The following is a 72089-nucleotide window of genomic DNA, read 5'->3' as shown; positions in this document are numbered from 1 at the left end:
ATAAAGTAACCCCAGGAGCTTAAAACTCTTCTTTTGCAGATGAAGAGAATAGAGCATACAGAACATGTGGGGTACTGGACTGTCTCGCAGGGTTATGTAACATTGGGAGAATGGTTATGATTAGCTGGAAAACGTGAGATTTTAGCCCATTAAAAATACCAACTTCATGTAAAAATGTTTTTTTCCTGTTTTACTTTTTATCCGTATCATTTTTTCCCCTGGGTGTACATTTTGCAAGATAAATTCCTGATATATCAGTGAGCATAGTAATCTGATAGGAATGGCTGCTATGTAACATCAGAACACATCCTAAAACCTATTTTGTTCTTTAAAAAAAAAAAAAAATTAGGTTCCCACAGTATAAATTGCATATAGGTACACAGTATCATCATATATGCTAAGATATTTTATGAACAGGGAATGACAGAAAGACATAAAATACATAAATTGCTTTATTGCTCATGTTTGAATATCTGCCATAAAAAGGAAATATTTTATGCATCTATTGTTATGGGAAAGTAAATAAAAACGTAACAAAATCTAAAAATTAAGTTACAGAATGCATTTTATCTGTAGTAAATAGTGGTTAGAGAGTGCAGGAGTTCCAGGCAAGTCTTAACAAGTATTAAATTCACTGAAAAAAAAAGTTGGTAGAAGATATGAAAGAGGTTCCCTAAAAATGCAGTCTTTTTTTGAGATAGAATGACAGCTATTTAAAGAAAACTTGAGAAATTAGTCTGAATGTGAAAGCAAATGAGACTATTTTAATAGAAACTCAAACAGAAGTTTAAAATACATAGAAAAATCAGGTCTTTTAACTCAGCAAAGAGCAGCATTGATGGAATGGTAAATAGAAAGCTTCAAACATCAAGAAAATTTAGTCTAGGAAATGCAAACACTTACTGGAATTAGTTAATTCACTTAATATAATTTAAATCTAGAAAATATTTCAAAATACATAAAAAGATATTAAACCCCTTTGTAATTTTCTCTGTTGTTACGCTCTCTGTTCCACTGTCTTTTGGGGTCTTAAAATTGATGGTCTGGGAAGGGGGTACAGTGAACTGAAAATTCCAAGTTCATTCACCAGAGGTGTATCATGTCAATAGTATCTTCTTCCCCACTTTAGCATTGCTGGGAGTCACTTTCATACGCTTGCTAATGTGCTCTATAACATGCTCTTTTTTGGGTTTGCAAATCTGTATTATATCTGAATTAGTGTGTGGTGTATTTTCATACTTGGAGGCATGGGTTGTGGATTTTTAAAAATTTCCTTGTGATCTTTAAATTGGTTTTACACAGTTCTCAGTGATGCATCTCTTTGATGACTAGGAATGCCCATTGGTGAGGTCCTTGGGTTTCCTATACTGTCTGGTGCCCATACATTTGAAGTTCCTTCAATCACCCCATGCCTGTACTTGCCAATATTGTAGTGTTATTTAGGGTCACAGACAGTTTACAAATAGGAAATACTTGCTATTACTGTCACTTCATTACAAAAGATATATAATATGACATTTCACCACGAAACTAAACAGAAGTAAGCAAAAGCTAAAACTAAGGGTGTAATAATCAACTGTCATTTGATCATTGCTATTACAAGCTAAAACACAGCTCCAAGCTGGTCAAGACCAGTGTGTTTGAAGTCTGTGTTGTTAGTTTAACATAAATCCTGTAAGCCTGTTACAGCTGTACCTTAATACTCCCTAGGTTACAAGGCTATGCTTGTGCACTTGTCAAAATAGCAAAGGTCACTAACAGTGAAGGAGATAACAAGAACAAGGAGAGAAACACTAGCAGCCTTCTCCCTGCAGGAACTGGCTCTCAGTGCTGAAACTGTCACCTAATGCTATATTGCATTGCACTCAGAAGTGTGACTGCAGCTGAATGTGAAGAAATTAATTTCATAAACAAAAAAGAGGGCGGACTAGTGGAGATTCATATGCAATTTTTTTTTCAGGACAGGGAAACCTACAAACCAATATAAAATATTTTTTAAAATAAGTGCACTGGCACATAGGCACAATTGTGACAGATAAATGCTTGATAATAATGTCTCTACTTCATATATAGGCTTGAAATTAATATGATGGGCATCACAGTAAACCTATTGTCTTTTCAGCTGAAATAATTTAAGACTGTGAAGACTTAAATAATGCAGTTACAGTCTCAAAACGCTGTGCCCATGAGATAAGCCACCAGAACAGAACTTGAGGTAGGTGCAGATGGCACAGCAGGAAGTAGCTAATTCCAGGCCTAACTGAGACAAAGATTTGGTTAGCATCTGGACAAAAATTCCCACCATGGAAAACAGGGGGGAAGGCATCAAGTGCTTATCCATATGCCATTTCAAATTATGAGGAAAACATCTACACCCCATGAGTACCCAGGATGTGGACTGTACAAAAGTGGTACCTCCAGAAGAACAACCTGGGATGCCAACACCAAAGACCAAGGCAAAGAAAGACCAGCAGGATACTGCAGGAATTCATGTGGTAGTAATATCTTAATCTCTCCTCTGACTCTTTTTCTCCCATGTTCTCTCTTCCTATTTCTTTCTCTCTACCTCACATTTCCTGTTAAAAAAATCTCTACTATTGACTTTGGCACATAGTCCTGTTTGCACCTTAATTTGAGCAGAATCATTTCTTATAATTGGATCATAACATAATTTTGGTGTCAGAACTGGAATGCTGTTTTCTGTATTAACATTTGGAAACCTTGCCATTTCCTTGTTCTGAGGAGGTTGTGTTAACTTTTGAAAATTTTGTGACAAATTTCCTCTGAGGGAATTTGTGAGTGGGTTGTGTATCTCCCTCTCTGTGAATTTCTGGGAAAATGGCTATCCTGGATGTCCAGTGTAGTAAAGAAAATACTTTGTCGTGCTTCCTTGACAATTTGTTAGTCTACTCTCTACCTGAGGCAGAGGGTCAACTAATTCCACTCCTCCTCTGGAAGGGAGTTGGCATAAGAAAATTGGGATAAAGAGCAATTGGTTACCCAGAAACTTGAAAATTAAATAATACTACTTTTATATGATTTGGTGAAAGAATTGAACTTTCAGTTAAATGAGGAAAATTTAAAAAGTCTGCAGGCAGAGCTGCTGCTGGTTGATGACCATGACCAATTTAGAAAGCTTCAGATAAAGCTTTGGAATGTGCGTGAAAGAATCATAGTGAAAGAACTGCAGGATGTAGAACCTGTAACATTCTCAAACTAAGGTCTTGTGACTCAGATCTTTCATGTTTGGTGAAGAAGTTGAGAGACAGTGAGTGAATCTGATAAATTTTTCTGATGATTTTTCTGATAAAGAGCAAGACATATTCTTTGCATTGGCATCTGATGACAAGGAAGTAGTATATGACCCTTAATTAAAATTGAAAATACAAATAATTTCCAAGGTCAGCGAACTTCTGCTAAAATGGTACCCTGTGCAGCTACTGAGATGTCAAAATCTGGCCATAAATAAGCCAAGATTGAAATCCTGTCAGTATTAAAGCAGTGGGATGCCAAGAGGATGTTTAATGTTTCCCGGGCAGCAAAGAGTCAAAAAAATCACCTGAGTAAATGAAGCAAGGATTACATGCTGAGGTTAATTTATGGCACCCATGTGAGGAATGGAAATCAGTTAATCTTAACCCTAAAGAAAAACCAGAGACACCACTATCACAATATTGGGGTTTTTCTACAACACAGAATGAAATTTCCAAAGTTGTAACTAATTTGACTTTACTAACAGCTGCAGTATTAATTATTGCAAACATAAAGTTAGAAGTTCTGATGCTAGCACAAATGTTTTGGCAGTGGAGAGATGATTTTACACTTCCCTTCTAATTCTCTAATCTGGTCACTTCATTACATCTCTTAAAACTGAACCATAACAAAGACTTACTCAAATGAAAGTGGGTCAAAACTTCACAGTAAATATGAATAAAGAATTAAAAATGTGCATTGGAAAGATTCAGCCAGAAGCTGTTTAATTTATAGGAGCTCATTTATAGGTATCATAATCTTATAGAAGATGATTTGCCTTTGAAAGGTTTATTTCATCATTGAAAGAATATTAACCTCTTCATATATTTATTCCTTGAGATGTTTATTTTTTGTCTGACAATTTTAAAATTGACCCTTATGTTTACAGAAAGAAAGGATTTTCCACATATATATACAGTATTTGTTCCATTTTGAACACAGATTTATATTCTGTGAAAATTTAATACTAACAGTAGCTAAACACAACTTATTTTATTTATCTTATACATGCTTGGAGAGAACTGTTAACCTTGATATGTGACTAGTCAGTCATATTTTGCAGAGAAGTTTCTGGGTGCCAGTAACTTCCACAACCTACAATATCTTCTGCCTCCTCATGTCAGACCTATGGACAATTCTTCAGTGCTCTAAATACCCATAAACATGATTCATTATGCATAACCATGAACAGGGCCACACTGGGATATGACACTTAGGGTTTTTCCATCTTTTGCCTTTGGAGCTCCTTGCTTTTCTGTCTTTTGTTGCTGCCTTAGCTCTGGCTTTATTTTCTGCTTTGTCTTATCCCTCCTGAGCCCTTATTGTTGTTCAACTTACATTTTAAATTGATTAATTTGTTAATATAGCGGAAGCGTAATTATTATTTATTCAAATGACTATATGACATTATCATATTCTTATACTCTAGAACATACAACTCCATCATCATCCTCACTTGTGAAATACTGAGTTATTTCAAATGTAAGTGCAATATTTTTCCACCTACTCCAGGGACTTGGTTATTCATAGAGTACCATACTTTTGAAGACATACAGAGCGATTGAATTAGTTGTGAATCATTTATAAATCCAAAGTAAAGCAAGAGTTGCAATGCGATACATGTGAATGTTATCTCTGCGTACACAGGACTCAGGCAATGCATAAAAGCAAGAAACACCAAAACAACAAAGGCCTTTAGTACTAAATTATGTGGAATTTCTGCCATGGCAACATTAACAATGTTGCCTTGTCAGAGCTGCCAACAGTTTAATCTGGTCATGGATTTCCCCCAAAACTCAAAGTTTTGTTGATGACAGGACTGGAGTGATAGTTAAATGGAGGGTAGACTTAAGTTAAAGTCACTAATCATACCTAAAAAATACAAACATAATCCAGGATCTTTTTTTAAATAACAGTTGAAATGTAAATAAAAAAAACCCCACAATATAAAGGTTGAACTATGTACAACTCTAGCTCTGGCAAAAAAAACATTCTCATGAGTATTAATGAAGCTTCAGCTGACATTAGTTAAACAGGATGCCTTTATTTTAATGATGCTCTTAACTACTATTGTTTCATGACTTCATGAAAATATTTTCCAATTAAGATTTGTATCAGCAGGAACTCAGAGGCATTGAGAATGGTCCCGTGCATGGCCAGGAGCTGGACTCAATGATCTTTGTGCATCCCTTCTAACTCAGAATACTTTGTGATTCCGTAATTCTTTCACAAGCAGTACGGTCAGGTCTTTTGATTAAAAAAAAATTAAAATCCTTCTCAGTACACTTCTACGTTCTATGCCATTGTTTTTGAAGGTACTGGTACCAGCAGGCTTAGGGAGCTGATTTTCCTCCTCCACTGCACTCTAATGAGACCCCATCTAAAGAAGTGTGTACAGCTCTGGGGCCCCCAGAATAAAAAGGCCAATAAATCCAGAGAAGGGTCAAAAAGATATTCAGTGGGCTTGATCACCTCTTCTATTGAGGCAGCCTGAGGGAGCTGGGGCTGCTCAGTCTGAAGGAGAGAAGGCTGCAAGACCTTAGAGCAGCCTTTCAGTACTTAAAGGGGGCCTACAAGAAAGCAAGAGAAGGACATTTTATAAGATTGTGTAGTAATGGGACAAGGGAGAATGGGTTCAAACTGAAAGAGAGAATAGATTAGATAATAGGCAGAAATTCTTTACTGTGAGGGTGGTGAGGCACTGGAACATGTTGCCCAGACAATCTCTGTGTTCCCCATCCATGGAAGTGTTCAAATCCAGACTGGCTTTGAGCAACATGATCTAGTGGGACGTATCCTTGCCTGGAGCAGTCTGGTTGGAGCTAGATTATCTTTAAGATGTCTTCCAACTCAAACTGTTCTAGGATCCTGTGACTCTAAATGCCTTGCAGCAAGGCAGCCTGGACATTTTTCTTCAGCACTCAAATTGGACATTTTCTCTCTTTACCTTGAGTTCAGATACAGCTTTTTTCTCATGGGTGGAACTCATGGTATTTTACAAAAATCTAGATCTCTGCTTTGCATGTATTTACACACATAGACTCATATATATATATATATATATATACACATATTCAGATATAGGTATATAGATATATAAATAACATGTGTTACACTAAGAAGCACCAAGGACTCATCCTGATATTATATTAATGACATGAAGAAAAACAGGGTGCTTAAAATCAAGCAGAATTGAAAATAAAGGTTTCCATTCAAAAGACGTGTCCATTGGAATGTGTACTATTACCAGTTGTGCACATTTCACTCCTGCAATGATAAGGAAATGGCTGTAATTCAGTATATTAGATCCACCAAATCTGGAACAATGCAAGGGAGATATCCAGTAAGGCACTGCATGTTCTGGGAAAAGACAGTCCCAAAATCACAGAGTATTGTCTTTTGAAAAAATGATAATATGTATGTCATATGTGTTCACTGTGCAGAATCTACAGAATTTATTCATAAAGGAATTAACAAGTGCCAAGTTGGCTATGGAAAGTATGAATTTTATATAGTCTACCAACACATGAAAATAAATGCCGGTGAGTTTTTTTTGGTTGGTTGGGGGTTGGGATTTTTTTGTTTGTTTGTTTGTTCATTTGTTTGGGTTTCTTGAGGAGGGGGTGTTATTCAGTTGGTTGGTTGCAGTTTTGGGGTTTTTTTCAATATATTGTCTTTCCAGTCAGAACATGTTTTTGATATGTAAAAGATTTCTGTTAGCTAATAATTTGGTGTCCACAGTACATGAGAAAACAGAATGAATGATAAATTCTAAGGTGGCTTGGGTACTGAAAAATGGATCATTTTTATGGTATTCAGAGACATAACTCATTTTTGTATGAAGTATTTGATTACAGCTCCTGCTTTTTGGCAGATTTTTTTTCATAATGGTGCATTTTATATCTGAGATTAATAACATGAGTTGTCATGGATAAACAAGTGCCATTACATAAACTAAATGAGCCAAGCTACTAAAATGACTGGTAAATGGAAGTAAACAGCCAGTGAAAGGAATAATCATTTCAGGAGTTAAAAGCAAATTATGTAAAATCCTTTGGAAAGCAGTATAGCTTTATATCTTTAGCAACCTAAAGAAACATTTGATCAAACACACCAGCACTAAGTTATAGAGTCTGTTATTAGGTATTCAAAACTAGCTTCACAATCAGATGGAAAATTCAACATTCTGCTTATCTGTTCCTGGAACACCTTTTTTCTTCATGAAAAAAAACCCAACAAATTTAGTCATTTGGTTTGCTGTTATCTCAGCAACCACAGGACACACATCCTGCACATTGGACTGTGGTACTACTTAAGTAAGTAGGACTAGTCCTCTCATTTAGACCATGTCTCAATAAAGGAACTAAGAGTTTGAAGTAAAAGACTGTGATTCTTGCATGTGAGCATATTTTACTTTATGGAGGTTTTGGAAAAATTTATGCAATACCTATTTAAAAGGAAGATAAGGTTAGTGCTACAGGTTAGTGTGCAACACAGACATTATTCTGTTATTCTGCAGGACATAAGGGCATAATCAGAGAATCATCAAGGCTGGAAGAGATCTTCAAGTTCATCTATCCAACCACGGACCCATCACCACCATAATCACCCCTAAACTTATCCCCGAGTGCCACATCCAGACACCTCTGGAACACTTCTAGAGACAGTGACTGCACACCTCCTTGAGCAATTTATTCCAATACTTATCCACTCTTTCAGTGAAATATTTTTTTCTAGTATCTAATCAGAACTTTGCTGGTGCAATTTAAGACTGTTTTTCTCATTCTTTCACACAAGACATGGCAGAAGATACTGATTCCCACCTTGTTACAACCTTCTTTTCAGGCAATTGTAGAGAGCAGAAAGGTCTTCTCTGAGCCTCCTCTTCTCCAGGCTCACAGATCCACCCCCTCAGCCACTCCTCACAGGACAGAAGAAAGACGAGAAATTTTGAGTACGTGAAGTGCACAGTGATGAAGTTGTAGAAGGGATGGTGGGGAGCTGGAGATATCCAACTTCCTTATGAGAGGAAGCAGAAGGACAAGCACTTCTCTCTCTGGTGGGCAATGACAGAACCCAAGGGGACAACATGAAGCTCGGTCAGGGTAAGTTAAGTCATGATGTTAGGAAGAGGTTCTTCACACACAGGGTGGTTGGGTGCTGGAAAGAATTTCCCAGGGAAGTGGTCACAGAACCAAGATTGACAGAGTTCAAATGTTTGGACAATACTCTCAGGCACAGAGTGGGATTGTTGGGGCTGCCCTGTGAAGGGCTAGGATTTGGACTTGATCCCTGTGGCCCCTTACAAATCACAATATTCTATGATTCTGTGATACTCTTTACATCCTTCACCAGCTTTGTTGCCCTTCTCTGGACATGCTCCAGCACATCAATGTTCTTTCTGAAGTGCAGGACTCAAAACTGGACAAAATACTTGAGGCATAACCTCACCAGTGCTGAGTACAGAGGGACAATCACTGCCCTGGTCCAGTTGGCCACTCAATTCTTGATACTAAGACTAAGATGCCACTGGCTTTCTTGGCCTTCTGGGCACACACTGGCTCATATCCAACTGGCTGTTGACCAGCACCCCAAGTTTTTTCCATTGAACAACCCTCAAGCCATCCTTCCCCAGCCTGTAGTGCTGCATAAGATCATTGGGGTCTAAGTGCAGGACCCCATACTTCACCTTATTATAGCTCATTACAGTTGTCCTCAGCCCACTGATCCAGCCTGTCCATATCCCTTTGTAGACCATTCCTGGTGTCTAGCAGATCAACACTCCTGCCCAATTAGGTGTTATCTGCAACTTAATGAGTAAACATACCAAAGAGGATCATATAGAATGTGTCCGTGTGCATAATGAAGACACAGAAATAGTTACTTTATTTATACTAGAGCACAGTCAGTTATGCTATATTTTATTTTAGGTGAAACTATAGTTTTGTTAAGAAAATAACCAAACCACAGAGGCATAGAACTAAAAATCAGTTAGTAGATCTTGACTCACAATGCTAGCAATAAAATTTGATTATTAAAGAAAATATGCATGTAAGAGAAAAAATTAATCCAATCTTAAAATCCACTCTTTCACACTACCTACAGAAATTATATCGTAAGTGGCTCAAAATTATTTTTAAAATATCCATGATTTTTTATATACATCAAAGCCATCATTTTTCCCCAAGGTCAGTTCTCATGTTTACAATTTATTAACAACCTCTAACCATGGAAACCAGAATTAGTGCTACTTAGACCTTTTCATGAAGGCAAATAATAATTATAATGGCCACTTGCTTTCAGTATAAACCAACACTCAAAGATGATTTCTGAAAAAAGAAATGAATGTGCAAGAAGCAACATGATGCCTATAAACTATTTATGAAAAGAAATTTAAGCCACAAATTAAGAGCTAATGGGTAAAATATTGCTAAGCTTAGTCAGGTGAGTAATGTCATCTATTTCAGTACAACTCATACAAGTGCAGCTATGTGATTTCACTAAAATGAAACCCTAAGCAACATCCGTAACAGCACTAATGTGCGATAGATGCTCACCACAAAAGCAATTAAATACTCTGCAGATCATCTAGTCCTCTGATTGTCAGCTTTATGACTAGAAAACAAATTGTTCATTTTTCTAGTCCATCTATGGTTTTTTTTCTCGATTGCTGATTCAATTGCAAAGGCTTCACTGGTGTGGCTAATTTCAGTATAAGTGTTTTTCCCACTCTCTTCACCTCTATAATTACTTGCCAGGATAGAAAGCTTTTTCTGAGGATCTAACATTGGTCCCAAATGGTTGTATGTGTGCCATCTTGTCCATGTTTGATGTGAGGTGTTAATTAGAGATAGTTACCTGCAGTACACTCTTAGGTATAAATCAAAAAATATTTTTGCCTCAAAACAGCCACATTTATCCTTTGCTACATTTAAATTAATCTCCCACAGATTTATTGTGTGATTCAATTATTTACTGGCATCAAAATTTCATTGTATTGTTTGATAAAAATAGATTCAATCCTCTGACCAGTAAACCTGGAGCAAAGGTTCTTGCTCCATCTGCCTCTGTTTCAAAATATAGGGCAAAAATTAGTTTGGGGAGTCTTACCTTGTTTGTTGCCAGTGTCAGTCTTCCTACTGCTGAGTTAAACCTCCTTTTCTAGAGAACTAATTTCTAATGGTTCTGTCATGATTTACTTAATTTTGGTTTTGTTTATGTGCAGTTCAAGGGTGTTTTGCACAGTTTTACACCTGTTAATTTCAGAGAAAATGGTTTTCAAGAATTTTGAAAGCCTAACTTAAATTATGGAAGAAACATTTTTAAAATAACTGGTAATTTCAAGCTTGCTGATTTAGAAATATTCAGGTTCGTGTACACTATTCGTTTAAGGACTGTAATCAAAATGTCTGTAATCAGACAATATTATTAGTTCACTTTCAAATCACACTTGTCCCCAGTCAATTTTAGGTGCCTTTTTGATTAGTGAAGTCCTCAAAATCTAACTGGCAAAAATAATGTTCTGATATGACACTTGCTATCTTTAATACATGCAAAGTTTAAAACTGCCTTTCCTATAAAAAAAAAGTGTGAAAGAAGATTGAAATTTCAGGCAATGTTCACTAAATTTCAGAAATTAAATTTAGAGTTGTAGAAGAACAATTTGAAATGGTTCACTACAGGTTAAGCTGATGCATCAACCCAGTCATTCATTCCCTGGAAAAGTTTAATATACCCATTGCTACCAAATGTCAACTAGCTCAAATAAAAATCTCTTCATATAAAGAGCTAAGTCACATCCTGTACATAGAAACAACAATAAAATAAAATAAAATAAAATAAAATAAAATAAAATAAAATAAAATAAAATAAAATAAAATAAAATATAAAATATAAAATACAAAATACAAAAAACATAAAACATAAAACATAAAACAAACAAAGCTACCAAAACACATAGTTGGTGAATCAGAACACCAGGACACATTTACATACATTGGTAACTGACCTTAAATGTTCACAATGTTTCTTAAATAGCTCAAATAATATAACATCTATTGTACTTTTTCTTATTTATTTTCCTCATGGCTTTTGACAATATTTTTGATTATTGTAATACAAACCATAAATCTATATATACTAACAAGCCAGCTTCTCACATTAATTCAGTGTAAAGATTTTTAGTTGTCTTACCCATGAATTCTTTAGGGCAAACACATTGTCTTTAATTTTTTCCCCACTTTTTTATACTCTCTCACAGGTGAAAGGCATAATCTGCAGAACACCTCTATTTGTACATAAAGCAAAACTTAAAAGATGAAGTCCTCTGTAGCAAGCAAGGATAGGTCTGGTTTTAAGAAAAGCTGGGACCTCTGAGAAATAAAATTTAGTTTTATGAAGCAATTATTTTCTGCCACCTCAGCCTGGATTTTTTCAATTCCCTCTTAAGCCTACGTGTTTGTCAGTGCCAAAGTGTCTGTTGCAAAACCAACTAAAATGATGAGGTTTTTTTTTAGCTACATGAAAACATATGGTTGTCTCATAGAGATACCAATATTTTTTGAAGTTGACTGTATTAAGACCGTATTGGGTTTTTTGGGTTTATTTTTCATTTTAGCAGATACAACACTTTATCCAATATCTAATACACACAAATACATACACATTCTGTGAACTTTGATATCTGTATTTCCCTAATTAATATTGAAGAAAAATAGCAATTAAGTACTTAAAAATTATTTTTCTTTAACTGCAACAAAAGCCTATGGGTTCTTGTTGTGAATTCAAAATATTGCCATTGTCCTGCATTTGATTTATGCATGCATGACTGGTTTTGATAAGATAGCTGTGAGTACCAAATTGACAGGTACATTCATCCCAAAATGCTGATTGAGACCTCTTGGATACACAAAGCCTTAGAGAAACAACTTGTCCCTGACTGATACACAGTAAGAAGTCTGGGAGCAAAGGACATGGCAGGGAGAGAGTCAGAATTTCTTTTTCTACACTTTTGCTTTCGACTTGCTCATCAGAGGTGCACCACACTGGCACTGAGCTAAGTCTTTGAGGCCTGAAGACACAATTAGCCAAGTCAGACATCACACAAGTATGTGATCCCCAAATGTTTCCATTTAATGGGCTTTAGCAAATTGTTCAGAAATAGCTTAATCAAGTAGGAGTTTACAGAAACTGCTTTCAGTTGAATTTCCCATGTCCCTACCTCAGGGCTCCAGTACTTTTGTTTAATAATGCAATAAGAGCCTTCATGATCAAAGAATATCCAACTGCAACAAACCAAAAGGATGTCAGTCTGATAATACTGAAAGAGGCATTTATGACTTGATATTCTAGGGAAAATAGAACTTAACATCTGAACCAAAATTTTTGAAAAAACAGGGAATCCATGGATCATCAGGATTTTAAACCTCTTTGGATTTTGTAAAGCTAAGAAACAGCTCTTAAAAATTTGAATTGTCAACTTACTAAGGCTTGGGTATTTATTTATTTCAAATCAGACTTTCAAGGTGATATATCTGACCTGTCTAAGGAGCTGGCCTTTTACAGGACTGTGGTAACATTTTTAGTGGGCATGACAGGTTTCCAAGGTCAGAGAATATTAAAGTCACAGGCATTATTCAATGATGTCAAGAAGTGACTTTTTTAAAAGAATTAATACTAATCATAAAGGATTAAAATTACCAAGATAAAAACTTCCTTTATAAAAAAATTATCTTCTTACATGTTGACTAAAACTGCATTTTGTGTAATTCAGCACAAAAGCATTTTCTTACTACATGTTACATAGAAAAATAAATGTGGAATAAACAAAAGGTAGTCATGGACAGGGGGAAGCTTTTGACAAAGTATTAAGAAGATTCTAGTGGGACTTGAACTACAGGAAAAAAATTGAGGGGACAAAGAAACTTGTAATATTCAGAATGTGAAAAATCTATTGCTATCACGCTTCTCTTACAGAGCAATAATTCTGCATAATCCACTATAGATCCGTATGAACATTATATATATTTATCTCATACCTACATATCTGCGGGGAGAAAATAAATTTCTTTGGAGCTGCTGAGCTGCAGCTCTCCATGATCTATAATTGGATTAATAAATATGTTCATTCATGAATCAGAAGACACAAGCTGAAGTCACAGAGCTGAAACAGATCCAAAGCCACCCATAAAACCATTCTGATATTACTTCTTACAAAGGATTTAAAAGGTATATTGTGGTTGTAAATTTCCGGTTTATAGATAGTTCTTGCTATATAGTAATTTTACTTTTGCCCTTTTAAAAGATCCCACAAACTGAAAAAAATAGATTAATATAATTACAACAAAATGGATAATATTTTCACCCTAATTTTTTGACACTGGAGATATTTCTGTTCCATAGGAGAAAAAAAAGCCATCCCTGACTTTCTCTTCTCTTTAATTTACTCTGCACTTTTATGAAAAAATTCAAGTATTCTTTGTGTTGGGTGGTTTACTTAGGTTTTTCTGGGTTTTTTTTGTCATAACAGAATTGTATTACTTAAACTGAGCAGAGTCTGAGAAGAGTAAACCTAGAAAGGTTATTGTCACTCCTTCTGGAGACATTTATAAACTTAATGATGTCTTAAACGAATGATGAAAACTATTCTCAAATGCACAGATCATAACACTATTTTTTCATTAAGAATTTTTTTTAAAAAAATGCTCTGATGAAACACATTGCTTTCCTTTGTGTATGATTTCATCATAAAAAAATATCAGCATAGGATTTTTATTACTTTTACAAGACCTTTTACTCCAAATTATTTATTAAAATCTACAGCACAAAAAAAAATTGAGTGCAATCTGTGACTTACAGAGATAGAAGGAAAGGTGTCCTAATCTTTTCATTAGATGCTCAGAAAGGCGTTGCTGAATGATTACAGCAGTCAGGAGTGCAGTGTGAGTATTGTTAACAGAATTAATTTTTAAAGTATTTATGAAGATGTGAACTTAGGTGTCTGACAAATGAACAGACAGCTCTAAATTGGAGCTGGAATTTTATAGAGAGATCTGATGAGAACACATCTGAATTAACAGCATCAGAATATCTGTTTACAGTCAAGGACTGCTATTATTGAGTTCATTGTTTGCTCTTTTTTGGGGTTAAGACCAGGCTCATGACCCTGCCAGGCACTACATTATCATTAATGTTGTTTCTTGCACCTCAGTCAATGTAGTTCAGCTCATGATCTTTGACAAAAGGAGGTCAGGTCAGTTTTCTTGAAGATACACACAAAAGACAGATACAAGATTTAATTCCTGCTGTTTTCTTACTCTAGATAACAGTTTCATCTACTCAAGCCAATTGTTCCTTTAGAGGCTTGGGTTGAATTGAAGTATGTTTTGGCTGAGACTTAATTCATTGGCATGTGATGGAACTGTGAGACTATAGACATTTAGTTGTGCAGACCAATAACGGTGGCTGTGCTGAGACAAATGCTGTACACATTCCGGGATTTTGTTTAGTTGTTGTTGCTGGGCTCCATTTGTTTTAAACTGGCTGTAGTATGACTGACTGCCCACTTGCTACCAGTGCAATGCACCTCTGCAGCAAAATCCAATTTTCTTCTAAGAAAAATCCTGTCCATATATTTCTACACCATGCCAAGACAAGAGAAGAAAAATCAAATTTCTACTTGAAAAGTGCTCTTTGAACAATAAAGGACTTGCATCTTTCCCACTACTGCAGATATCCTTCTTCCTCCTTCATAAAGACATTTCTATTGCATGCTAGTTTTACATAATTAGAAGTTAATAAGTACCAATCCAGGTTCTCATTATTAAGTTCATCACAGAAACAAAGGGAAAACACTATTCAAAAAGGAAATAAACAAATCTGTCATTCTCATTTTTCAACTTTCTCAGCCCATGAAGTGTCCCTAAATGCCTGAGATGCATTCAGATCAGTAAGAACTGGGCACACAGATTCTTTTGCCAAGGGCTGAAATGGAAATCTGTGCAGTCTGTTATGACAGAATGGGTACAAGTGCCAGACTCACACCAATGTCACAGAGACTCTCATTTATATTCAGAATAAAACAAAAGTTTTGGCTGGAAGTTTGGTGCTCACTGAAAACAAACAAGCATATGTAATCACAGCCTGACACATGCTAAATCCCATTGAAGAATTATGTCATAGAGAGGAAAAACTGTCTGAAGACAGTTGTTTAGGTTCAATGTTTCATAGTGATATAAATACATACAGGATTTCTGATTCTGGAAAGTAGACTATTCTTACTGCATGAACCTGGACTGTTGCTTTAGTGCTGCTGTTCCCACTCTGTTCAAAATCTATTTCTCTCTCCATTTTACTTGTCACACTCCAGCATGCCTCTCTATTCCATACTCTAAAATCTTGCTGACTTGTCTCTTGTTCTCTATCTATTTTCTTCTAGGCACCTGCTTTTTGCACCTATACACTGACCTCAAGGGTATGAAACAGGTGATTCCCTCCACAGTCCTCATTCAGAATTTTTCCCCCCTTCTTATGAGCAAGACAGTGTGTAGACCAATCAGTTCTAGAAATCACCATTAGGAAAAGCAAGACTTGTTACAAACTGCAACATGCTCCTTGTACCTCCCCATCCCCCTCAATAAAGCTCAAAATGCTCAGGAAATAGAAAAAGCATACTGTCCTGTAACACTTACTCCCAAAATCTTAAAATGTGTTTACATTTAAGGCATGCTACTAGCATATAATTTTCTGTTCCTGTGGATGTCAGGAAAGTAACTGAATCCCTCCTCCAAAATCAGAAAGATTTGTAAAAATCAATAGATTTATATACATGCATACACATTCCAGTCATCATAAGGGTTTCCCTTTCTCAGAGATAGAATATAATTCAGGACTATAGCCTGCAAATAAAATTCTTTGTCATATCTTATAAAGACTACAGAATGAAATATCTACAGAGTTTTTATTCAAGACAGCTGATTTCTAAGCTGTGTGAAATGTTGTTACAGTGTAAGCAAGTTAGACAACTTACAATATAGACAGAGCACAACCCACAGCCTCGGAGTCGAGCTCTCTGACCTCAGAACTACTTTGGTGCAGCATAGCTGGGTGACCTTGGCTCAGTCTTACCAAGAAGGCTGTGCTAAGCTTTGGGAGTACATGAATGGGAGCCACATGAAATAAGTAATAACATAGGAAGAAGAGAAATTGTTGCAATGACAATAGTTGGCAGCTCAGGGAACCACAAGGGAAAAACACAGATGTGGAAAATATATCCCCTTAAGGAAAAAGCAGGCAACTCAAACACAATGAATCAGCAAGATCAAAGGTCAGATGCTTGCAGGATTAAAGGAGGTGACACTCCTGGTATGAATGACCACCGACTGGCCAGCAGAGATCATACAAGAGTGTCAGAACTGATAGGTACATTAACGCTTAACCTGGCACTGCACCTATATCCTATACATATCAGACACACACAGAACTGCAGTGTTTTTATGCTGTGTGTACATACACAGATTGCAAAGGGCCTCATTACATGCAGCAGACAAAAGAGTGTGCCTGGAGGAAAGAGTCTCCGTGGGAAGAGCTACAGAACTGAAAGAGAAGGGTTACAGACCAACAACCTTTGGGTTGTTTCATAGTTTGACACTGGCCAAACTCCAGGCACCCACCAAAGCTGCTCACTCACCCCTCCTGCCATGGCTGGGTAGAGAGAAAAATTTAAGGAAGGCTTCATGATGTAAGATAAGGACCAGGAGAAAATACTCAAGGGCAAAAAAAGCTCAGCTTAGCAGTACAAAGTGAATTTATTACTTACATAATCACAGGAGAACAATGAGAATTAAAATATGCTCTTTAAAACACATTTTTCCCCCAAACCCTTCTTTCTTCCCACCAATAGTGCAGTGAGACAGGGCATGGGGATTCGGTCAGATCCTCACCTGAGGTTTTCTTCCTCTGCACAGGGAGAGGAGTCCAACCCCTGCTGCACCATGGGGTCCCTTCCATGGGAGACAGTTCTCCATGAACTTCTCCAAAGTGGCTCCAAATGCCACAAGCAGCAGTCCTCCCAAACCTGCTGCAACGCAAGTCCCTCCCACAGTGGAACAGTCCTCCCAAAACTGCTGTGGCATGGGTTGCTGTTCTACAGGGTGCAGTCCTCCAAGGACAGGCTGCTCCAGCTTGGAAGCAGGGCCTTCTCTCTCCACTGGGTCTCGCACTGGATCACAGCCTCCTCCAGGCATTCACCTGCTCTGGCATGGGCACCTCCCCCATGGGCTGTGGGTGGATCTCTGTGTTCCCATGGATCCCCATGGGCTGTGGGTGGATCTCTGTGTTCCCATGGATCCCCATGGGCTGTGGGTGGATCTCTGAACCCCCCATGGTATGTGGGTGGATCTCTGAGCCCCCAGGGATCCCCCATGGGCTGTGGGTGGATCTCTGTGTTCCCTGTGGATCCCCAAGGGCTGTGGGTTGATCTCTGAACCCCCTGTGGTTCCCCACGGGCTGTGGGTGGATCTCTGAGCTCCCTGTGGATCCCCAAGGGCTGTGGGTGGATCTCTGCATCCCCTGTGGATCCCAATGGGATGTGGGTGGATCTCTGATCCCCCTGTGGATCCCCACAGGCTGTGGGTGGATCTCTGCATCCCCTGTGGATCCCAATGGGATGTGGGTGGATCTCTGATCCCCCTGTGGATCCCCAAGGGCTGTGGGTGGATCTCTGCATCCCCTGTGGATCCCCAAGGGCTGTGGGTGGATCTCTGCATCCCTGTGGATCCCAATGGGATGTGGGTGGATCTCTGATCCCCCTGTGGATCCCCAAGGGCTGTGGGTGGATCTCTGAGCTCCCTGTGGATCCCAATGGGATGTGGGTGGATCTCTGAGCTCCCTGTGGATCCCAATGGGATGTGGGTGGATCTCTGATCCCCCTGTGGATCTCCAAGGGCTGTGGGTGGATCTCTGCATCCTCTGTGGATTCCCAAGGGCTGCAGGGGCACAGCTGCTTCACCACGGTCTCACCACAGCCTGCAGAGGAATCTCGGCTTTGGCACCTGGAGCACCTCCTCCTCCTCCTCCTCCTTCTCCACTGACCTTGGTGTCTCCATGCAGTTTCCCTCACATGTTCTCACCTCCTCCTGTTCTCTGGCTAGAAAAAACTGCACTTTGTTTTGTTTTCCTTCTTAAATACGTTATCACAGAGGCATTACCACTATTTCTCATTGGCCCAGCCTTGTCCAGTAGTATGTCCATCTTCAGAGCCATCAGAGATTTGCTCTGCCAGGCATGGTGGAAGCTTCCAGCAGCTTCTCACAGAAGCCACTTCAGTGCCCCCCCAAATACCAAAAAACAGGCCATGCAAACCAACATAGGTTGAAATCTAGACAATTCTGAAGTAGAATAATACTAGGGAATACAAGTTTTGTCAGTCTTTCTGCACTTGTGCAGTATTACACAGTAATTTTTCCCAGTGAAATTGCCAATCCTTACTGTCTTAAACCAAGATTTATTGAAGAAAGGATATTAAAAAAAAAAAAAAACCTGAATGTATATATACCAGTTAAATAAATTAAAACATGTCTGCTAAATTATACGAGGAATTTTGCTAGAAAGGAAAAATAAATTATTGAATTTTGAATATCCTTTACGGAACTGATGGAAATGAGTCCCTCTAGATGCTGACAAGTCATTAGGCTGCCACATTTTCCTCTCTTTCACTGAGTACAGAAAATCACTGAACACTAATACTATCCTAACTTAGGTATCACTCATTCAAATTATGCTCAAAAGTTATTGAATTTGAATAATCACTATTCTCTTGAAACTTAGTAGAGATTTTCTAGCAATATGGTGTTCTCTTCTTTGTGCTAATCTCTTTGCTGAGTCATAGCCTTGTTTTGATAAGTGGCAATGATTTCTTTCAGCATTGGAGAATTCTACCATTTCTTAAATATCACTTCTGAAACACTAGAACACACCAGTTTAAAGAAACAAAACAAAACAAAGCTCTTTTCTTCTAGTTGCCCAAAAGAATTGCATTCCCCAGGTTGCTGAAATAGAACATGCCTAGGCTAATAGATTCACCATACCCTAACAAATCTTAACACTCAGAAAGCTGCGACCAAATTTTTTCACTGATTATGTACAGGTGAGAAGGATTCCCATTAATCTAACAATTCCAATTCTAATTTCTTTATCCTAAAAGTACTTCATTGTGTCGGAATCCAGGACTAATAGCTCAGAAACAAATAATTTAAGATGTATCTTTCCAGTGCATTGTCAAGCTCTTTAAATGAAGATTTTGCAGTATTTCACAGGGTGGTAGAAGTCATGTTCCTGATAACAAAACCCAGTTGGATATATTTTGTATTTCTATACGTTTTCAGTATGAAGTTAAATTTTAGAAATAAAGCAAGAGGCTTTTTTATTTTCTAAGCCTCAAGCTGAAAAAGAAGAGAGCTTCATTATTATGGAAACTTAAGACAGGCAGAATACACCAAGCCTCAATATTTTACAGTTTCTAACTAGTGAGAGAAAAAGATACACCAAAGTTTATTGTTTATGTGATAAACAAAACAAGGTTTAGAGAAAAATTACTTTCTGGCTTTACTAAATGAAAAATCATTTACTTTGAAGTTGTGTAGGATGAGGAAGACCTATTGACTCCAGACCATTTCTGGACACTTCTACATATTTTTCATGTTTTTGTTAGGTTTTTTAGTGTAAAAGCCATGTTCATTCTGGAAGCATGTTGGTACTGCTTCTTAGTGAAGAAAGCTGCACTACTATTAAAATTTGCATAATAAAAGCTCACAATAATTACTGCAAAACAATTAGGAGCACTTAAGAGTGACACTTACCTGGTCTGTATCTCCTCTTTTTAAATTTGGCTTTCTACCAGAACTAATGTGTTTGACAAACATGGAATAATTATTTAAATGGGGAGGTTCCCTACATAATGTTCCCTCTGGAAGCTGATTTAATTAATGCCAATTAAAGCTCATGACTGAAAGGTAGAATAGTCTGCTTATTTTTATTCCACCTTTATCACTAAAGCTTAGGGCATAAAATAAGCTAACATTCAGCAGCTGCCTAATGCCTCCTAGCAGTTGTAGAACTCCAGAAAGGTCACAAGTCCTCTCAGTGTGTGTATGTTTATATGTTTGTGTGGCTGCACACGTGTGTAGGCACATGTGTATATCTGCGTAGCACATAGGAATGTATGTATACCTGTACATGCACAAATATAAAGCATTTTGGCAGACTGAGAATTCCTGCAAACTAGATGAGTTAGAAGAGCTTATAAATTGAAGAGATCTTCATCATGCCTATGTTCCTTCTTTTTGAAATTGTTGTTTAAAGCGTTAAAACTTTTTTAAATGACAGAAACAAACTGTAGTAACACTGATGGTTATAATCTTACTTCCAAATTCCCAAATCGTGTTTATACAGGGTGAAGTGAGTAGAACAAGAGAGTTTATACACAGAAATAAGGATCTGAATCTTGGCTTCTTTATATTCCTGATGAGACTTAACTCTAAAATTACTGGCTGTTTGAACATGGGAGCTTTGGTCAAAGAAAGCAGAGTCAGGGATTAGGGTGCTCTCCTAAAGATAGGAAAGTTTTCATTTTAATGTAGAGCTAAAACTAACCTTTTAGTATTTATTGAGAAAAAAATGAATCTGTATAAGTTTCATTTTTAATGGTATGGAATAAACATCACAGAATGTATATTGAAATGTTATTTCTCTCAGCTATATTTTATTCCATAAAGGCTTCATCCCCATTATTATTTATACAAATGTCATTCCAATTATTTTGTCTATTTTAAGCATACATGAAAATGCTTATAAATTAAGCTTGATACATATTTAGAATGTCCTCTTCTTATCAGAGCTGCATAATTGTCCTTACTGGTGATGAGAAGTCAAGTTCTGTAAGAATGCAAAGAATCTTGTTCAGCACAGACCCATATAGGACTATAGTCCTACCCCTTATTGCACACATATGAAATAGATAATTTCCATAGCTCGTAGTATTAAGTCTCTTTAATTTTTTAATTAGATTGTCTAGAGGTGGGGAGAGCAAAACCCTCTATTCACAAGAAAATAATGCATATATATTACCCCTCCAAACAGAGTTTTAAAGACACTTCAAACAAGTATTAAACCACAGCTAGGAAATGTATTAGAAATTTTGTCCACGAGTTTAAATAATATTTGTTCCATGGATTTAAATAATTGCATTTCTGCTTGATGTGATAGATATGCAGTGAACTTATCCTCTGAGAAAAGGGTGTCTTTATTTAATGTCTAACTCTTTGCTTGTCTTAAAAGTAAAGGAATGATCTGGTCATCCTGCCCAGAAAATTATCCAAGGCATCTATATTAGGAAAAAAAGACACCATTATCTCCCTTCTTCTCTTTACTAGAAATAAATAAATACCTCTAACAGTTAATAGAAATCTGAAATGAGTCTTGTTTATATATATTCCAGCCTCTTTCCTTTAATTATACAGGGAATAAGCTCTTAATTTAGGTCACTCCTAATTGAAAGTAATGGATCAGGACCTAAAACCTACCTGAAAGAAGGGAAGAACATCCTAAAGACTGAAATTACCTGGTGTATTTCACAGTGCACTACCTTGCTTAATTTGAGAAGATGGCCAATGAAGGTGATCTATTAATGACAGTAGTATAGTGTCTCAGATGCTAAATATTTCAAAAAATTTAAAAACAAACAAACAAACAAACAAACAAAAAGAAACAAACCAATAAACCTTGACCCTAGATCAAGTATGCAAAGGAATAATAATTATTGCAATAATAATTGCATTAATAAGTTGCAATGCTGTAATAATGTCTGATTTTTCACCATCAATCAAATATGAATGACAGCAACAAAAGGTTATGTTACTTATTTCTTATGTAGGAAATAATTTTTATATTTTATATTTTTATCTAAGTGGTAACTTTTGCAATGGACACTCCATTATCTGGAATTTTAGACATTATAGGCTATAAAGGTCTTTATATCTTTTGAAGAGTCATAGAGTCATGCAAGTGAAGGCCAGAGAGATTTAAGGATGTAATTCTTACTAAAAATGACTGACATTTTGTTGGGTTTTTTCCCTAATTCCTATTAATCATATATTTTCTTTATTTTGCATAGCAGCATACATGATGTTTCCATGGAAGAGTGTTTCCTCTATTTGTTTTGGAGAAGGCAGACTTGTCTTCAGCCACATAGTCTGTTTACTATGAAGTAAACTTGGAGAAACAGTGACATGTGTGGATCTCAGCAGCAACACATGGTTTCTTGCTCACATAACACCTGAAACTACCACCATGTTCACTGGCTTGGACACTTTTCTGCTTGATAACATTCACTGCGGTGCTATTGGAATAGTTTTGTTTATATTTTATAAATGGCATCAAGCAATTCTTTCTTGCTACAGTAGTAACTAGCTGTTAATAAATTTCAGCCTTGGTCTGTGTCAATGTTCCCTGAGTCTGCTTTTCCTGCAATAGTCAATAGCATAAGTGCTCACAACCTCATTTTGCAAAAGTGCCATACCACAGTAACATTTCTGAGTGTGTTACAGATGAGATTTTAATTAAATAATTAAGAGATTGGACTTCATCTGTTTTGTCTACAAAAAGTTAGAGCTTCTCAAATGCTGATGTGTTTTTGAATGCAAAATAGCTACCTAGATGATCCATCGTAACTTTTAGGTAAAGAATTATGGTTTTATTCTGTGTTTTTGAAAAAATCATAGACAGCTGGTTCAGTAAGCTACAACATAAAGTCCTGCTAGCTATCATTTGTCACTTCTATTGGTTATGTTAAGTTTAAAATTGGCTTTTATTCCTTTTCTATGTGTTCCTTCTAATGATGAGGCTGTTCTGAATAAACGCAGTCACCAGAAAGCTTTATCACATGTCTGTTTTCCATGTTATTTATAGCTTGCATTTTATATATCAAATGGCAAGTTCAATACATACACTAAGGCAAAATATCTTTTTAATTTAAACTAATTAAGAGAAAAGTTTGCTGAAATTTAATGAGCACTTCCTTTTTTGACCTATTGTTGTCTAGTAGAATTTGAGTTAGAATTAGCTGGAATTCATTTTACTTTCACTTTACATGCCATTACTTAGGTTCCCACCTCTTGAAGCAGTACTAACCTCTGGAGCACTATGCTTGCTTTTATTCCCTTTCAATTATTCAGGCAAGAGCTGATTAACCAAGCTTCTGAAAATATGTCTTTCTTAACACTGTCTACTTTGAGATTGGGTTATATATTTATATCTAAAATTTTTACTAGCTAAATAGATATAACAAACATATTTCTTTTGGAAACTTAGTTTTCAGTCATAGCTCTTAAGTTCTTAAGTTATAAGGTGAAATAAATCAATTTCTGTCAGCTCGAATCAAATTAGAACAGTCAGGCTACTTCAGCTCTGACTGAGACCATTCAAGATAAATTCTGCAATGATTTAAATAAACAGCTTGCTTTCAAGTCTTCATGGAAACAGGTGCAAATATTCTCATAGTTTTTAAGACCACTTTACACAAAAAGCTTTGAGAAACTCAAGGCTCTCCAACAGAAGCCATAAATTAAAGATTAACAATTAAAAATCTCTGTTTTATATAGTCTATAAATAAACACTTTATTTTTATATATATTATACCTCTTTCCAATTACTGCTTTACTATTTCAGCTCATATTTTCAGCTTGAAAATCTGACTTTGTGTTTGCCTGTTAACTTATGGACATTGCTTGAACACAGGCAACCATTTCGCACCATCACCACACTTTGACAGGGAAGTCTGTATGTCTATCACCTACTTAGTGATAAACCACTTTTTCTTTTGCAATTTTTGTGTATTATTATTCTGGTACATAGTTCTTGTGAATGATTGTTTTGTAGCCTCTCTCTCCATGATGGTCCTGTTATATAAACAGCCCAGAAGTCACATCTGCTTCACATTGCAGAGTCCTAGCTTACTCTATCCATTCTTATGTGGAAAGTCTTCCATTATTTTGGAACCTTGCTTAAATCATCAGTCTTTTCCAGTTCTGTCATATTTCCTCTCAAATAAAGGCACAGAATGGTACACAGTCCCTAAAGTGTGAGCAAGCAAGACTCTATAAAGAGGTAGCATGAAATAGTAGTTTGAATATGATCAACTAGTGTTGTGCATGTTGAGCCAGTATATTTCAGAAGTCTGTTCTGAATCCTATTATAGAAGTTGCAACCTAAATGGTGGCATTGGTCACCTTTCTGTCAGTTTATCCCTGTTAATTTAATAAAGGCAAACTTTACATTTCAGTATGTCATTTGTACCTCCTTCTTCATTTTTTTTGTGCGCCAGGAAGCTGAGGGTAGCATTTCTCATGTTGGACTTCATAAACCTTCCAGCCCACCAAGGTTCTTGTAGCTTAACTTGGCCATTCATTCACTCCCCCACCTCCAGTGGGATGTGGTACACAATAGGATGAACAAAAGTGAAAAAACTCACAGGTGAAGAGAAAGACAATTTAATAAGCAGCAAAGGCCATAGTTTCCCAGATACTCCTTCTTTACCTTCTTTAAAACACATATGACATTTACACCTTTTACTGTCTTCAGTGAAACTGAAGATCCCCATGATATTTCAAAGTTAATAGTGAACAGACTTGCAATGACATCAGCCGTCTCCAACAGCACAACAGCCAAGCCACCATTCCATCTGTTGTCCTCTCTATGTCCAGTGTGCTTAAGTGGTCCCTAAATTAACCTTTGCCTCCTTCCCAAAGCTACTGAAAAACAAAGTTTTGGTATATGTTGCTATTCTTCTGAGTTTTTAAATGTTTTCTCCATCTCCAAATAGTTTTGGGATTTTAATTGAGGAAAAAAAAAATAGAAACATTTTCCATACCACGCTAAATAAAAATCTTCCTGTTTTATATCAAGAAAATAATCTTCCTGTATTATACCAAGATAAAATCTTAAATCTTTAAATCTTCCCATATTATATCAGGGAAACTATCAGCCAAAATTTTCCTATATATAGGAAGACCTCCATCATTTGTTTTTAAATTATCTCAAGAACAATCTGTAGATTGTGTATCAAAGAAAACAATTTTCTAAATCAAGAGCCCACTTGAATAATAAATATGCCCAAATGTTAATAACACACTACTAAATTCTCAGCTATAAAATATATTTTAATGTAGTATCTATGTTTTCAAATATTATTCTGTTTACATTTAAGGAAAGTTAACATTTTATTCTTCTTAAATGCAAATAGAGATTCTAGCTGTGGGCACCATTCTGTGCTCCACATGTTTAGTCACTACATCGATTGTTAGAAATGGACACAGCATGTCAGCCTTTGTTTGTTTGATTTTTTTCCCTAAGAGCAATTCATTCAGATTTAGGTTGCAGTAATGCAGTATTGATAATTGTTGAACAATCCAATTTTTCTTCTTTATTTTCTTTTAGCCTATAATTTCCATGATGTTTTAAGAGTACAATGTTATGTTTATCTTCATATGCAACCTTATTACCTAAAGTGCTAAAACTAATCATCATCTTTGAACTTTTCAGCTTCTTTTCAGCCTGCAGCTACACCACTGATTCTCTGGATCACAGCTTCCTCACTTCAAAACAAACATTCATCAGAGTAGGTAACAATGCTCTGTGAGGGCACAAAGGTTGTTCTTTGGAGGAACATCATTACCTGGCAAATTATCAGCGGACAGGTGAAAAACTCTGCTAGGACACTGCTGACATTTAATAGGGAGATGAAAAATAAGGAGGATAAGACTGGCATTTGGTAAAAGATGCCAACGAGAAGCTTCAACACTGTTTAAATTGTCTAGTTGGATTTCAGGACCACAACTTTTGTCTCTAAGATGTCACAGGTAAAACATGCAGTATCTATGTCCAGATACTAGACACTGATAGCTTTTGCCTTCTGTAGGAATCTGCATAGAACAAAACACCCACCAAAATTTTCAAAACCAAAGCACTTCTTTCCAGTCTGAAGCTCAGTATTTGTCCCTGATGGAAACAAGAATATGAAAGCTGAGCTGTATTTCACTCTGTGTTCTGTCATCCTATTCTGCCTACATTTACTAAAAATCTTTTGTATGAAAAGTCGCAAATAGAGATAAATCCATTGATAGATATAGAAATACATAGATAGGTAAATAGAAAGTGGTGTTTAGGAGTTGTCAGATCATTTTTTTCCCCTAAGATTTTGGATACTTATTGACATATGAGCTATCTTCAAATATTTGTGACAGTCTTAAAAAGAATGGACACTACCTCCCAACTCCTGACAACAGCAGAACCAGAAAACTTTTTTTCATATATCAGGAAAAAACTTAATTGAATAAATATTCATGTTTATGTTTGAAACAAAATGGATTCATAAAGATATGAAACATTTTAAACAATAGGAATATACTAATTTGTGGAAAAACATGAGAAAAGTAAAAAGATAAAACATTTTTAGTTGATCATAGCAAACTTAGTACAAGTCGATTACAGCAGATAAAATATGCTAATTTACTTTTGAAACTTACCCTATATATGAGCCAAAAAGATTAATCACATCTTTAAATAAGACTAATGAGAACTATTTAAAATAAGAAAAACTGGGAAGAAATAGGAACACTACTTAATTTAAAAATGGAAAGAAAAGAAAGCAAGCTTTATAGATTATCAACTGCATAAGACTACCTATAGAAACCCTAATGTTATGACAGAAATAATTTGACAACACTATTAGGTAAAAGAACAAAACACTATTTCTTCTGGCTTGCAGATGACTTCTGGTATCAGCACTGGTTGGATTATCTAAGTACCTAATTATATAATTGTGCATTTTATGTAAATGCATATAACTTTTTGCCTTAGAAAGGATAACCAAGTTTAGAAGACAGCAGGAAGAGAATAAAGGTAGCACCCATGAACTGAGCAAACAGCATCAGCAGAATTTGAATTTTGACACTCAACAGGCTGTTCTTCTGTTAAAATATTTGTCAATCATTTCAAGCATGCATCCTACCTCTAAAAATCAACTATACATGTTTATAGAAGCAGAGATATTTAAATTTTTTACTGTGGATTATATTAAACCTGGACTTTTCTATGTTGAAGTTATTAATACAAGCTCTCTTAAAACTGCCAGAAATTGAGAGTGTAGTGGGCCCACCAGGTAGTCCTAAACATAGGTTTTACCCTGTAATAACTTCAGCAGGAGGTAATGAGTTCACAGAAGGTCCTGTGTAATCCCTGCTACTTCAGGTGATTACCAGAAAACTCTGAACCTCCACTGTGCAAATTCCCTTAAGATATATAAAAGTACAAGTGTGGGACACAAAAAACAATGCAATTCTAAAGGCATACTCTGAATGCTTTTCCCTATTTTTTTAACTACCTGATGCTTATACAGCTTTGCAGTTATCCACTGTTGGTCAGGAAAGCCTTCTGACAGGAGTGTGCAAACAATTTCCTCCAAACATATACAATGAATAAGGATGGGGTTTTTTGCTCCTGTTGCAATTCTATGTTTTCTTTTCTCAACTTTATCTCATATTTCAAAAGACAGTAAAAATATATCAATTTGTTAGTGAAACACATTTTAAAAACATATATTTTCCCTTTTCTCCTAAAAGATGAAGGTTTTTCAACAGCGACCTGACGATTTTGTATTTTGAGAAATGATGGACAGAACTCACATTGCAAAGGATTTTCAGTGCCAGAAATCTATGCAGAAATGGTTCCAAAACATTGATTTTCCATCAGAAATGCAAGAATACTAAAAAACAAACAAAAAAATTAATATATGCATGTGATTTATCAAAATAAGGGGACAGGGTTTCATAGGAATAATGATGGAGGTTGGGGTAGCTACTGATATAAATTTTTATACTATTGTGTATACTTTGTGTTGTGTACATCAATGGTATACTAACCTTGGGACAAAAATTACGTTGTCAATATTAAATTGTCTACCAAGTGTGAAATCATAAATAGGAAGCAGAAAATGCAGATGCAAAGCATAATACCTTTTCCAAGTCTATTTTTGATTTTGCATGTTCTGTTCCCTAATTTGTTCAGTGCAAAAAACCCTTATATGAAGGTATATATAGCTAGTTCCTGTGAAGTTTCTTCTCTCCTTCTCACTTCTTCCTTCCTTAATCCCACAGTTCTTGTTGCAAGGAATTCTCACATTTATGTTTAGATACAGTTGGAAGCTGCTCTGAACATATCTGTATCATTTTTACTCCCCTCTTCATTTTTTATTTTTTTAATTAAAGGATTAGACCCCCATAATCAACATGAGCATGATGAAAGTTCTAGGGACAGTTTTCTTGCTGCCTTGAATTTTGTTTGGTGTCAAAAAAAATTTAAAAAAAAACACTAAAAAATATGGTAAAAAATTCTGTGACACTTCTTATTGTTTTCTGTAGTAGAAGTCTGTTGGAGGAAATGTAAGGAAAAAATAATATAAAGTTACTATACTTTCTCATTGTATTGTTTGTTTGGTTTGTGATTCTCAGTAAAAAGATTTTGAAGAAAGACAGTTTGATATCTGCATAGCTAAAAGCTACACCTATGACTTCTAAATGCTGAAAAAGGAAAAAAAAGGAGGGATCACTATTCCAAAAACACAAGCATTTTACTTAAAGATCCGTAGAAGTATAGGTGGTAAAGTTCACGATTCTAAAAAACCCAGATATCTCATGTAACTAAGCTCCTTGCACTGAAATAAATACTAATTTACCTGCTTTGCTGATTTTGCTGCTATTGTTGCTGAGAAGAGCAAGCAACAAGACTGCTCTATGCAGCTTCAAATAAACCCTCAGACGACAACCCATTACACAAATATTTGAGTGTTTTTCTAAGTAAAATACAACTATAAGCACTGCTGCAGTAATAGCCAGCAATGAGTGGGAATCCTAAAGCATCCAAGGACTCTGAAGAAAAGTAGCAAATCCTTCCATGCAGTGTGAAATAATGAATTGAAAAAAATTTGATTGTTTGATTAGCCGCTGAATCATACTGAGCTCTCCTGTGTTTGCATTTCCATCCCAAGACGAGAAAAAACAGAAATTCTTTTATTTAAAGCTGTTTCCTCCTCTGGTGTTTCATTGTTTAACCACCTTGTTCAAAAGCCCACTCAGTGACATCATCCTTTCCACACACATTATTTCTTCACCAGCCTTTTATGAGTCCAGTGTTTCTGTCAGTCTTTTTACACATAACTTTCCATTCATCCAGCTGACATATCAGAAAGATTGGAAAAGACTGATCATCAAGGTAGTTGTTTCCTTTGGGCTACAGCCTAAAAATTTGCTTGAAGAAATGCTGAGCTATTTGACATGCGTTTGATCATGGACTCAAGGACAAAGAATTTCCAGGCTTACATCCAAACTACATCCTGTTTGCAAGCAAACTGCACTTCATTGTATATCCTGTCATGGTGAATCAAAATTGATAGTCCATCCCTGGTGCGGATATACTCAGCTTCTCGAACTGCCACTCGATATATTCAGTGAGATTACATTCTTGCACAATATGCACATAATTGCATTGATAAGACTATCCAAATGGCACAGGGATGACATTGAAATACCTCACATGGAAATCTGTTGTGTTTCAAAACACTGATAAGGATGCCATTTGCCTGAAATCTACCCCAGTTCATATCTTACTCCATGTAAGTATCTCGACTTTGAGTACCCTCAAAATATACTGATTTCCACTGCCTGTACAATTCCACGATGTATACAAAAATATACTATGAATTTTTATTTCTTCATTTGTTACATTATTAAAGGATACAAGCAGAATAATTAATCTTTTTCTAAGCAGAGCTCAATGAAATATTTACATCCTTCTTCAGTGCCTAGACTACCATTTGTAATCAATAAAAATTTTTTGCCTTGGGATGAATTTTAACTTTAATGTTACTGACAAATCACTTTTTAATCTGCCATTCTTATAAAAAAACAATATGAAGAACAGCAAAACATGTAGAAGAAACAAATATATCTGTCAAAGATATTTGCTAAATTTCTGGAAAAAATCTCTGTTGAAATACATTATTCCACCTCTTTTGAATAATAATAAATTAATTTATTTTCTCATCAAACTTAACCATTTTTAAACAAGAAAAACTCTAAACCAAATCCAAATAAAAACCACACCCTCATCCTAAAAAAGCAACAAAATTATTTTCTCTTATTTCATTAGTAGCAGAAAGTTATTCAGTATTTCCACTACACTGCAAGAGTTATCGCATATTCCTCTGCAGACTTAACCTTTAAAGATGAAAAAAAATCTGTTCTTTCTTCACACCTCAAGCTTTAAAGTGTTAAAATTAGTGTCACACTTCTCTGGTGGAATCCCTGAAGCTTGTCTGCCTCTCACTTCCAAACCAGACAGTGTTTCCGTAAAGTAACTACTTCTTAACGGAGTTGATCCCCTCTGTCTTTTATAGTAAATTACCTTTCAGTTTGAAATGTCTTGCAACCACAAACCAGTATTGACTTAAATTAATTAGCTTGCTATATTATGTCATCTTCTGCCTTTTTAGGTATTACTTATTTTATATATGTGATTTTTTTTTTTTGGATGGATGTAGCATTTTGCATTTACCCTAAGTTAAGGGTAAGTTTTTGGTTTTTAGTAAGTTCTCCAGATTCACAAAAATCATTTCAGTTGTCACATGGTCTCCTGTTCCACAGTGTTTTCCATTCATTTTTCATTAGTGCAAGGACAAGTTTTCTAAGCATTGTGTCTATTCCATCAAGTTTTTCCTGTCCCATCACTTAGAAGCTGAAATGTTTAAGATAAGGGCATTAAAAAGAACATGTTAAGATGAAGTCAGTGTCTTACAAATTATACAAAATGAGCTATTAAAGGGGATCTTAAGTCACTAAACTTATTGCTTTGTATGATTCAATTGCCTTAGATGGTATTCCAGAAAAGGCCTATCTTCAATCAGGTTTATAAACCTTCATATATCCCGAAGCTAAAGTAGTCCTGTTACAAGCCACTGTAAAAGTAGAAGCTGCCAGCTCTCTACCTTACATGAGTCATCCAGAATGCATTCATTTTCAGGAGTGAGTTCATATTCCATTTTCAATGTATTTCTTCAATCCACAAAGAGTAATCTACCAAATGGGTGTGCTTTGAGAATGTCATGGAGGAAAAATAATTGGGGAAATACTTGACAGGATTAAGATATGAGATCCAAAGTTCCCGGCCACACTATATCTAATGTACTTGTGGGCATATTGAGGGGAAGATCATCAAAACATAAAGAAGATTTAGAGTGTAACTTTACTTCCTAAGAGGTCTGCATTTTGCAATGATCTGTTGACATACACAGGTCCTACTGCCTGGGCTCCCAGAGACTGTTTATCTTGTGTTAGATAAACAACTAACATTATGGGTTCCTCTGATCATTCTGTGCCCACACCCATTAAACCAAGTCTTGTACAAACCATACCTGAAATTCAAACTTCCAGGTGTTACATGTCTTATTGAGTAGTCAATATCCTCCTGAAGGAAGTGAAACACATTTGCAAATTGCAATTCTCTCTAATTAGCTTTGAGTCTAAGCCTCTAACAAATATTTTTCCTTTTACTTGTGTCTAAATTAATAATTATTAATTCAATACATTTTACAGATTTTTTTCAGCTGCTCAAACGAAAGTTGAATATGATTCAGCAGTGCGCCCTGGTAACCAGGAGGGACAACAAAGGCTGATCAAGGGAGACAATTTTCCCTTTCTGTTCTGGTGCAGCCTCAACTAGAATATTGTGTGCAGTTTTAGACACCAAAATATAAGGATATTAAGCTATTAGAGAGTATCCAAAGGAGTGAATGTGGTGAAGTGCCTTGAGGGGGAGCCATAAGAGGAGTGGCTGAGGTCACTTGTTCTGTTCAGCCTGGGGAAGAGGCTGAGGCAAGACCTCAGTGGACTCTACAATTTCCTCATGAGTTGAAGAGGAGGGGCAGGCACTGATCTCTTCTCTGTGGTCAGCAGTGACAGGACCCGAGGGATTGGCCTGATGCTGTGTCAGAGGAGGTTTAGGTTGGATATTAGGAAAAAGTTCTTCACTCAGAGGGTGGTTGGACACAGGAACAGACTCCCCAGGGAAGAGATCACAGCACCAAACCTGATAGAGATCAAGAAGTGTTTTAACAACACTCTTGGGCCCATGGAGTAACTTAGAGATGGTCCTATGAGGGGCGAGGAGCTGGACTCAATGGTCCTTGCGGGTCCCTTCCAACTCAACATATTCTGTGATTTTTTATCTTACTATTTAAGTAATTTAAAATAGCTGATCCTTAGAAAGGATACAGGCTTGTTCTGTGTTTAAAAAAATAAATCAAGAGTCATCTTCATTTATTTAAATACAAAATAGCAATTTCAGTGAAATTAAAGATCACTCTTAGTGTTCTTAGGTGAAGATCACTGACAGCCTGAAACATTTCTGGTTTTGGATGACAATATTCTTTGGTGTGTAAATCAAAACTTTCTGGTTTGGAATAAGAAAGATAATAAGAATAAAAAATCTCATCACTAGAGTACTAGCAAAACTGTCAAGCATCACAGACAGCTATTGTACAGAGAAAAGAAAAATCTATACATCTTAGTCAGGGTGGGAAAAAAATTACCCTCCCAACCCTCTGTACAGATTATTTTCCTTGCATCTTCAAAATGATGTAAAATATGTATGAGACTGCAATGGATAGTAAATTCTATGTGATATTGTCCTTAGGCATATGTGGTCCTTCAATATAAATATTTCCTCCCATATATTATAAAAACTAAGAATTTACTACACAGCAAATAAAAGGAAGGAAAGAGATTAAGGGATTCTGATGTAATTTGATCAACTATCACATTTTCCTAGAATCTCACTTTCAGTTTTCACTAGTACATGTACAAGAACGCAATAGTTTGAAAAAAACATTATATAAATGCAAGGGCCATTGTCTGCAGTGTCCAAATAAAGTGAACTCAGAGCTTCTCATATAACTTTTGGAAAGAGAATGCAACAGAGCTTGTCATCAAAACAATAACACTTAGTACATATAAAACACTGTAAAGTAGTGTTTGACATTCTCCAAGAGAGAGTAGAAAGAAAAGCTGTTAACCTAAAAGTCTGCTGACAGTGACACAGGAGCTTCCCACTTTATTTCTGCTTCTTAAAGCCCACAAAGCACATGGAGTTATAACATAAAACACCTTTGAACTTCAATGCACACATAGATAGTTCCCCTCTTGCTCACCTCTTGCAATTTTTATTTAGAGATAGGATCTCTGTCTTTAAGATGTTACACTTCAAAACAGTATGTCATTTAGCATCTTTAAACTTTCAGAAAAACAAACACTCAAGAGCTCACAAGAACTTGTTAAAAAAGCAATCCAAAACTTCTGCACAAAGCAGCTCAACTACTGAGATCAGTATTTAAAAGTACAGTAAATCAACTCTCAGGATCTCCATAAAACATTCACTGCATACAAGAACTACCTCTTCATTTTATAAATTCTGTATTTGACTTCTCTTCCCCAGAAACAAAAATTGCCATTAAATCAGTTAAACATTTTTCTGGATTTTTGTGAAAACATAACACAAGAATTAATTCCTTCCCACTAATGTAAAAATATACATTTATCTAACACATATTCTCTTCATTCAAGGTAACTAAAGCTTGAATAGCAGTCCTCTGTGAAGAATACTGTTGCTTTTGGAGCCAACCTGCTGGTGCTACATGAATAAGTTACAGCTCCTCTCTGTATAATGTACCCCTGTTTTGGATTGATATCAGAAGGTGACCAAATTTCCTTACAGTGACTTTTTTTGTACACTGTCAGCAGCTGTAGCTGAGGTGTACTATTTCTAGGCAATTTGAGGTCCACATATGAATTGTTGTTCTATGCTTTGTATGTAAATAAAAATAAAAAGTAACCTTAATAAAACTATCATCTTTTCCATTTTTTCCTTTGACCCAAATGCCCACTTTATTTAAAAAGCATCTGGATCACGGAGTGAAGAAAATATTATAAAGAAGCCATGTTTAAATGTGCATCCTAGATGCTTTCAAAACTCTCAGGGGACTCAGGTTTTGCCAATAAATTAAAGCTTTCCAAAATATTTTTTTTCACAATTGCTGTCAGTATCAATGGAAGAAGAAGTGGTTTATGTTTGCATGCAGGTGATGTCCACCCACTTGGGCTTTTTTTTGCCCTCCATTATGTCAGATGATCAGAATTCAATATTTCCAAAACAACAGTGACAATGTAAATTTGATTTGTGAAATCACCTGTAAATGCAGAGGTTTAACACAGATAGCAGAGCATTATGCACCCAGAATGTGAAAGGTCTCTATACAGTATGGTTTCCCACGCCACTGTAGATCACCAGGCAAAACTGTGCACGGATACAAAATGAAACTTTCCTGAAATCTTTCAAATGTCTAGGTAAGTTAACCAAATTAAAACACACCTAAAAAAAAATAAAATAAAAAATTGAAATGTGTTTCTTGCAGTTGTAACCTTTCTATTTTCCTTCCTTTTTATTCATGTCACTGTGACTTGAAAGAAATCTAACACTGAATAACACTGCAGTGGGTTACTCAGTAGGTTGCTATAGCAAAAGGAGAATTTCTCAATTGCTTTTTGCTTGCATCCAAGTAACCTTTATCTTGGTTTACTGTTTGGTATTTATTCCACAAGGGTACCATAAAGAGAAAACCTCTAATATCAAAGCCAAAACATACAGTCTAGTCCAACCTTTCATACAAAGTTTTTGTAGGTGGTCACCTGTCTCTCTTTAACTGCTGTGGAGAGAACTGGGGATATTTTCATTAAGTATGTCATGGTAAAAAGTGAAAGGATAGAAAACACACATGGATGAGAATCAAAGGAGAAGAAACAAGATGATCTGATTAATTTACAATGTCATGCGACTATAGAAAATAGAAGCTTTTATTCATGGAAATGTTCACTTTAGCTTTTACTGCTTCTGCCTGTTCTAATACAATTAAGGATATTCATTTGAAATAATACTTATTGAGCTATTTTAAAAATGAATGCACCTTCAAGATAATGTCTATGTATTTCACATAAATTTCTTTTTAATAAAAATTGTTATTTTAAACAGGAAAAATAAAGAAGGGTCACAAGTTTTACTTGAAACCACTTCTGTTCTTACAGAAAGAAATGGCTAACCAAAAGAAATGCAGTGAACAGTTTAAATGAATGATTATATACCTGACTATTTATCTTAATGCATAGCTTTGACTAAACTTGGTAATGCAAGAACATATTTTTTAGAAAAAGTGTTTTTCTTTCTGTCCAGTGTGCTCAGTTTAAATTAACTGAAGTCACACAATTTCAAAAATTTATTACTAAAAGTGAAAATAAATATGCAGCATATCATAAACCTAAGCAAATGAGGTGTTATTTCCCAAAGCTACTACATTAAAAAAATATTTTCAGATGATACAATTAATATGACTCTTCAGGAACTTATACTTTTATTGGTATTTGTCTGGGGTAAGAGGACATTATTTTTTTTACTTTTATTTACAGTTTCATACTATAACAGGATTACTTCCTCCCAAAGAAATAATTGAGATCATGACATCATCTTTGTGACAACAGAAATATTCCTTCAACAGGAAAAGTATTCTAGTGAATGAGTACATCTATTCCTTCTCTTTTGGAGGACTGGGTTCTGGTTAAACTACAAGGCACCAGAAAATTGCAGCAAGCTTCTTCATTCTTCTTAGAGCCATTTTTAACAGAATTCTACTTTAGCTTTACCAGCAGAATGATGGACACAGTTGCAATCCTTCCTCTGTTGTCTTCCATCACTCTCCTACTTTTTATCACAGAACTAAGAGAAAATCTGTGATGACCTAACTTGTTTTATTTGAAAGCAGTTAGCACTATCAATGCAAGATTCCATCTTGTCTTAGTTGCAGTTATTTTGCATTTTTAGGGTCTAGTTAAAGAAAAGGTAAAGAAAAAAGGCCTTTTCCAAATTAATTTTCTATCAATAAACTTCCTAAATCAGGAAGACCAAGGAAAAGCTGGGTCTTTTGGGGAAACCGTATATACAGGTACCACATCAAAAGAAAGACCTCTGCAGAAAGGAATCAAAGAAAAATCAGTCCTTTTCTATCTTATCATAAAAAATCATACCTTTTGCAGAACTGGAGGAGTCTTGGCAACACCAGGAGAATATGGCCTCTATAAGCCAGTGATAATGAGAGGAATTGGATTATCTATATAATAGTATAATTAGCCTGCAAACCTATGGGGAATGTTTATTAACAAACCTCCATTGCTTGTCCAGGTTCATGACTAGAGAATATTTGGAAAAGACTGTGCATCCTTGCTACAATGATAATTTTTCAGCTTCAGAAATATATTTATTGATCTGATATTTCAGGTTCTTTCTATACACTGAAGTTTTGTTGAAGTGTGCTTTAGGTTATTGATACCATTATTTTTTCTCAATATTTTCTCATGTCATATTGAGCTCAAATCCATTTAGAAAATAAAAATATGTATTTTAATATTGAACAATATTAGTGTTATTTTTAATGACATTGTCACTGGAATCTAATACATAAAAATATACAAAACACAAAGAAACTGGTAAGACACTTAAAAAAAAACTCAGTCCTTTTTTTTCCCCTGAAATTTCTTCTGTAGCTTTTTCATTATTGCCATCAAACTTTATGAGGAGATCTTCACAGACCATCCCACTGTCACATATGACAATGTGTGTCATATGTGTGTGTTGTTTCTATGCAATGAAATATTCTTTATGCTTGCTTATCAACAATTGATGTCTATGGATTTTTGGCTTGATGACAAAAAACTTCAGTCCACCAATGGGGAATTGTAATCCTTAGAATTCACAACTGACTTCCTTAAATCAGTAATTTCCTTATAAACTATGTGCATCAAAATATACTTGAGAAAACCTGCTATCAATATGTGAAATTAAAATGCTTTCCACTTCTAAACTCTCAAGAGAGAACAGATTTAGTATGTGAAGCAAATCCTGTTTGTTTTCAGAAATGTTGACTCATTAGCTCTCCAGGTGTTCTGCTCAGGCACCCATAAAGCTACATATCAGACAAAAACAAAGATCAGACAGATTTGGCAGTATGCAATAATCAGAAGCATAATTTCTAAAATACAGGATTTCATTTTTTATCTATTTTTTTTATTTTTTAAGATTGGAAGACTGGAGTGATCATTAATGAAAGTGAATTTGATCAATATATAGATCAAATAGTTAACATGACTGTAAAGAAGAATAATGTTTGAAAGTTGAAGAAGCACCAGCCAAAAAAAATTTTTCAAAGTAATTTAAACTGTTTATGATAGGAAATTCAATGTGGCAAAATATAAGCCAAAATGACTTTTTGAAAGTAATTTAAACTGATTGCTTTCTTATAAGAAATTCAAGGTGGAGAAATATAATTACTGACTATACATTTTATACAAAGTTTTCTAGACATCTCAGAGCTTGTGGACTTTGGCTAACTTCCAATACATTGCAGTAATGGTAGTATACTGCCCAGTATCTGAATAATGTCCATCACCCAAAACTTTATAAAAGGCACAGGGTTGCCTTCTACACAAGGAGGAGAAAGCAGAAAATTCCTAGAGATAAAGAAAGGATATAGCTTGACAAAATGTGGTTAGTTTAATTTCCAAGAGCCCTGTGTAATATCAAGCCACATAGGCTTGTATGTTCTGATAATTCTTGGCAATTATAGTAAAAGCTGATTTATCTGGCCAAATAATACCAGGAAATTACCATCATTTTTTTTCAGATTATAGCCTCATAAGTTTGTTAGTCCCAAATTTTCTTAAATTTGGGTTCAGAAGTTGAAAGAATATGCCACAACAACCAAGCTTTATCACATTTAAGTCAAAGTACTTTTTGCATAATTTAATTTAGGAAATATAAATCAGTATTAGTGGATTAAGGAAATGGACAAAGAGTCATTATAAATATTTCTCAAGTACACAAAATGTTTTGAGGATGCTCCAGAGGGCCAAATTGCTCCAAGTGAACAGGCTAGTCTGCTAACTCTTATTTGGTGTTTGGAAGGCCAACTCGACTATATGGATTTCCCACATAAAATGGTTTAAAGATAAAAATGTCACTTTGAAGATGTTTGAATATTTGTCTGATGGTTTTGAATTTCTGATCTCTTATGATTTGAAGCAGGAGAAGTAGAAATTTTTGGTAGAAAAGAAGAATTGAAATATAGTCATCAGAAAAACCTACGGTTTGCCTTGAAGTCTGTTCTCAACTTTGTTTTTTGGTGTGCATTTGAAATTCAAATTATTGTCAAAATGACCTCATGTTCTTACTCAGAAAAAGGTGCTAACTAAATACTTCCTCTGCTTTACTGTAGGTCTCCAAGGTAACTGTTTCAAAAGATGCCAGAATATAACCGTAAATACCAAGATGACAAACATAGATACAAGGTGGTAAATGGATTAGCACCAGATCATGACTGTTTATTTGCTTTAGGTTTTATTATCCAAATATTTTATTATTCTATATTTATTATTCTAATGAAAATCTGTCCTATCATAAATTTCATAAATATCATAAATTTCCCATGTTCTTAGGCATCAAAAAGTTTGGGCTAACAAGTTTGTTAAGAGCGTAGTCTCCAAATTGTCCAAAGGGTCAAAAGGTCCAAAAATCCAGTAGTCCAAAGGGAGATTCATGGGAAGCAATGACAGAGAGAAGACAAATGTCTCTGACCACGAGGTCTTGGAATGCAAGCTGTACTAGCAGAGATATTTCTGGAGCACAGAGGAGTCCTCTGTAATGCACAGTTACTATGTTTGGGGCCAAAACCCCAACAAACCCCTCTATATTCCATTTCATGGCAGTGGAGACAAGGGATTGAGGCAAAGAGCTGCACCTGTGGTCTGTACCTTAACCATGTAAGTGTTTGGATAGCCTGTAACATTCTTCAGAACGTTAGTAGATGGTATCAGAGACCTCTAACCTGCAGGCCCATCAAAATATTTTTTCTAGTTATCACATGTCTTCAAAATATGAATATGCCTCCCCTGACCTCTGTGTTCTTTGCTTTCCATCTGCTTTGTGAATTCTGTGGAGGCACATGGCATTACGCTTTAAATACAGCAAACAAGAGAACCAGGCACCTGCTGATGACCCCTGGTCTACTTTTAATGATCTCCATAGCATACTGGTGAATGTTTTGTTATCCATGAGAGAGGTCAGAGTTAACCTGCTCACTAGGCTGAATTTAAAGACCAAAATATGTTTAGCTTCATGGTAGCAGAATCCTTACCCTAAAAAAAGCACATTAGAATTATATATAACAATAAAGTTCTTCACCTTCTTTAATCTGTCAGCTAACCTCTACTTCTCTCTTTCAGATTAAGTTGGAATCTTTCTCTAGCAACTTAAGATATATCCTCCTGAACTGATTCTGTTGGATAAAATGGTCCTTGCCTTGCCCCTTTCCATCTTTTGTAAGACAAAAAAAGGTCAGAGAACAAATCTGATACTTTTCCTGTAGCTAGCAAGAGTGCAGCTTTCTTCCTGGTGTGAACACTTTTGTCCTTGATCTTCACCAGGTTATTGTAAGGCATTTTGGACTTTCAGAAAATAACATTTTACCTTTCTCATCCGCTGCTATTATTGCATAACCTAGCAGACTCCAGATTTTGATCAGCTTACCCCTTGCATTACTAACCCTACTTATCAGTATAGATGTATTGATAAAACGCTCTATTTGACTTCCTGGATTAGTTTTTGGTTGCTCATCAAATGAAGAGAAATCATGAAACTGTATACACTGAAATACGGATAGGAATCCTTATTTAATAGGATAATAAGATAATAGCTATTACCTCCTGGTGCAACTCTTCCCTTCATAGATTTCTTTGTTGCAGAAAATTGAAGCAAAAAACCCCACACCTAAACTTCAAAATCTGTTTGATAGAAATAGAAAATATATTAAAAATGTGTATATAATTGTTCCAACCTTTTCCTCCACTAGAAAGAACTAGTATGTGGTATTAAGTTAACACATTACATATTTAAAAGCAAAATAAATAAAAATTAAAAGAATGCAGCTCAACACCAAGGAATATATCACTGTCCTGGCACTAATTTTCAAAAAAGTATTCATAATGTCATTACTGTCTGGTGCAATTTAAGTCAACAGCAACAGAAGAGGCATTTAATGCTAAACCCCAAATTCTTAAATGTACAAGAGGTACATTTTCAACAATTTTATGTTAGACCAAAAATTTTTTTTCCCATCTTCATTTTCTGAACATCCCGCTTCATAGAATTTTGTTTTTCACATTGTTTAACAAGAACAAGATGTTAAAGGAAGCATTACAGCCATAAGAAAAAGGAAATGGAAGTACAGAAAATGTCTAATAGCCAAACTTTGAACAAATATCAAATTCAAGTAACAGAAAAAAATAAAAAGGAAAGCAATAATTCCTTCTTTCATTTAATAAGTAGCACTGCTACTCAACTGCAGCAAAAACACTGCATGCTCACTGTCAAGTATTAGGCTGCCAGCCATACATCCTGCTTCATAGCATAAATTCTCCCTATCTCCAAATCCAAGAATAATGGAAGTGAAAAATATCAAAGGAATTATAGGTTTGTTATCATAATTTATAATTAATGTATTTTGTTTATCAACAGTGAAAGCTGTTGAAGCAAAGAAATCTCAATTTATTTTTTTTTAATGTTAGGACACTTAAAATGTCCAGAATAGTCAGAGATCTGAATATTGGTACAACATTTTTGAAACAATTATTAAACTACAAATCTAATTGGAATATTAAGATAAGAACATTCAGTTCTGTCTGCCAATTTTATTCAGCTTCTTCTCTGAAATCTCAGCCTCTGGTCGTAATTAGAAATGTGGGACCAGAACAGGCTTCTAGCCTGTCCGAGCATGGCACTAGTCAAGTTCTTCTGACTCATTAACTCAAAGATGGTATAGGATTCAAAAGAACTAATTGAAAAAGCTTTTTAAACCACTTGGTAAAGTTAATTTTTACAAAATTTTGTGGACTATTACTCTTTTGCTTTAATCTATAATGACATCGGTTTACTTACATCTTCAAAGCTCATGTTTGCTTTTTCATTTTTTCACCCTTTTCAAGGGCTTTCTTCTTTTAAGAGATATGAAGTCATATGAAGTTCTGTCAATGTATCAAACACAGTAAATCTATGCAGAAAAATGTGTTTGAGCATTAGTTCTCTCCAGTCTACATTGTTTATAATGAAAGACAGCTCATATATTGCTTGTTATTAATATCCAAGAGAGTTGAACAGCAGAGAAGGAAACTTTCCACTCACAGAAACCTTTTATCTTGACTCAGCTGAAAGTTAATATACTATAGTCTCAGTTAATAGATGATCAAAGACATAACCTAGTGTGAGGATTAAAGAGATCTCTGCTGTGACCATCTTCATATATTCTGCACAGCAAGGCATTAATGCAAGCAAAGATAAATCCAAAAAGCCAATATTGATTTTAAAAATGAAACCATCTTTTCATCTAAAATAGGTGAATATGACAAAATGTCACCATGCACTTGAAAAACAACAATGAAAAGATAACAGCAGGAAATTAATTAGTTTAGAGAAAAAGTGAGATTTATTGTATCAGGTTTTCATTTAGCAAGCCATTCCTAGTCAGCAAAAGACAATAATGTATGTTTAACTAGAAACATATTCATAAGTTCCATGAACTTTGATGTGGTATAAAGCATTCTTAAATTTTAATATTAAAGCAGTGATTAATGCCTAATGTTGTTCTTGCTAAACTCAATAGCATTTGCCATGAACTTCAAAAAAAGAATTACATTACTTGATTCATTCTCATTATTTCCCTTATAAATCTAATGTGTGCCTACTGTTTATGTTTGGTCTTATTCTGTTGTTATTTTTGTTATTTGAATAGGAAAATAAAATATTATTGTAAATTTTTCTGTCTTGGTTTACTACTAGATATTATGTTTCAAAAAATTAGGCTTGACAAGTATATGATCATGAGTATGTAATGCTGGCTTGCATATTAATTATGCTTAATATTATTATTAATAATAATATTAAAGCAATATAATATTGCTTTAATATTTAAATAATTTAAAATTATTTAAATGGATCATTTAAAAATTATCCAGATTTTTAAATAAAAAACTGGAAGATTTTTCATTCTAATAATTATTTCCTCCTTTATGTGCTTTATAAAAATTCCTGACCACTTTATTCATAAAATGGGAGAGAGGGCGGGTCTGAATAAATGGAACTATCAATTCTGCTTATGTTTTATGTACATATCTAGGACAGAAACTCAAATATGTACATTTTAGGGAAATCACACTCTGGAAATTACAATTGTAGAGAAAAACTGCTATGTATCAAAAGCAAGGAAGTCAAATTGCAATACCAAGAGGGTGCTGCTATGGGGAATTTAACATGACATAGTTATACTGTGGAGGGCTTTATAAGTAGCACTGATGCTGTGAGTGTTCTTATGTCATGGCAAATGAGAAAATGAGGCAATCAATTCTTCACTGTAAATGTGACATGCTGCTTTTCATTACTGAAGAAGATGAGTAAATGAACAGAGAACTGTTCTGAAGGAAAAACTGCACTGGCAATACATACAAATCTTAATCTCCTTTTCAATGACTTGGTCACAAAACCATCTTCTACACATTGGCTGTCAAAAGTTTATATTCTAAAGGGTTTAGATCTCACAGGAATATTCAGCTGACTAATAAAAATGTTCTAGAATGCATAGATCCTCTCAAATTTTTATGTTTACTTAAATTAAATATACATGTGTGTGTGTTTGTATTTGTGGATACATAATGTAATTTTTTTGTAGGTTATGGGTTATGTTATATTGTAACATTATGAAGCATGAGATTAATCAAGTAGGAAAATAAAACAACTGTAGTGGCACTTCATGAATGCATGTGTAATTGGCATTTCCACTTCCATATACAGTAATGATAGATGCAATATACTAAGCAAATAGGCATATCTAATACTAGTTGAATATACCTAAGAAGATTGCTACAAAATAGACAACAATGTCTAGGCTACCTTTGTTTTTAAAAGCTAGGGGAGGTAACATTGGTAATAATAATCTTTTTTTAATTAATCACCCTATGTTCCTTGAAATTATCATTAATGTGACAAGGCTCCAGAAAAGTGTAAAAGTTGATAGAATTTTCCCAGGGAAAAGCTGTGGGAACAATTTGCATGTATATATTTGAATTCCTTTGTTCAGGGGACAGTGCAGTTGCTAGACACTGCCAAGGGAAATTTGTGAACAGAAGATTCTTATGGTTTGTACACCAGTCTGCTTTACAGTCCTAAAACAGAACACCAGCTGATTTTTCTGCTTTGATTGGAGATATGTGGATCAAAAAAATGAAGTTTGCATGTTGCTAAAATTGTAATTGATTGGGCTTTCATTGCATATATATTGACTGACACTTTCTGGGTTGCTCTCCTAACAGAATTTACATAGTTTGGAGACTCCAGTATATGCTATAATAAGTCCATTATATTATAAATCACATTAAATCTATTATAAGTTTTTTTTATTATTCCAAGGAAAGCTTACTATTTTACACTATTATTCTATTTTACTTGTTTTATAGTAAAAATGTATAGGCAGATGTCTGTTCCAGATTTAAATGGGGCAGCTTAAGAAGGAGGGAGTCCAACAGTTACTGTTGACTTGGGGAAAGCCCAAATATAGCTAAACTTTCCATTGAAATGAATGGAGATGATTTACATAATTGGTTACTGCAGGTAATTTGCTGAGAAAGAAGTCTACCCTAAATTAACAAGTCCTTTCTTTTTTTTTATCCCCTTTACCTTTTTTCTTTTTTTTTTTTTAAATAAAATTAAACTTTTTTTTAATTGCATACCAAAAGTTCTTTTAAAAAGTTCATAAAGCAAAACATTAGAATAGCCAATTTAAAATGCTACAAAATATTGCATCTTCTGATGCAATAGCCGTATTAGGAGCTTTACTTGAAAAATTTGGACTTAAATTCTTTAAAATACTATTTACTACTTAAGTTCTGCTGTCATATTGCTATTGCAAAATGATATTGCTAAGGCAATCAATATAATTAATTGTAACTGTAATTATATTTTATAAAGTACTCTGCTAATACTCAATTATGAGACCTTGTAATATTATGCAAATATCAAAAAAAAATGAAGAAATTGTTCTGTCTCATACTGTGTTGATAAATATTGTCTCTCTGAAATTGTGATCATAAAATTCACTGGCATAATTTTATCTGACGTTCAAAAGCCCACGATAAAAGCTGGACTTCATCTCTTTCAAACCTTAAATCCAGGCATATTAAATGTATATTAAATGAAACACATAATAAATAAAAATTTCTGTTTTAAAGGATTCATTAAGTTGCTAGGAGTTAAATGAATTTTAATAACTTGGAGGTAATTTATCTTGTGAGTTACAAGAGATAGTGAGTCATTGGACTTTTGTCTAGATTATTGGGGTACATCTGAACTATCTCAGAATAATTGGAAAGTCCCCTACATGACTGTAGATGCTGATAATTTAGAGAAGACTCTGCTGCACTTTCATAAGCCTCATTAAAGAATTTTCACTAAAGTATCCATGTAATGATAAAAACACTTCCTCTTTTCTAGACGCCTAATAAATAAAAACATTTCCTTGTAACGTGAAGTTAAATTTAGTGATGGAAATTAAGTTAGAATTTACTATTTTTTGCATTATCAACATAATTTCAAGACTATTGAGAGCATAGGGTGGAGTTATCCTGACATGTGACAGATGAGGTGGAAATACAAGTGTGAGAGCCATTGAACACCATAAATTTTTATAATACATCATCATTATGAAAACACCTGTGCTGAAGGACATTGTGCTGATATACAGAAAATACCTTTTCTGTGGTTGATAAAATTTTCATTTTTCCCTGCAATAGTTACAAAGGAGAGCAATACTGTCTGCTAGATAGAGTATTTGTAGGCTACATGAAAAGCGTTCTGCGCTGATAAAACATTGAAGATTTTTCTAGCAGAAATGAGGCTGGACAAAATCTTCTCTGTCTTTCAAGTCACTGAACTGAAAAACAGCCACTTCAGCAACTATTTTTGAATGATTCTGCAGTTCTAATCTTCTGCCTGTCTGAGAGATGAAAGGACTAAAGGTATCAAAAAAAAATTATTAATGAAGTACTTGGGACGAAGTGCATCCCCAGAAAATTTTCAGATGATACAAAGCTGCTAAAGTTGATACACCACATGGTTTTGCTGTCATTTGAAAAGACCTCAACAGCCTGGAGAGATGGCTGCCAGGAACTCCGTGAAGGTTAATAAAGGGAAATGTAAAACCTTGCATCAGGATCCAGTGTCCTGCTTGGGTTTAATAAAGAATTTTTGTGGACTTACACAAGCATGGTATGCAATTGGACGTTTTGATCCCTGTCTGTAGAAACAGTCAAGTTCTCTACTTTCTCCAAAGTACCTTTTTTACAAAAAGATCACAAACTAAAAAACAGGGAATAAAACTAGAGACAGCAATATAAATAAACATGAACATTCTTCAAAGGTTTTTATAGCTGAGTGTTCAAAAGTTTTCCTTTTTTGGGTACTGTACAGATCAAGAAATGACATCGCTTCTTGGATTTTCAAATACTTGTAGCACAATATCTGCAGAAAGCAATGTAGTGAAGATCATCTACTGTTCCTGCATTGTCACTGCTGGATATGATTAGGTGTTAAATTAAAATATTTTCCTTTAGACTAAAAATTTTGTTCTGTTGCTTCATAGATGACATTTCCTTTATCAGTCATTGGTAAAAATGACATACACTTTACTTTGGATATATTCAGCAAATCATTTAAAAAAATAATTTATTTTACAGGGTGTGAAGTTGATAGAGAACACCTTTCTTGGATATCAGAATTTTACAGACCTGGTACAAAATACTCCCATCAGTAGTACAGAAAGAACAGTGAGCCAATTGCTGCTCTATTTTGTATATTACTATATTTAAATAGCCTTGATTGATGGACTGATGAGGAAAATATCAAAGAGTTACAGCTATAAGGACAACAGACCAAAAAATCTGCAAACAGTTTTAAATTTCACCAGTGAAAGTGCTTAGTTATTAAGGATGACTATAAAATTAGACTGAGGAGAATAGAAAGACTGCCTAGCTGAGCCCTACATATACATGTTGAAAGGAGGAGGGTTATTGTACCTAAGCTCAGAATATTATGTGTACTTGTCAAAAATATTAAAGGGTTATAAAGCTCTGCAGTCTAGAATTCAAATGACAGAGATTAACATGGACACAGATGACTGTAAATACCCACAAGAGTCTAGTACTTAATTTGACAGTGACAGACCTTTTACTGTTACATGCATTGCATAAAGTGACATTAATTCCTTGAACAAGTATGTCACAATTTTGTTTCTTTTTGTCCATGATATAGACCTACCATAATGACAGGTACTTTAATTAATTTTTTTCCTTTTATTTGCTATGAATTGCTTTTCTTGGGTTTTTTATGATGTTCATTGTCAAATAATCCAATATTTCTCACTTGCCACCAGTTTGTGAGACTCCTATCTAAAATTATCGCACATTTAAATCAAAGCACAGATGTATTGAGGTTATGTCTCGAATAGAATCATGGCCCTAATGTGAGACACCCAGGATATAATTTTTAAAATAGTTAGTTCTTCTGTGGTTCATTGCACAGCTTCCATTTTTGCATCATAGGGAAGGGGGAGGGCATTCTCTGTGAATATTTCAGATGTGCTCGGTGTCACATAAGCACTTTCATCAGAGGCAGCACTGATTTCCAGTTTCCTGCCAGGAATCAGTAGGAAAATGAGAAGCTGACCCTATTCAGCTTTTTTAATAGTTTCATAGTCCAGAATGCACAACTACCCGTGGTAAGTCAGCGAGGTGTGTTTGACTCCTTTCGAATGGAGCCTAGGAACCAGGTCTTTCCCAGCTTAGTGCTCTAATGACTGCACATTTGACAAAGGCTGGATTCTGGACTGCAGGAGCCTGTATCCTGACTGAACAGAGATGTTACTCTTTGAGTCAGAAATTTGTCCTTCAGTGTGTGGCAGTAGGCTAGATAGCTAGACAACTGTGGAGCTACCATTGATTTCTGAGCATTCTTCTGATATGTAGAGCTCCACTTACTCATTATAAATTGCTATTTTGGGGCACTTTCTTCCCAATTTGACTGTTTAGGAAACTAGTTCTCTTTCCTTCCCTAGCATAAGACACTGTGCCCCATGACTTGCAAATGCCAGAAGATTCATTCTATAATTTTGTGTAAGTTCTGAAATCACTGTTCTGCTAAATCCAGATCTATTGCTTTAGACAAACACACAAACGAAAAATCACACTTCTTAAAATTCTGCTCAGGACCAATTTTATTTTTAAAAAAGCAAGAATTGTCAAGCTAACTATATTTGCTGTAATCTCTTTTGCCCAAAGCGTGCTGATTGATCGTTCCCTGATTGTGATTTTTACAATTTAAACACCTCATTCACTCAGAATAGGTTTATAGGCATAAGTTAAATTACATTTTTTCCTGTGGCAGAGATCCAGCATATTTTACAACTGATTCACAATAAAAGCTCAGAACACATCTCATCCACATGCCACATTTCACACAGTGTTTACCTCATTAGTGCCAGTGGAGAAAGCCCAAGAGCTGAGGAATTTTCAATATACTACATTTCAATAACTACACAAATAGATTTTTGACTAGTACAACATGTAGAATTAATGCATGTTGATAGCCAAAATATATCATTAATGCTTTCCTAACTGTTTCATCCTTATTACCCTAATGAGCTAACTTCTAGGTTACTCAATTTTCTTGCCATCACACAAGCAACTCTAGTATCACAGATTTATATGACTCTGTAGCATGACAAGCTGATTCTGCTGATAGGAAGGGGGAAGAAAGATTAATCATGTACCAAAATATGTTGACAGAACCATTCCCACTTGGTATGAAGGTTATTTGAAAAATAGAACTTGTATATCTTGGCTGAGTCAACCCTCTTTTTTTCAGTTTGCATTTGTAAAAGTCAAGCCCAGTTCTGCTAAACACATGCTCTGCTTCTACTGACTTCAATGTTCAGCATTTTTTCAGGATTAAAAAACAAGGTAAGAGATTTAAGTATTAAATCCAGCACAAATTTTCCTGCTTTGGATTTTCTTTCTCTCTTTTTTTTTTTTTTCCCCTTTATCTTTTTTCTAGTTTGGGCTTTCAGCAAGGATTAAAATCTTCTTGAATCTATTTTTCATGTCATATGTGTGTGTGGGTGTATATTTATATATACAGACTTCCTATATACACATAGATAAGTCCTTGCTAAATAATACACTGAAATTACACTAGCTGAGGAGTCCGAGCATAAGAACATAAGCCACTTCTGATTTAGACTGATTATTTAAACAGACATTAAGGCAAAGTAAAAATTTTAATTGTAAAGGACTTTAATATTTAAAATCTCGTCTACGGTGATATTGTCAAACAAATTTGTCTTCGCAGTTTTTTCAGTCTTTTCAGTTGACTGAAATAATGTGAATGTGTTTCCAGCTAATTGACAATAACACCTGTAGAAACTGGACAAAATTTTTAAGAACAAAAAGAAATATAGATGTTTTTACACATTTTATTAAATATATATATATATATATATATATATTTACTCTCTATAGTATAGATATACTGAAAATATGCCTTACCAGAAAATACTTTTAAGATGTTATCTTTTACAGAGGATCGAGTTTCCTTAGGTCTATGATCTCTTTACTGATGAATTTGAAAATAGAAAGATTGACCACACCAATGCAAAAAACATGTTTTCTTCTTAATTTGAGCTGAAAGTTGTTGTTAACCCTATATCTTTTATTTTTTTAGATATCTTGCTCATTATACACGGACTCACTTCATGGTACAGAATAAAAGCAAGTTTGGTAGCCTCTGGTTTAGATGCTAGGTAGGTTAAAAAAGGAAACGGGAAAAAAATATTCAATCCTCTCCAGAAGAGTGGATGTCAGGCACGGATAAATTAAAAAAGATTGTAAATTCCTCTGAGAAAAATGAATGGACAGAGCAGACCATTTAGGACTGTTCTACATGAAATCATACCTGAATAATTGCATCTAATCAACAAAACTGAGACACATCTTAGAGACTATAAATTCATCAGAGAAAAATATTTCTTTACACAGTTCTTATGATAAAGGTGACTCAGAACTCCTGTGCCTGTTTTAATTCTTTTCTTATTTTCTAGCTTCAATATTTTCCAAACACCCTTACTTTCTTTATCTTTCCCATAGGATTTGCAAGGAAATTAGAAACATTTGAATATTACTCCAGTTTGTTAAGCAAGCTTTTGAATTGCCTCTTCAAAGGATAAATTTTCAAATAAAGGATGCTGACTTACAAAGAATATTTAGTTTCATCAGGTCTATGTTTCATATAAAAATTCAGTGATGGAGGGCATGGGCAAAAGTTCTTCCATGAGCAAAAACCAGGTATTTTCAGAAAAGTTCATTCCATCTTCTTTAGAAACACTTACTGTACCCACCATGAAACTTCACAGGTCACTGGGTTGAGTCAAGATATAAAGTCCTGAAATATGTTCATATAAAGCATTGTGCAAAATTAATGCAGAAACACTTTTGCTCAATACCTGTCTCACTTCAATATAAAACAGGCATCTAACTTGTAGCTCATGTACTGAGTTTCTATTAACACTAATTCAAGGCTAAATGAATTTAAATAATTCTTTGTGGTTTTCTCTGAAATATTCAAAGTCACTATGTGGCTACAGAATGGCATGATTCTTTAAATAGTATTGAAATAATGAAATTAGTAGCAGCTTATTACATTGGGACCAATTTAAGAACTTAAATAAGATATCTTCTCTTATAGGCTTCTGAAAAGATATTTTTTTGAAAGCAGTAATTTTCATTATAATATAAAAAATATTGAAATAACTATGACTCCTTAGAGAAGTCAGAAATCACTTTTATTTCAATTTTTATTGAAATTTATAGAATTAATTTCTAGTGTCACTTAAATATCAATTACTTTTAAGGACATATAAAGTGTTACATTTTTTTCAGTGTTTCCCATAAGAGCACCAGCCAAAGTCATTCAAAAACCAAGCAGTCACTCAGAGTATTATAAAAAGAAAATGGTTTAGATTAAAAATCTTTAAAAATCTTTAAAATGAAACAGATTGTTTGTGTGTGGTGTTCAGGGAAGTGTTAAGGCATATTTTCAAAATATATCCTCTCTGCAAAGCTCTAAAGCCAGTCCCCAGATCTGCACAAAACTGAGAGGAGATTTAAAAATGTCATCTACATTTGTCTGTAGTGGTCTTTGCTGTATTAACTGTAGCATTTATTTAACTAAAATTGCTGCTAAAAATCTGACTATATATTTTCTAACAAAGTTTGTAACTTTGGAGAATAAATAAACCCTAAGAAACTTTCTTCTTTTCTCTTTTTGTTCACATCTTTCTCTCCTTCTAGCTTATATTGCTAATTTACACTCTTTTACTTCAAAGGTAGGATAATTCAGCAGTCCTTAAAAATGCAAAGTGACAAAATAATGCTTAGAATTTTCCCAAATCCTATCCTAAACAATAGGATAGATGTGGAAGAGATCCCAGAAAACTTGATAAAAATTGTTCAGTTTTTTGTTCTCCATTTTATAAAATATTTCTTCTTCCTAGAAGTAAAAATTATGCCAAGCTTTTTCCTTTTGTAGAATCCATTTTAAGCCCAGAAATTTAACTTACTGCATTCTTTCTTCCTGATACATTTCTCTGGATACTGCAGCTAATTCAAAATGAAATTATCCTTGTTGCAGAATCTTCATTGTTACTCAGACAGATGCTATAAAGGCAAAACAATGTTAAAAATTAGGGAAACATTTACCATACCTGTTGCATGCCTAGCATTTTTTTTTTTTAACTGATGGAAGGGGACTTCTGTGGAAGTCCTGCATGACATTATATTCCAGTTTCCTAAAAGTCATACCCAAGTGCAGTCACAGAAGTACCTCCTATTAATTTTGTTCCAATGCAGAGCTGATGTTTGGATTTTTTTAACTACCCATCTCTTTATCATTCCCTGTAGAAACTAATTATGAGTCATGAAAAAAGCTGTTGCAAAAATTGTCTGTATTTGTACTGAAAACTTTACATGATGCTGCCATATATTACACTCTACTTTACATCCCTCAGGTCTATGAGGATGGTCCTGAGGGACCATCCACTTTTGGTCCTGGAGGTGGGAAGACAAGCTTATCTGGACTCTGAAAATATTACAGTCTTTCAGGAGGAATGCAGCCCACACATGATGAAATGTCCTGATCTTTGTGGCTATTCCCACTGCACGAATGCTTATGGATATAGCTGAACTGGGAGAAAGCACAACTCACAGAGAAGGCTAATAATGGTGAAATAAAAATAAAATTGTATTTCATGAGAGCGTTTCTAACATTGCAACATCTGAAAATATTAGACATGTAAGAAGTTGACACTGATTGACACCTTAGTAAATAAAATGCTAGTAATTCCACTGATAGAAGAAAACAGCTCTACTATCACCATGCAAGGTTATAAACAATGTCTAGGTTCACAACAGTTACAGTAATTTTCTTCAAAAATGTCATAAATGCCTATTAAACATAGAAATATTAAAAAAATTAGCAGAAAATAGCTGTTTAAAATCTCAGTGTTAATGGTCACACAACTCAACTTTGCATATTAGAAGATATGAAAGTATTCAAAGAAAGGCAGGGTGAAATAAAGCAAAGAAATGTGAATATCAATGGTGAAATTTTATCTATAACTTTTGAGAAAATTTAATTCTTATGTATTTGGGGTTTTACAGAACTAAGAATTAGAGAAGGATTTTGTTATGATCAATAAAACTTTAGAAAGCTTTTTATACCAACAGCTTGTTAAAGTCAAGGATCCTTATGAGGGTTTATTGATATCATTACTCTTTGGAGAGTTATGAGTTAGGTGACAATGCAATCTCACTCTACCTCTGCTGCCTTTTCAGTGGGACTGATGAATGAAATATTCATATGCCATAATTGTCTTCTTAGATAAAGTCCAAGAGCATTTCAATAAATCACACAATAAACAAATTATCCTGGAATATTTTTGAGCCTTCCATAGAATAGATGTTTGCACAAGAAGCAGAATAGCAGTAACTTTTCAGTCTGGCAATTGATCCACATTATTTTTGCTATGTTAATGGTGCAGGTTGTAGTTGAAACTTAATTCTATGTGAGTATCATTTTATTATGTGGTATATTATTATTAAAATAAATCAAGTGTTAAAAAAATAAAGAAAATATACAGCTATTAAATAATGAGTTTATGACTGTGTATTAAGCTATATACTAAAACTGGTGTGTATTACTCCTGAAAATGCTTTGTATATTGAATAAACTAAAAAAAGCTAAAAACATATGAATTATAGAAAAAACTCAGTCATAATTGGCCTGCTCATTTTTTGAAAGCTGTACAGGCTTGACAGATTTGTTCTCCAGTCCCAACTGACAACTGTATGGAAAAGTTTTAGCTGTTGGCTTTGCCTCAGGAAAAATAATTTAACAGATAAGTCTGTCTGAAAACTCATACTTTTCAGTTTACTATACATTATATATTTTCATTGTCACATAGACAAGATCAAAACAAGATTCAGACATTTAATGGTTAAAATTTATTTCCAAACTTATTTTCAAGCAGTAAATGAGCAGGAAGTTCTTAAAGTCTTTGCTAGATTTCCTGGAATGATTGCAGTATGATTCTTGCTGAAGAGATACAAACACTAGCATCCAGCTACATAGACTTAGTATGATTTTTAAGTACAAAAAAAGTACTGACACTCATCCACAGTGAGTGTCTGGATAGTTCTAATTAATTGCAATGAAACAATCAAATCTGTAATTTCCTAACATTTTGCATCCATTTTTTGAATTGAAAATAAGGATTGCCTTTCCATTAAGGACTATTTTCTTCTTGAAGTAATCCACCTTCACTGATGTTTACCCAAATAACTTTTTCATATGAGGAAAATAAAAATTGGTACAACCACACAGGAAGATGTACTCAATAATTTCTTAGAAAGATGTTATCCTTTTAATTTTTTTTGCATTTTCCTGAAATATCTGCACCTCTTATTGCCCTATACTTAGCTCTAAGCCATATGAGTACACCTACTAAGTTTTATATTCTTTTTCAGAAAAAAACATTTTTGATTGAAAAGTCATTCAAGATTATTATTCCTGAAAATAGTTTAAAAAGGAAAAATCAAAACTGAAAGCCAAGCCATGTATCTGAGGCTTCATTTGTTCATAATTGTAGCAGATTTTGTATAAGGCCAGTTTCCTTTGCTGAAAGCCTCAAGATCCATAAAATGTTCACCTTGAAAACTTTTTACAAGATACCTATCATTCAGGCTCAAGGTGTCTTGTCCCACTGTGTTCTCTCATGTGGAAACAAATCTTCATCTCTTGCTTGCTACATCAATGGCAAAGTAATGACAGGAGCTGAGGAAATATGGTGGCCATTTCACCAACACAACTATTTCAAAATAACTCACAGAACTCACATTCAGACATCTCTTCTAGGCCTTCCAACAAGACTAAAGCTTAAATTAGGAAACTCACCAGATCAAAACTGTTAATGAACAATAGCAGTGCAGGTCCTGTGAGCAGAGGTGTTCAGGCAGCACAAAAATAATTAAAAACGTGTGCCTTGGAAATGTATCCAAGTGCATGTACTGCAGAGGGAACCAGTGTCCTACAATGTATTAAAAATATTTTAAAAGTGTTCAAGTTTTACTGCAGCACACAGCACACTGAAATGTATTCACCAAAAATCTTACTTATCTCTAAAATTTATTTATCTCTAGGTATCAAGACTTTTGCTGCTAGAGAAGCACTTTGGGGTCAATGTCAAGGTTTGCTAAATCAGTGATACAAGATTTTCTTTATTTCCATTCTTGAAAGGAATGTGGGGGATTTGTCCTCTACCTCCTGTATATTCTTTCTATTCAAATAATTCTTACAACAATATTAATTCCTTTAATCAGAGTGATTTCCTCACTTTTTTGTTCTTCCATAGAACATACAGAGAGACAGGATTACTATCAATAGGTTCCTAGATAGGTGGCATTTACCTTTTATTCAGAATGTGAATAGATGAGTTCAGAAGGAGCTGCACTTTCTCTGCAAACAGGATCCACAGTAGCAGTTTTGGTCAACTCTCATTTGAAGCTGTGCCCCTTTTTTATTTTTTTTTAATCTCATTTCTTTTTACAAACCAATAACCTCTTGAAGAAAACACAAAATTGAATGCCCAGTGAGCTACGGCAGTCATGTAAATAAACCAGTAGTAAGGTTTGGTAAGTGTTTACATTCACCTGTATTTTGTCACAGTGTAAAAAAATGCAGAAAAGGGCCTATATATATTTTTTTAAATAATACAGTTAAACTAAATCTTAAACTTACAAATGTATTTAAACCATAATATTTAAATATTCAAAATGAGAAGACTGTACTAGATCATCAGGAGCTTTAATCCAGTGTCATTTCAGTACATTTCAAGAGGACTAGACTTATATATATTAAAAATATATATATATTTATTTATTTATTCTTATTATTCTTTATTTATTTAGTTGAGCACTTTGCATAAGAAAATATAGTAATTGTGTTGGTATGTACTCTCTTAAGATGTGAAGGTTTGCAATTAAAACCCTGTGCAAGATGGAGAGATTCGTCTTCTGTTCTTCTTCAAGTAAGCACAACTTTTAGATGTCCTTCCTATTCCGTAGCAATGTGAGGATCCAGGTGCCAAGTCATGGAGACATTCTGTCAATAGTAACACACTTTCTTAATTCAGAAGTTGTATGAAAGACTCATATTTCCCTGGGCATGCATGTTCTAGCCCAATAGGGGTAATGCAGTTTGAATTTTACTCTGGTCAAAGTATTTTCTTTAGAGAGAGCTTTGGTTTCAAGCAAATCCTCTACTTTTAACTGACCAAGAATCAATGATGCACACAAGTTTTTCTCTTCTTAACTTGGCAATAGTCCAAAGGTTCTTAACCATGGCCAGAGGGTGCAGCTGGCAATTGTACAATAGAGGAACAATAGTTTATTTAGCTTTCTGATATTTCTGAAAACACTTCCACATGTTTAATTATATGATAATAAAAATTATATAATCATAGAAGTATTTGAGTTGGAAAGGACTTTCAAAGATCATATAGTCAAAATCTTAATTTAGTAGCTTTATCTTTGTCAACAAGAGTAATATCTTGATTCATGTTACAGTAGCATATACTAATACCAGAACTACATTCTTTCAATTTCACCTAAATAAAATGTAGAGAGATTCCTTCAGTGCATTTCTAGATTTAGATATTTCAGTACAGCATTTGAAAAATCTGAGCAATAGAAGTATTTAGGATTATGTTTTCTTTTTAAGCTTCAAAAAGTAGTCCTTGACAGAGATAAAAATCTGTTTGCATCCCTATGGGCCAACACTTACTGTTTGCAACACACTGACCAGGATAGAGAGATGTTTTCTATTTATCTAAAACTTCATATATAAGATGAGGAATCATTCATAAAACAAAATTATGCATAATTTTTTTTTATTTTGTTTTTTATCATTCATTATTCTGAGGGGATTAAGAGCTGTAATATGATGCAAATCCTACTTAACTTCATTGCATTTTGCAGCTAGGACACTATAGTGACATGAAAAAAATTAACTTATCGTTATACATACATTTGTTATGTTTTCTTCAGAACACCTATTACATGCATATATATATATATATGTATATATACATAGTATAGTGCAATAACTAGACCTTTAGAAACAAAATAAAAATCAGCAACAATAAAAGAGTAGCCTTCACATATAACTATCTACTTTCCAAAAGTAGGTGATACAGTAATACAAGCAATACACAATTCTACCTCAACAGACAACCCCCTCCTTAGCAGCCCAAGGAATGAACTTTGAAGTACTAATAAGCTTTGTGAAGGTAAGAAATCTGGGGGATGACAGACCAAAAGAGATCACTATGAAAACCCCTCCTGAGAACACACTGCAAGCATTCGTTTCTCATTTAAGACACAGTAAATAGCTTGATGTCACTCCATGAAATTCAGAAAAATCTAGCATTTTTGTCATACTTCCTTTAAATAATAATAATATTTTTTTAAAAAAATCCACAATCTAGTGCCTCTTTCAATTGAAATCTCTAGTATGGAGAAAAAAAAAAAAAAGAGAAAGTAATCTATGCTTCCTGAACATTCAACATTCATTTGACATGGCGATGAGTGGAAGAAAACAACAAACAATACATAAAATGGAAGCTTTCTCAAACATATTGTGATAGTAATTTCTGACTCTGTTATAGAACCACACCTGTCACAGACATTCATGGAGCTCCCAAAGATTATGGTGAGGGCAAGGATCTCAGGGCATCTATACACTTTCCTCTCCTAGGATAAGTCATACTCACAGGCTGTCAGGGTTGCAAGAATTTTGAAAGTTTGCTGATTGTATTGCTCCATACTGGTGAATCTCAACTAAATTTTGTTGCGATCTCCTTAAAATCTATGAATGTCTACTTGGGAACTTTTTAACGTGCTTGACATGGGAATAAAAGCAGTTAACATGATTTTGAAGATAACAACGGGCTTGAGCTTGCCTCAGTCCAGACATTCTTTCCTGGCTATTTGGCATCCCAGGATTATGGTAGTGAGCATGTTAGAGAGACCTATAATGGTCTCATGAGTGAATTGTGCCTTGCAATTTCTTCTTTTGAAGTGTAACTAATGCATATATTTGTCTTGTGTTACCAAGCTTTTTTGGTAAATTAGAAATCTCTTGTAAAATAATCTGTCTTCAGATAAGTAAATATGACATGAAATATTGCAACTTCCACACACAAAATATCTAAAAAAAAGGTGGCCAGAAAGTATTGGGTTCTGATAGCAGCATATACCTACAGGATCCTTTCAGGAGAAAATGCACCCACCAGCTACATCCAACCATTTGAAAGCTATACTGGGATATTCCAGTATGAGTATGTCATTCCTTGAGCTGCTACATTAATCAGATGCCTACATTTTATCACACTGTACTATGATCACGCTATAAATAACACCACTTGAATTTCCTTCGAAGAAAAGCAGTTAGACTAGCATGTGTGTTTAGTGCCTTTACATGGCTTGTTCCCATTAAATCATTTTATTCCAAGAGTATACTAGGAAGGTATGGAAAGCTCTGCACATTTTGAAGCTAAGGGAGAAAATCAAGAGCTACAAATAGAGCATCAGAATGATAAATCTTTCAAACTGGGTAGTTCCATACTCTTTTTTTGGAAAGAAATATAAAACACCACCCTAAGTGAAAGAGGACGCTGATATTAAGGAATACATACCAGAAACACATGCACAACTGTCAAACAAAGATCACCCTGTTATTTTACCTAGAGATACAGTATTTTACTTCCATATTTTTCCCTCTTCATATTTTAATTATAGCAGAGCATCAGCAATAATACAATATTTATGCTTTTAATATTGATGTACAGCAGAGGGTGCCAGACAGTATGCAACAGCATTTCCTCTGCTAATAATTTCTACATGTAATGATTCAAAGTGATGGAGAATGGAGGTTAATGCAAAAATATTTCTAAGATGCAGCTATGTTTCCTAAGGAAAACAAACAGAAAATCAAGTCTTCTTTTACATGTTTTAACTTGCTACGTTCAACATCAGAGCACCATGCTAATAATACCAAGGTTGTGGGTTCAATCCCCTCAATGACCCAGAACTCAGAATATTCTGTCATTCTGTGATTTATTTTTCCAGACATGTTAAATAATGCTTTACTTCTTTCTCCATTCTATGCTGTACACTAAGTACAGGCATTAGGAGGAACGTTTAATAATCTTACAACTGCATTTTTTTCTGTGGAGAAAATACTGGATTCAAGGAGATCTGTACTGTAGTCCCAGCTGAGACCCTGATTATCTTGCCATTCTTCCTGAGGATTTTAACTCACTGTGAGGCCACTGGACTTTTTCAGGTAATTTTCTTGAGATAATGGTATATTGAATTCTTGGAAATATCAGTGAGATCTGCTACATACAAGTTAAATATTATTACTACCTTTGTATCTTTACTGTTAATATTATACCTATACAACTATGAATTTGTCCATTAAAAGCAAAACTAATCCACTAATAAAAGACAACTTTTATACAGAGTTCAAATTGTGCATGCTGAAAAAACATTATTAGTTAATGTCTCCCAAACTGGATTGATGGACATTCACAAACTTTAGCCTTGGTTTTGTAGCATTCAATGTGTATTTAATACAAGGGATAACAGCAGAGTTAATGCCTGCACTCAATTCACGTATGATGCTAAGCAGATTGGAGAGCATTGTTCCATTCAAATGTTTCTTAATAAGTTTATGAAATTGCCATCAAGAAGAAAATTATATTCAATAAAAAAATGCATCTTAATTTCATCCTTCAATCAAAGGAAAAAGAAAGAAGGTCATGGATTCTAAATCTTTATTTGCATGAAGAATAATATATGAGTTTACTTTCCACATGAGGCTTTGGCAAAAGTGCAGTGCAAACCTTCAGCCATAACAAACAAGTGATGTAAGGAAAAATCAAAAAAAGAAAAAAAAACCAAAACAAACCAGTACATCTGATCTGTATGGTGCATCACAAAATACACTCTTAAAAAGCAGTTACTCTCTTTGAAGCTCTGTAAACAAATATTGATCTATGAAATATGAATATATGTAATGTAACATACCTTCATTCAGAATTATCCATAAGAAATTTTTTAGATTTTGCTTTGAAGAATTGGTTTCTAAACCCCAAAGAACTTTCATAAATGGGTAAAATAAATTATTTCTCATGTTCCAATATCCATTCCTTGCCAATCATGGTGCTGATGGAATGTTTGAAATGCAAATCAAGCTTTCTTTTCCACAGATTTAAAAAAAATTAATAAAATGCTGAAATTATTCTACTCTGCTCAATATTTACCATTATTGACTAATATTTTATTGAGACAAATGTCAGTCTAAAATAGAAACAGCTCTGGAGCCACCTCAGGAACTATCCACTGTAAAGTTTAATTGAGCATTGTTTAACTGACTCTCTCCCAGATTCACAGGTTCAAAAAGTTTATTCTTTGGATAGATAGTTTTATTTTTAACTCAGACACCATTTTTTTCAGTGCATATTTATTCATTTTGTATACTTGCACATAACTGAGTACATTCCTTCATGTGTGAGTGACCTCCAAATATTACATAAATTAAGCCAAATACAATTAAAATATTTTTAATTTGAATTTATTTTGAACAGCTATTTTTTTTTCTTATTGCCTAAAAAGCTTAGAGTTATGTATTACTCATATTGCTAATGCAAATTAACAATACTACTCCACAAAATGTCATAGGTGTCTGTGCACATAAATGTACATTACACGGTTAATATATAATCATAATCATGGCCAGTTCCGTGTTTTTTATTATACAGGAAGTGGTGATATTCCAATAGTGAATTGGAAATTGGTGAAAATTAACATTTTCACTTTCACTTTTTAAATTTACATATGTCTGCTATGGTGGAAAAAGTACTTTAAAAAACCTGGAGGCATACTGAAAGTGTGCATATTGTGCTGCATAATTGGCAGGCGCAATATCACGTTAACTTGTACCACATGAATTTTGCACTTGTGAATTAGCTAGATGCTATTTGTCACTGAAGATACTGCTGTGCTACGAGTTACCCAAAGATCAGAGCAAAAAGCAGGGCAAAACCACACTGCCTCTAACATGTTCTTTTGATTGCCGTGCAGTCAGGCAGTCATTACTTGTCTGAAACCTGTTATCCAAAGTTCATTCACACACACACTGCCATTCTCCCAAATGTTAGGAAAACGTGCTGTCACAACCAGCTCTAGCTCTTCTATTGATTCACATTCTTTCTCTAAGCATTCACCTTTGTGATATTTTTTTTTTTTTTCCTTTTTTCCAACATTTTAGACAAGTAACAGGCTTAAAGGCAGAGAGGTAGTTCTCACAGCACGTGCTGAACTGTGTACATGCTTGTAGAAAAGTGTAAAACAAAAGGATTTTTAAGTCAGAGAATTCTGCAGAAAGTTATTTCTTCTTTAGGTGATGAATACTCCTGGCCACCATTGTAGTACTGAAAAGAAATGTGTATATGCACCAATGAGTCTCAAATGAACTGAACGAGGCAAGGAAAGAAAACCTAAAAAATCTATGCTGCTTTTTGTTTATCATGATTTTAAAAATAATTGGTAGGCACTACAGCTAGAATTCTAGACTTGCCAAGTTTGCTAGAGATATCCGAGACCTTAAAGAGAGCTTTATAAACAAGTCTGTTCCTTCACTGAAAACTTCAAGGAAAAAAAAAATGACAAGAAACTCAAAGTTTTATCAAAAAAAAATCCAGGGAGTTAAGTTTCAAAACGTTAGCATGTTGATTATGGCAGCTGCATACCAGTGCAAGAGAAGCTTGAAAACTGAAGCATTCAAGGAGATAAACACAGCATCCTGGTTCCCTGGCAAGTACACAACGAGTGTACCCACATGAGAGTGGTATTTTAACACTTAAGTACAATTCCTTTCTGACATGTAAGGACACACTAGGATTCTTGATCCCTTTGGAGAGGATCTAAAGAAGGCTTTCTTCCTTGAATGGAAAGACATAAAATGATACAAATGCATTAGAAATTTTTGTGATGAAATAGTGCAAAAAACCCAGGTGTGAAGTTGCATAGTCTGTTCTTTCTTATCAGACTGAAGCTAACACAAGTTTTTGCAATGCTTTTGAGCAAAACATATTCTTCATTCTTTGCTAAATTCTACAAATAGAAAGACCTGAAAAATGATGAAGACATTTATTGAAATGATGAGAGCTGCACTGTGAAAATAATTTCCTACAGTGAAAGAGCTAGTACCAACTAAATTCATAATTACCCTTCACACAATAGTGTGAATTGAATACTGTGTTTTGGCAGTAATGATAGATTTGTTGTTACTTTAGTGCATATTTTGTCTGACAGAATTTGCCTTCCTAAGTCACCAAGAAGTGTTGCTCAACCTCTCAGTTCCTTCCAGACTGATATTATTTAGCAAATAACTGGACTCACATGCATGTCCAGGCAAAATGACTGAAATTATTTTGAAAATCAACTAGCTGAAGAGAGGGAAATGTCATTTTTTAAAAAAATTAATTGCTTTTTATTATTCTTATCTAGGTAGGCACTGCAGAAGAGGCAAGTTCAAACTACAATTTCAGACACAATATCAGATACGTACCAGAATTTCTTCCAGTTACCCTAGAAACTGAGCCAAAGATTTTGGGTTTGAACAATCTTTATACAAAGAAAAAAAACCAAAAACAATAATCTCTGGACTTGAATGCTTTATTTCCAAATTTTGTTCATCCATCTTGTCCATCAGCCCCTTATAACTGTAAGTTGTGAACGAGCTGGTTGAAAGGAACAGAAATTCCTGTCTACTCATGCACTGAAATGAAAACAGCAGTTTCTCTTGAAGGGATATTTGGCAGTCATGGCAGCTTAGGCTTTGAGAGGCATAGGCTTTAAACAAATTTTTGTTTAAAAATTATGTCTGGAGACTTGAACATTGCCCATTAAAAAGAGCACATTTAAAGGTGATTCTCCTGGCATTAGAAAAAGTTTTTCAAGAAACTATATTATAAGGCTTTTTTGAACATAATCAGAAATCTAAAATCCTATGTATAGATTAGGGAGAAAAAATGTTTCTTTTCTACAAAGTTTCAACAGCTTCAAGCTTTAAACTGGATAGTCCCAATGTCTCTTCTGTCCTTTGCTGAAGCTATGATAGAGGTAAAGCTAATTATTTAGAATATAAGCTAACATTGTTGATAATATTTTGTGGGGATTTCTTAAGTTTTGGATACAAATTAGATCAAAACTTCCTCCCCCCACCAAACTAATTCTTTGAGAAGCATAAATAATTACTTTCTGCCATAAAGATCTCTGACAATTCATTTTTTCATTTGATTTCATTTCAGTTCAGAACATCATGATTTCTGGACTCAGATCAAGACAGGATGTTCAAATTCAGATAATTAAAAAACAGGAAGTGTTAATGGTTTTTGTTTTAAACCTAGCTATGTGCTATATAGTACTAGGTTCAATCTGTGCTGCTCTACCCAAGCAATCCTGAAGAAATATGTAGCATGACAGCTGAAGAAAGCTACTTAATTAATTCTAAATCTGTAGTTTAAATATGAACACTTTGTCAGTTACAACTTGCTTTGAACAATTTTGGCCAGGCAGAATAATAACTAACATTTCTAAACTCAGGTATGCCTGCAAGATTTTCTTGCTTTTGAAATATAAAGATATGTTTGACTGTATTTGTGACCATATAAAAAGTTTTCATGATGAAACAGTAGACATAGTAGACATAGTAGACAGCAGTAAATGACACAAGTACTACAGCAGCAAAAGTCAGATTAATTCAATGATTAAGCCAGCAATTAATTATTCAGAAATGTCTGAAAGGAAACAAAAATATTTTGCTTTTCAGAGCCAAACCTTTGAGTACACATTAGAATATGGCCCGGAAATACACTAATCTATTGTGGAGTCAAAAGTGAAGTCAAAAGTCTTCAATGACAAGAGTCACAAATAGACACAATGTGGAATAAATACCATTATCAACTTAGAGCAAAGATGCAAACTTTTTTCTGGCTACTTGATGGAATCTATATTGTTTCCTTTCTTAAATAACATTGAATTATATATTTCCTACCTACAGCATAAACATCACTTGTTGTTCATAAAGCAGAAGTAACAGTGCGTGAATGAAAAAATATTAGTGTCTGCTGCATTGTTTTATTCCTCAGTCAATAACAGGACATCAACTAATGTGTCCTCGATAGATTTAGAACTTCTAAACAGTGCTGAAAATTAAATTAGTCATCACTGACTACACACAACGCACTGGTTTTATCTAGTTTTAATGAATGATTGAGCTATTTAGTGCAATCACATGGCTCATTTGAATTATACAACTATATATATTCTAGAAAGTAGCTGGAAAATGTTTCTTCAAATTAAATAGTCACATTAGATAAATACATATGTCAGATACAGTAATAAGCCTCCAAAATATGAGTGTTGAGTAGTAATGTACTAATCTTTGGTATGAGATCTGAATTTAGAGTTTCCAGGTAATGATAGGAAATCTATTGGACTGCAATGATTGTCAAGAAGTTCACCTTGTTCAGGCTCTGAGAAACATGAAACTTCAAAATCTTTAACTTAAATTTAAGAATTCTTTCCTTTTCTATTATTAGATAGCATTTACAATTAGGAAAAAAATGTTGCTAATGCTTTCCTTTTAAGAGCGTGGAATTGTCAAATTATTAGTATCCCTTACAGTGAGATAATTATTAACAGCAAAAATGCAGCTGACTTACACTAAAACATTCTGTGTTCTGTGTTAACAAATACTGAAATTGTACTGCATCTGCTGGGTGGAAGATCATTACATTTCAGTGTTATCTTCCATCTTTTAATCTCCTTAACTCAGGAAAATGTCACGAATCAACTATTCAGATTTAGGCTCTGTTATTCAAGTATAAAGCATAACCAGATGCGATGACCCTGATGTGTTTGCTATTTGTTCATTCATATCTGTTGCCTTAGCCAGTGGCAGACCTGTTTTCTATTTGGGTCTGGATCTACACAATTGCTTTTATCAGTTTCACAGCTGGTCTGGCTGGGGAACCAGGAGGTCAAACATCTTGTCAAAGCCTGCATTGTCTATAGCTCAGTTAGGATTATAATTTGCACTGGGTAACTGGTTCCTCTGTGTTTTGCACTAAATGTTAGATAATGGACACACAGATATTTTGAGATCCCTGAATATACTTATGGATTGCAACAGGAGACTTTGGTACTAATTATTTTGCTACTATTTTTCATTACATTAGTTTGTGTCTTGTCTAACTCCGTTTCTACTGAGCTGCAATTTGTGTGTACATGTATTGTTCACTCAATGTAGTCACATTAAAATTGAATGTAGTCACATTAGAAATGTGGATCTAAATACAGAGATTGTATAAGTCACCTCCATTCATCCTTTTCATGATTTGAGTTTTGAAAGGGTGAAAATTGGATATTTACATAAGAATAAATGTCTCCCTACTCATCCCAGGAACAGCAAAATCCTTACTGATGTTCAGCTATCTCTGTCCTTAATTTTTTATGCGTTAATAGATTCCTGATTCTGTTGGAAAAAACAAAGGCATTTAGCAGCTTAAACCTCAAAATAGTTGAAGGAAGTGTCCTTGACTTTCCTTTTATATTCAGTTTATCTGTCCATGATCACTTTCTGAAAGCATTCAGTTGTCCAGAGTTCACTGAGTATACATTTGGCTTGATTGCTTGATATTTGCAGAAAGTAAATTTTAAACTGAACATCTGATTATCAAATTTTTGGTTTGCCTTCATGCTGGGTTGGTTAGATACCATGAATCATATTATATCTGGATTTTGATTGCCTGGCATACATTGCTAACACCTATTATAATCAAACACAGTTGGAAATTCAAAGTGAAATGCTTAAGTTAGTCAAATACATGTGCTACTGCACCAAAGTTAGAGCACAAACTGATTGTAATATCCATAATTCACAATTAAAATTACTCACTAAGAATTATTTGCTAAAGGAATTACTGAATCACTTTGAATAATGAATAAATTTGAGAAAAGAATCACTCTCAAAGAGAAAGGAGAAATTCATCAAATTGTTTGTTCTGAATTACTTTTTGATTTTCAATATTAAAACATTGTGATGATATAGTTAAATCTAATAAAAGGTAAAGAGTTGACTATATGCTATGAAGACAATACTTGGAATACTCTAAAGGACAAGAGCAGAGGACAGAGACTAACAGTAGAACTACAGAAAGTCATGAATATTTCTTTCTCCAAGCTACAATTTAGAAGTTTTAGTAATATCCCCTGTACTTACTTTTTAGTGGGTGATAGACAAAATCTTCTAGTCTTGTATAGTCTTGTATGCTTCTAAAAAATTTTATCTGATATGTAATTGGTTAGAAATACACTCATTGTGCACTTTTATTTGAGATCCAGTAATGAGCATGAAAAGATTCCTTTCCCAGAATTGTCTCTCATAGAGAGACATTAGGGTAATGCAATTACTAACTACTTGCTATCTCTTTTAATATGCTATGTAGCAACCCTCCAGTACCTAAAGAGGGACTGCAAGGGAGCTGGAGAGGGATTGTTTACAAGGACATGTGATGACAGGACAGGGGGGAATGGCTTTAAGCTGAAAGAAAATAGTTTTAGATTAAATACTAGAAATAAACTCTTTACTGTGTAGGTAGTGCAACAGGCTGCCCAGAAAAGTTGTGGATGCATCATCCCTGGAAGTGTTCTAGACCAGGTTGGATAGGGCTTTGAGCAATTTGGACTAGGGGAAAATATCCCTGTCCCTCGCAGCGGGGTTGTAACTATATGGTTCTCACTGTCCCTTGCAACACAAACCATTCAAGTATATTTGAAAACTACCAAGTGGAAGAGATCAATTATGCATTGTATCATACTCAATAAACTTTACTCTCCAGCAAGCCCTAAATTAGACTCATTCACTCCACTGCCTAATGCTTGTCCACAAATCACTACTGAACTGAAATCTGTAACTTTGCCATTGCAAGTTTATCTTCAACAGAGATAAACTTTTCTGATGGAAAGTAACTGGCAACTGGCAACTTGGCCAGAATCCATAGAGACTGGAGGCTCTGTCAAGTTTACAGATAGAGGCAGAAGGGGGAAAAAAATCTGAACACAAATCAACTAATTTTTAGCTGACAATGGAATGGTTAAAAAACCCGTAATGCTTTAAAGCAACCCATGCCCATTCAGCTGAGCCCCCACAAATGATAACCACATCATCAATAAAAATTATGTACAGAATTCCGGAGTTATTCAGTCAACAGTTTCAGGAGGTCATCTTTGTTATAGAGTACGAAAAATATGGGGATCCTTTCCTAGGCTATTAGTTTTTATGGAGCAGCACCAGCACATTTGCAAGTATTTGGTATGAAAATGGCATTCCTTCAAACATGTCAGGGAGCACACTCAGCACAAGGCACTGAGATTTAGCTGTCTGATTCTCATTAATGTTAATCGGAGTTGTGTTGCTGAATCCCAGCAGACTTAAATTTTTGCTTTTTCCAGTTCACATCCACACACCACATGCCTGTGCAGTGCATTCTGACTAGTGGACTATATTTGTCACATCAGTATCAGATGCTTGCACAGCACTAAATGTCTGAATTGTGGTAGAGATCTCATGAAATGAAACTTTTAAAGACTTTTTAAGAAACACAAGCCAAGGATAATGCAATCTAAGAGAGATATCCCCGATAAATGTGGGGTGTTGCACTTTCAAGAAAAGCCATTATTTGAGGCAGTGATTATAAATGGTCCCTTGGCCACTGTCTAGAGGAGGCTTGAGCTAGGATGATCTGCCCTAATGCTGTGCCACTTCACATAAATAATTTCACTTTCTCTGTTCTGTTTTTTGTAGCAGTGAAACAGAAACAGTTGAACTCACCTCTTCACCATATTGCTCATCAGAAAACAATATAAATAATAATTATTATTTATCCCTAGCTCAACTTAATGTTCGTGTTCACTGATGTGATAGACTAAGATCAAAAAAACACATATATATTTAATGTTGAATATACAGAATCATTGCTCAGCTATATTCAGAAGTCAAACTTCTCTCAAATCAAATTCATATTCAGTGGACACAGAGTTAAAATATAGTTTAAAGGATAGTATAAATAAACAGTGTGATCCAGATATATTTTTGATTAGTGAACAGAACCTTGCCCAGGAGCTTTTATGCAATGCTATAAATCTTCTATTGAAAAACTTCATTGATAGAATAGCACTTTGACCTATCAGCTTTCATTATTCCTCTTTTATTAAATTACTTCAACTTCTCACTTAATTTGCATAGATTTTTAACTGCTTCTGAAACTGCATGGATAGCCATAGCTGTTGTTTACATGGGAAATTCACAATGATGAGGCAACAGTAACCAAATTATTCATAGCAAGTCATATGATTGCCAAATCTTTTCTCTTTTTTTTTCAAAAACTGAAGAGATTCAGAAATGTAGTATTGTATAGTATTGTATCTGATGTGGTGTTATTGATTCTTAGATGGGCATGACACGGTTTGTGTGATTTAGGATATAAAAGTTCATTGAAGTATATGGCATCACAAAGCAAGCTTGAAAAAAATTGTAAGCTTTGAGCATTGGATACTCCTGCAGAATCCATGACCCTAAATTTTGTTCTTAGGGTCTGGATGCAACTTATGAGTCAAGTGACATGATCAGACAGGATTTACCCACATCTTTGTTATGAATATAGAACTGTCTAGCCGTAACTAATGACACACTTAAGAGAGATGTTGGCCTCATGTATATAACATGCCTTGTATGGTATTTTTCCCCTCTACCAACTTGCTGTCCAGGACTGATAAACCTAAGAAACTATGAAGAATTTTTTAGGAACAGAAGCATTTATTCCTATTCAAGTGTAGAGAAAGCTTCTGTTTCTCATTTAACCCTGACTTCCCCACACATGCATTCATCAAACTTAGGAATAATTTGAACTAAAGCTACTTAGACCTGCAAATTCATTTCAGGATTGAAATGATTCTTGCTTCTTGTGAAAAGAGAACTTTAGACTCCTAGAGAATCATAAATTTGAAAAGTAGCACTGAATTACACCTTATATTCAGTTGCCTACATTCCACTTTTTATTTTTATTTTGTTTTTATCTGATATTAGTTATCAAAGTAAGGTCTCATTAGGATAGTTAGGATATGCCCAACCTTCCCACTTTCTACTTGAAAACTCATTGCAAGGAAATGTAATTTATTATAATATACTTGATATTTAGTATCAAGTTTGATGCATCATGTCTACCTTTTAATTTCATGTGGAATACATTTTAAGAAGCAAATGAAACAACTTGAAAAGGTGCTCTCTTTACAGTAATCTATCATCACAGCCACCTTTAAGACAGTAAAATGTGTTAAAACAAATTCTGCAAATTTTTAAATATATATGCAGACCTCCTACTGTTCCACTAACCCAAAAAATCAGTGAGGGTAATTTGAACTAGAAACCTCAGATACAAAATCATGAGCCAATGAAACATGTACTCACACTGTTAAACCCAAAAGGTGAGTTCTCAAAAATATAGATAAAAAGAGTCTCCACACATCCCTTCTACTGCATTTGAATGAAAACTCTGAATCCCAGTTCTATAAGACGGTGTGCTGGGAAATAACAAAGTATTTTGGCACTGAGCCTGTATACATCAAGCTCTGATGTCTGTAGAGCATTTTCCCCACCTCAATCTCCACCCATATTAAAGATCTGATAACATTTTGAAGCAGCATCTTCATTTAAGGTCAAGAAAAAATCTTTAACATGTTAATCAAAGTGAATACTTATGGTCATATCTCAATTCTGACATTTAAAAGAAACTTCATGCAAATGAGATATGTGACTGTATTACTAGAGAAGGCCATCAAATACTGAATACAGAAACAGAATGAAACTCATTATATTGACTGAAGTCCTTCATATGCATCCTCTAAAGTGAAAATTAGACTTAGATTTGTAAACTTTGAAGCTTAGGAACCCTTGGGTATATGCTCCTTAGTGCATCCTGATCTCTCTACAACACAAAAATTAAAACATTAAACAAAATTTCCTGCTGTTGCATTTTCTGTTCTTGTAGACTCAGAAATGAAGGGCTGACAAGTTGAACAAATTTCTCTGATAACCCTGAAGATTGCCTTTTAAAACAAAAAAATCTACATTATTTTATGATGGGCTCCTTTTTAATATTTGGCTTTACTACTTCCCTCTAATCTGATTTTATTAAAAAGTAATATATTCTTTAATTCACAGGCCACCTCTTTCAATAAATACTTAATCAAATATGAAAGCTAACTTCCTTATTTCAGGAATGAATGAGAACTGAAAATGAAAAGTTATTTGTAGTAGTCAAAAATGGGCAACATTAGTGAAGAGGCGTAGTGCTATAGACGGATTAAGCAACGTTACAGTGTTGAGGAATACACACAGCACAGGTAGCTCAGTGCTCAGCTGCAGCAGGGAATGCAGATAGAGCTGTGGCTGATGGGAGCTGGAGGCAAGAGGCCATGAACTGGTACCAGCTCTGTATGTGACCAGGGGCCTGGGGACCCAGACACGGAGAGACACAGCAGGAGCTTGTCTCTCAAACTTGCACCGCCTTAGACTGTGAGGCCATAAAAGCTCAGGCTTCCTTTTGCTTGTTGTTTGTCCTCGGAGGCACCCAGATCAAGGCTGTTGGTTTTTGTAGAACTATAATTAATTTCAACAATCAAAATGTTTGAGCCTCTGCTCTGAGATAGCTGAGGCTGAACTTGTAAGGAAACCTGTCTGACAGCGAGTGTAGGGTGTGTGGCGAGTTGTAAGACCCCAAAATTTGCTCAATAAGGCTCTTAAAAGGGATTACTGTTTGTTATGCACTCTGAGTTAGACACACAGGTAAAACATTGACAAGATCTTCTCAAGAGGTCAAAACAACAAAACCTTTACTGACAACTTCAGAAAATCAGACAACTTTGGCAAAAGTTTAGATCAGCATTCAGTCAACATAAAACATTTCACAAAGTATTAACTTTGCCCATTCATCATAGCAAATCCGAGGCCCATGCAATTTAAAATTACTTAGAACTCTGAGAAGAGGGAATTGAAAGAAGCAGAAAGAGTGAAAAAAATATAAATAAGAACAAATTCTGAACTTAGGGTCAAAAAGTAACAATGACAGCGCATTTGCTCTTTGAGAAGACTGATCAAATTTCTGCTGTTAAAAGTTTACAAAGTCTTGTATCTTCAGCAAGGTGACTAATGGTAATATTCCCGCACTGTCTTTCTGTTGTCTAATCTTGCAGAAGACCTCCTGATGAATTCTTGTCTCTCACAGGTGTCAGTGGTGACAAACAGCATGCAACAGCTCATAGATATATTCAGTAGCAGAAATATTTCCCACATCTGGAATACAAACCAATTTCAGATAGAAAATAATATAAACCAAATAGATATATGTTCTTGTTCAGGCACATGGAAGGCTTTCAATAATTAAAATCCTTAATAGTCTTCATTCCTCAGGCCAGTATAGTCAAGCATCAACCTTTCCTTTGAGCACACAGAGTTCTCTCTGGTGTTGTATGTGGGCCAAAGAACTACATTGAAGACTCCTACATAAAGCAGTCAATTAAACTAAGACCTAAGTCCAAGTCTTTTTCAGTTGTTACCTCTAATTATATAATTTTTCATATGTTCTGAAGGTCCTATCAACAGGTAATAAAAAGGGCCACTTTTTTCTCAAATTATTCTTAATCTACTTCAAAGTCCATTGTTTTTAACAATGGCCATTTTATTAGCAGTCAGTTACAGTAGGTGTTTGGCAATATTTTATCTTATTTAGGAACAAAAGAAAATACAAATTCAAATAACATTAATGTCAGTTGCATAATATCATCTACGATAAAAATATTTTTCTGTTTTCTTGAGGTATCATAGCTTTTAAATAGAAGCCTTTTATTCCTTCAGAAGTACAAAATATTATTTCTTAACAATGTGGTTGTGATGGTTGGAATTACAGCCAGCACACAAAGGGAATTTGACAGAAGCTCTGAACCTGTAGGGCTATCAAAGGGTTCTAACTTAAATGTTAATTCTTTGTTCAATATACACTCACAGATACTACACAAAATTAGAGATTGTGAATATGTATAGATTAGGATTTCAGACTAATCAAATATATACATTTATTAGTTGTTGTTGAACCGAAGGAATTGACTTGTGTTAAGATATATATGAAAAAAGGCTGTTGTAAAATCAAATAGATTTACATTTAAATGTTAACACAAAATATATTAACATGAGTAGGGTGAGAGGAAGTTACCAAAGAAGTTTTTGTAAAGACATTGAACTGAACACAAATGAAGTAGGAAAGTCATTGAAAAAAAGAATCCCAGTACCACTAATAATAGATCTTTCTAGTAATGCAAGCAAAAATATTTTTATTATAATAAGAAATCTAAAGCAGTCTGGTTTTTTCCACTATCACATAGCTTAAGAGAAAATAAATGCTATTATATTCCTGATTTTAAAACAAGATTTGTAGAAGGCAAAAAATAAAGTCCATCACTAAAAAAAAGTAATAAAAAAATCAGGTCACTAATCTTCCTTTGGGCAAGACTGATTTGCTCATCTGTAAATTTATAATATAAAAACACCTCCTATAAATTTCTAAATTCATTAAAAGATGACTAACAAATTCTAAGTATGTTTATCTATTTTCCCATTCTTTTCAGACAAAAAAAGCAACAGATAAAGCCATTACAGTTATGGTGGAGAAAGTTAATTTAGAAGACAGAATC

Source organism: Cyanistes caeruleus, chromosome 5, assembly GCF_971803275.1.
Source record: "Cyanistes caeruleus chromosome 5, bCyaCae1.hap1.1, whole genome shotgun sequence".
In the NCBI taxonomy this organism is placed as follows: domain Eukaryota; kingdom Metazoa; phylum Chordata; class Aves; order Passeriformes; family Paridae; genus Cyanistes; species Cyanistes caeruleus.
This window is presented reverse-complemented; position numbering follows the sequence as displayed.